The sequence below is a fragment of the Castanea sativa genome, chromosome 8 (assembly GCF_040712315.1).
Source record: "Castanea sativa cultivar Marrone di Chiusa Pesio chromosome 8, ASM4071231v1".
NCBI lineage: Eukaryota > Viridiplantae > Streptophyta > Magnoliopsida > Fagales > Fagaceae > Castanea > Castanea sativa.
Genome location: NC_134020.1, coordinates 45,318,429 through 45,390,218, shown reverse-complemented (window position 1 = coordinate 45,390,218; position 71,790 = coordinate 45,318,429). Strand labels below are relative to the sequence as shown.

The window sequence follows — 71,790 nt, the reverse complement described above, 5'->3', positions numbered from 1 at the left end:
ATCACGTCCTTCACCAAATCCCTCTGTAGTTCTGATTTCTTCTGTATCTGGCATTTCTCGAAGCCAAAAATGGACAGATCGGAATCCAGCCTCTTCTAAGCAGTCTTTAATCTCAGGCAATGACCACCTAGCACAGGAGCAACCAACTTATAACGTTTTTGAAATTTATTCAAGATCGCTACTAATAATAAATCCTGAGCTGTTTAGATTATTACGCCTTTCATATCTAGAACACTAAAATAGAATAAATAACACAACTTACAGCCTCCAGCTGTATGAAAATGCATGGCGAAGTTTTTTCTGCTGCTTTTGGAGAAGGAAGTGGAGGCTAATCCTTGTTTTTCGCTCAACAACGTCAAATTCGGCTTGCTCCCAAACATACTGCACATGCGGATAGCAAATTCTAAACCATAAGAAAAGAGGCCTGTGCAATGAAGAATAAGATGAATTGCTATATTTTGATTTATGTTGTGCCCTGGACAGGAATGAACACAAAATAATAAATTAGTTCCTTCCATTGCTTAGCAACTTTAATAGCACTAAGCTATAAGGAGATATTTAGATTTCACTTTCTCAAGCATTAAAAGTCTCTTGCTTAATGATGATTGCTGTCATATAAGCTGTATTTTGGATATCTCACCAATTTGATAAAAGATCCGTAACAAACAGGGGGGACAAGAAAGGAAAGATTAAAAGAGAATTCTAGGAATAGAAGCAGTAGAAAAGATCCTAAGTAGAAGAATTACAGCGGAAATTGCATACAGATGTAAAACTAGAATATAAAGGACCTCTGATCAAAATAATTTCATTTCTTTTTATTTTTTTATTTTTGGCCTGATTATGTTTCATATCATTCCAAATGTTTCTCGTGGCACACAGTTGGACTCACTTCTCTGGAGACTAGATTATTAGATCTCCTTTGAACCTGAACCTGAACCTGGTCAAATAGATTTATATCTATGATCTTCCTTCTGATACTATTAATGTCATTACTATTTGGAGCAGAAAGATTATACCGTAAAATTGGCAAATCTTCTCTGAAGTCTTAGCTTGTGCTCTGATGATGTCCCACCATATAAATCCATCACAAATATACCACCTTTCTTTGACAAGGCATCAAGGACATGCTTAAAATACAAAACCAGCTCTGCGCGTTTATGGAGACAACAACAGCTATAGTTAAATGCACAAACAATGTCTCTAGGTGGCAGTGGCAAACTCTTCATGTACTTATCATCAGCAATAGATCCCACTTGCACAGTAGATTCCAATGCACAAGTCTTAGAACCATCTTTGCCCTCTTGCAGTGTAATTTTACTTATCAGTTCTTGAGGCTCAAAGTTGACTAGCTTGGCCTCAAGAGGTTGCAAGACATTGCCATGAAAGAGGGATATTCTGGAATACCCATCAGCCCCAACTCTACTTATGTTCTTCTCCAAGCACCAATTTAGAGCCTCAAGGTCCAAATCCAATCCCACAGCAGTCCTTCTTGAATTACTGCGGATCCATTCTGCACTGTCAAACATATAGAATTCATTAGGTACTTACATGCTTTTGGCATTGCAACTGCAAAACAAATTAATGACCTATGGCTTAAGAATGGGCAATACTCGAATTACAAATTTAGTTGTGGGAGAGGAAAAAAAGACATTATATTTATCATAATCAAAACTTGTTGACATTTATCACGATTGGACTCAAAAAGTTAACCAAATGAAAGTAAGAACCTATACAAAAGTTACCTCGTACAAATTCAAGAATACAATTTAGGCAGCAAAGCTACCATCTTTGTCTTCAAATATTAAATAGCATACATAACATACTATTAATAGCTTACTCCATATAAGCCACAGGAGAATAATCTCCATGAAATAATCTTAAGCTATGACTAAGACAGCAGTAGGGTCATAAAACATTTGATAGGTTATTTTTAACATCAAAGTCCACAAAATGGAGAATAGTACTGACACGCATACCTGATAGGGGAAGCAAAAGTGACAACTTATTTTGATTTATTTTCATTCTTTTTGGACATCAATTGTATTATTATTTTAGGCCCTAGTATTTTTTTTTTTTTATACATCGATAATTGAGGGTGTGGGGATTTGAACCCTGGAAGTCTCTGTTGGAAACACCAGGAGGTACTGACCAATTGAGCAACAAAGCTCTTTGCTAGGCCCTGGTATTTAATCAAGTTAATTAGTATTTTTTTTAAATTAAAGTCTAGGGATTTTTGTCATTCAATAAGTAGGGATTCCTAAGCTTGTTAGAATTAGGGTTTAGCATCCCTATATAAGTGAACTATGCACTCCTATCAAAAGGAAATCATTTTGATGAATGAAAAACTGCTTTTGGTGCTGACTCCAAGCAAGCCTAGGTTCCAATCCTTTACTTTCTTGTCTTTCAATTTCATTGTTGATTCGTTCTGGTTTGTACTGTGTCAATACCAGCTTTAGAAATGTCAAACAATTGCCAGACAATGCGACTAACATGGTTGGTTTATTAAGCAACTACTTTTTCCTTTTGCATAAACCCTCCCTTGAATCATTGAAAGACTTTACAGACAACACATAAAACCAATGCCCTCACCACAAAGCACCAATTTGGTAACAACTAAACATCATAGGATACAATAATTCAATAGAACCTTGCAGATATGCACTCCAAAGTACCACTATTTTTTGGGTAGGAGTATTTCCAACATGTGCGATTCCAATACATTAAATTCTTGACCAAAATTTCATAAACCATAATATGGGAAAAATGGCACAAGCAAACCAAATAGGGTGAGAATGTACCTAAGAAGAGCGGTTCCACAGAAATCTTCTTGGAGATAGAGAGGCAACCTCCCACCCACATACATCAAAAAGAACTTCTGCATATAGCTAATATCTCCCTTTGGAGACTGCATCCAAAACAAACAAAAAATTCACAAAACCCCATCACATTTCTGTTGCGGAAAGTCAAAAATATATGCATACTGCATTAAAAGATTCAGTTTTTTTCAGTTGGGTTTTTCTTTTTGTTCCCTCAAACCAATTAAAAACTCAGTTATCCTAAATTTCCCACATTTTTCTCAGAAAACAAAACTGGGTATTGAAAGAAGTAGTGAATGAGCCAAACCTGTACGGATTGCTGGTACAGATCAAATTTTGACGGCATGTTCTTTGATGGGTTTTCTGCATTTTTGTCATCTTCTTGTTCTTCTTCTTCTTCCTCTTCTTGTTCTTCTTCTTCTTCTTCTTCTTCTTCTTCTTCAGGAACAGAAGGCTTGGAATCAGAGGAATAAGAAGAAGAGGGTAGGCTTAGCTGGTAATCATAGTCATCGTCTTGTTCCGCAGCATAGTAAGAGGCTCCTCGATGAGGATTCTTTTGTTGGTGCCTCTGCTTCTTCTCTCGCTTTCCCATATTCTTGATTTTCTTTCTACTTTCTACCACCACCGCTGCCCAACGCTCAAATAGTAACTGTGTTCTGTGTGTGACACTGACAACGAAAGTCTCTGCCTCGCCCAAAAGAGTAGAGAAAAAGCAATCGTTTGCGCTTCTTTCTTATACGGCAGGTCGTTTAGTTCAAGTAAACGGCCAAGCGTTTCTCTCTTTATACTTATTTATTTGCAGGGCATCACAAAAAAATGTTATTATCCTCAAAATATTACTTTTACACTACGACAATAAATTTTACTATATTTTCATCAATTTAATGTGGTTTTGATTGGTGTATAATAAAAATGATATTAATAATAGTCTTGTGTAAAAGTAATGTTACCTTAGTCACAATTTGTGATATTTTTTATAGCATTTTTTTGAAATAGAAAATCACTTTTCAAATTTCTTTTAATCTACAACTAATAGTTTGGATTAGACATGGCAAATGTTTTTCCTTTCATGTATGATCATGGTGTGCATGGATCGAGTTGTGTTGGTTTGAGATATTTTTAAACTTTTATTGGATTTCGTTGGGTTGAGAAATTTTTAACCCAAGCCATGATAGCTCTAAATACCCAATCTATGTAAATGGAGTTGGAACCATTTTGTGATGCTTAGTAAAATAAAATTGGGCAATTAGGTATAATATCCAATTTTTGCCAAAATTAACTCTCGATATACTAAAATTAAAATAAATTAAACTAACAAATTTAAACTAAGTATAAAAATCTAAAATAAATTAACCTAACAAATTTAAAATGCATATATTTTTGTAAACTATTAATAACATAGATTGGGTTGAGTTATTTGGGTTGAAATTTTGCCAAGTTGACCCAAACTTTACCCCCTCCCCTACCCCCCAAAAAAAAAAATAATACAATAACCCCACCAATCAATTCATGAAAAGAAAAAAAAAATTAAAGCATTAGTTGGTTTATCAAGTTTGTGGATTGAATCACACCCCTATGGATGATGGGTTGTTTCTAGCAAATAAAATAAACAAACGAGTGATTGCTTTAGCTCATATCTATGGAGTAGTAATTCATGTTACAAAGTATTGTTAAGATTAAGGCAATTGAATACAAGTTGACATGAATATAACCCATTTAATAATCGTATAAAAAATCATCAACAATATCATCATTTATTATTAAGTGGGTTAAATAACACAATACACGTAGCATATTTATTACATAAATTGTAATAAGTTGACTTAGATAACAAATTTTGCTAAATTAAATTGGAAAAAGTTAATGGATGTTCTAAGAACATTGGTTTAGGATATATTTTTTTTAAAAAAATTTTATGAGAAAAGTAAAAAACAATTAATTTTTTGATAATTTTTTATATTTTTCATGAAAGTGGTGTAAACACTTTTTCAAAATAAATTATTAATAATTTTCCTAATGCACCCATTAACATGACCTAATTAAGATTTTTTTTAATGTTATGTTTCTTGTTCCTAATCTAACTTTATTAGAGAGGAAAAAAACAGAAGCAAAAAACAAAGACCCAAGTAAAAGCAAATATTGACTTTGCCAATACAACCCTCCCTCACTACCTTACTTTTCACGAAACCCCCTTTTCCCCCCCACCTCAATAACTTTATTGATGAAGTTATTTTTAGAATATTATTTATAATAATTTCACAACAAATTTTAAGTAAAAATATGTTACCAATTCTAATTTAAAGTCAATATTCAAGTTATTATTTTACCCATAAGTATTTATTCTATCAATTAATATTTATCATAAAAGTATTATAAAAATAACGCAAACAGTATATTCCCATCCAATAAAGACAATAACACGTCTACAATACAATGTTGCAGTGTTGCACACAATTTCATTTTCTATCCATTCAGGAAAAAAAAAAAAAAAATCATTTTCCATCCAATTGGTAATTAGTAATTATTTTAAAAAAAAATATTAAAAAAAAAAAAAACATACACACGGCAACGTATCCGAATTCCCAAACGCGTCCATTGACAGACCAAAAGAAAGAAAAAAAATAAGGTTCCTTCCTCTCCTCTCTTTCGTTTCCCTTCTCTTCTCTCCTTCAACAAAATCCGATCACATAAAAAGAATAAGTTATCCCAATAAAACTTTCAAAATCAAATCCCGATCCTCCAATTTCCCAAACCTACCTTCAAATCCAAGCTTCTTATGTACAAATAAAAAATGATCCTCTCAAAATTCTAGGGTTTCCTATTTCTTCTTCTTCGTTTTTATTTTTTTCATCGATTTTCAATCCCGGCCTATGCGATTTGCGTAAGGGTCCAAAACATGTACAGCAATTTCAAAGAGCAAGCAATAGAGTACGTGAAGCAAGCCGTACAGGAAGACAATGCCGGAAACTACGCCAAGGCTTTCCCTCTTTACATGAACGCTTTGGAGTATTTCAAGACTCATCTCAAGTACGAGAAGAACCCTAAGATCAAGGAAGCCATTACTCAGAAGTTCACCGAGTACCTCCGCCGCGCCGAGGAGATCCGCGCCGTGCTCGACGACGGCGGCCCCGGACCGGCCTCTAACGGGGACGCTGCGGTCGCTACCAGGCCCAAGACCAAGCCCAAGGACGGCGGCGAAGGCGGCGGAGACGGAGAGGACCCCGAGCAGTCCAAGCTGAGAGCTGGCTTGAATTCGGCTATTGTGAGGGAGAAGCCTAACGTCAAATGGACTGACGTCGCCGGACTCGAGAGCGCGAAACAAGCTCTCCAGGAGGCTGTCATTTTGCCTGTCAAGTTTCCCCAATTCTTCACTGGTTAGGTTTTTTTTTTTTTTTGGTTACTTGTTTTGATTGGATTGGATGCTTTGCTTTCTTTGAATGTTGTGTATTCAATTCAGTGTTGATTTCATAGGTGTGAGATTTTAGATAGGTTGGCACATTAAGCATGTCTTCATTCATATCAAAATTGGAAATTTGGTTGTGGAATGTGAAGCTATTTAAATGTGCTTAATTTCATCTTTCAGTAATTTGCATTTGTTATATAACTACCATTGCCGCGCCGTGAATGAACTCTTGCTCACCTTGCACCTGAGGTGGAGGGCGATAATATAAGGGACTTGTTAACTAGTGCCCTTAGGGCATTTGTTAATGGACTATTTTAGGAAAGTTTTTATACCACTGTCATGGAAAATATAAAAAGCTGTCAAAAAAGTCAGTTGCTTTTCCCATAAAAAATTTCTAAAAATATCTTCTAAACCAATGCTATGAGGGCATCCGTTAACTTTTCCCATAATATAATTACCATTGCAATCGCTAGAAACCATTTTACCACAATGATGACACAGCCAACATTATCACCACTGTTGGATTAGTAGATGTGATTGTGATTTAAGTGTTTTAGTTTTGAGTAAGAAAAAAATTTGTCATGGTTAGAACTTCCGGTCTTGTTATATGGTTTTTCTATTGATGGTAAAATAAAGTGAAGTGATTTGGATCACTACTCTTTTTAGTCATTATATGATTTCTCCATGCTTCATATGTCAATATATTTTTTTTCTGATAAGTATGCTTCATATGTCAATATTATTGGTGTAGCATATGTATTTGATTCATTTTTTAAAAATTAATGTTTTCCCTACTTCTCTTTTAGGCAAGAGACGACCGTGGAGAGCCTTTTTATTGTATGGACCACCTGGAACTGGAAAGTCTTACTTGGCCAAGGCTGTTGCAACTGAAGCCGATTCTACCTTTTTCAGGTATAATTTCCATTGTCACACATTCAACCATTTATTTGTGTATTGGAAATTTCCACTTATCATGAATCTTCACAAAAAAAATTTCTTATATATCTTTTTCTGTGCTAGTGAGCAACCATTGATTCTGCTGGCAGTCATATATTGCAGTTACCACCTATTTTTGATTGACTCTGTTACAGTTCTGTTACTTTCTATTTGATGTAATGAGTTGGTGACCCTGTTAATAGCTCCCTTGCTGCCTTGCATGTTGAGACCGTTACTTCACTAGAATACATGATTTTTTATTTTTACAAAAATGTGAAAATTTAAGGCTGGGGTGCATGACAATATATATTCATCTACAGATCCTTGATGTTTTCCATACAGATCTTAAAAAGCGTTTTAAGTATCTTTACCTTGTTCTTGAATGCCTTGAGTATACAAGCTTCCTGATTCTGTCAAAGTCAAGGTCTCTCAAGTAATCTGTGACATAGGTTGGAGTTCCCCTGAATTTCTTGTCCCATTCTGTACAATTTCCTTCGACTAATTACCTTTATATGTATAAGCCTTCAATGCATACTTAGTATGGTTCTGAGAGGTAAATGGGTGTCTGGGACTGTTAAGGAGCCTTATGGTGTGAGCCTTTGGAGACATATTTGTATGGATGGTCGCACTTTCTTCTTGGATTAAGTTTTAAGTAGGAGGTAGACAGTGTTTTTGTTTTTGACATGACCCTTGGTGTGGGGATGTACCTCTTTGTGATGCTTTCCCTACTCTTTTTCTCATCACTTGACACAAAGAAGCTTTGTTAGGGTATCTTATGCAGGGGAGTAATGGCTCTTTGCTTTGGGATGTGACATCCCTTAGGCCTTTTCAGGATTGGGTGCTGGAGACTCAACATTCTTTTCTTGCTCTTCTATATCCTTATAAGCTTGGTAGGGGTGTGGGAAGGATCAGGTAGGCTGGCTTCCTTCAAGGAAGAATGTTTTTTAGGCGTCTTATTATAAGGTTCTTTCTCAAGGCAGCCCGCATCCTTTCTCATGGAAGAGTGTTTGGAGAGCCAAGGTTCCTCCTAAAGTTGCTTTCTTTACATGGAAAGCAGCTAGAGGTAGGATTCTGACAACGGATAATCTCTGCAGGAGAAAGATTTGTGCTGTTGAGTGGTGCTGTTTGTCTAAGAAAAGCAGCGAGTCTGTTGATCACTTGCATCTTCATTGTGAGTTTACTTCCCAGCTTTGGTCCTTGATGTTTTTGTCTTCATTGGTCATGCCCAGGAGGGTGGTTGACATGCTGTTTTGCTGGAAGGGGCATTTTATTAGCCACAGGAGTGCTGCTATCTGGACTGTAGCTTCTTTGTGCATCATGTGGACTGTTCAAAGGGAATGTAATGGTTGCATTTTGAGGGGATTGAGGATTCTCTTTTGGACTGAAAGTTTATGTTGCTTCACACTTGGCATGTTTTGATGGCTATTTGGAGCAGCCACTCTTGTTTCTAATTTCATTGAGTTTTAGATGTTTGTACATTTAGGTGATGCTCTTGTAGGTGCCTGAGTACACTGCTTGTGTACAAAAAAAACTATGTCATTCCTTTGCTCCTCCCATCCTCCCCCCCCCCCCCCCCCAAAAAAAAAAAAGTTTCTTTACTTATCAAAAAATGTATCCACTCAAGATTTTGGCCTTTCAATCAGTGATGGCCAAGCCTAAAAATTATGATTGTGTGACTTGGTCAAGGTTTTGGGTTTTCCTGAGTGGCTTGTGACTAGAGATCTGTTTTAGATTTGAACCCCCTTCAAGGTGCTGTGATCTCACAGGTTGACCAAGAATAGCAGCCTGGAGTCTTACATTGTTTTGAGGATACTTCCTGCCAAATAATTATAATTCCTTAGGGAATCCTTAGAATTGATTTTAATGCATGGCTGGTTTTACAATCCCAATTTACGAATTCCAGTTTTTTGGGACCTTTTGTTTTCTAAAATTGTAATGCCTGCGCTTGTTAGATCTGTTATATCAGTTCCCTTTACAAGTGCAGTTCTTTTCTGAAAATGGTAACATTGAATTTTCCTGTCTAGTGATGAGCATGTTATGTCAATTATTACTGATATATATACATGTGTGCATTGTTCATATGCCTCTTCCCTTTGCATGTGTTTAGTGATTTTTGTTTTGTTTTGTTTTTTATAAAATGTATTAGGCTACGAAGTTGGAATGTGTTACCAATTGTTTTTTTTTTTTTACCCAATAGTGTCTCTTCATCGGACCTGGTTTCTAAGTGGATGGGTGAAAGTGAAAAGCTAGTTTCAAACCTTTTCCAAATGGCTCGTGAAAGTGAGCCTTCTATTATCTTCATTGATGAAATCGATTCTTTATGCGGCACACGTGGAGAAGGCAATGAAAGTGAAGCGTCTAGACGTATCAAGACTGAACTGCTTGTGCAGATGCAGGTATTTGTTTGTATGGCAAGAACTTTAAATTTTGCTGCCTCAATTTTCTTTTTAATTTATGTTACCTACTTATATCTTTGATTACTTTTCAGTTAATTGTTTACTAGCTCAAAAGAAAAAAAAAAAAAAAAAAGGTTTCCAGTTAATCGTGGATGTGTGAAAGGGATTTAATTTAATAGTTATGGAGTCCATTTGAGGCAAGATAGATAAAATGGTCAACCACTTATCATAATGTAAATTTTTAACTTTTTTCACCATCAATTTATTTCTAGCATAGTTTAGTGTTGTAAAGATGATGAGTAACACTGTAACAATTACAGTGTTGTAGCTCATAGATTGATTTTGGGACTCATAATGTCTGTTAAGATGCCTACATTGAGCTTTTGTTGTTATTTATGAAAATTGGGGACTAGTTTAATATCCTGAAGGCATGATATTTGCTGAGCTGTCACAATAACAGCTTGTCAAGACATGTTCTAAATTTTTTTCAATATAATTAATCATATCTTGACATTTTCTTTCTTATACTCTAGGGGGTAGGGCACAATGATCAGAAAGTTCTTGTTCTTGCAGCTACGAATACTCCTTATGCTCTGGACCAGGTAAAGGGGAACATGAGAAGTTTGTTTTTGTAATTTTTTCTTGAATCAGCAGAACCATTATGTAGCTTGTATCTAAGCATTACTAATTGCAGGCCATCCGGCGGCGTTTTGATAAGCGTATATACATTCCTCTACCAGAAGCAAAGGCCCGTCAGCACATGTTCAAAGTAATGGGAACCATAATTGAATTTTTTTTCCTTCGGTAAAATAAGAGAAGAGAAGGGCATCTTTTTATATTAGCAAAATTTTTCATGTGGAGGATCAATAGCTGACTCAATAGCTGACTAAAACATATGGGACTAAGCCTTGGTTGTTGTTGTGTTGTTAAACTTTACAGGTGCATTTAGGCGATACTCCTCACAATTTAACTGAAAGTGATTTTGAAAGCTTAGGTTACAAGACAGAGGGCTTTTCAGGTTCAGATATTGCTGTTTGTGTAAGTGTGCTGCATATGTGAGATGCTTGATATTTTATTCTTTAACTTTTAGACCAAGTTGTCCTTAATTTTATAAATAATGTGAGGGAGGTCAATTGGAAATGGCTAACCACAGTGCCCTTCATATTTTTACTTGACTTTGGCAGGTTAAGGATGTCCTTTTTGAACCTGTTCGCAAAACACAAGATGCAATGTTCTTTTATAAGAATTCTAATGATATGTGGGTTCCATGTGGACCAAAACAGCCAGGCTCTGTCCAAATTACCATGCAGGAGCTGGCAGCACAAGGGCTTGCTTCAAAGGTATTTGCAGATAGTTAGATATGAATACTTGTTATTACCTTTTTCTCTGTTCACTTTTAATTTTCTGGCCTTCTATGTATCATTTGGACGTGTAATGGTCTCATGGTGAATTCATCTTTCGATCATTTGTCAAACCCAAAGTCACTTTGTTTGGATGAAATTCATTGTGATGAAATGAATTAGAGTTCAGATTAACTATTCAATTCGTTAACGAAACAAATTAGATTGTTTTTGCAATTCAGTTTTATGTTTGGAGTAAAGTTGATTTCGAATACATTTGTTGTTTGTGAATTAAATGGGGATATTAAATTTTTTTATTTTAAAAAAAAAAGGTAAATAGAAATGAACTGAAAAGATGAGCAAACTTGAAGCAATCTGGGTCCTTTGTTGGCCGGTTCACATGAATTTATGTCAGAAGTTGAGATTCCAAAAACATGTATTAAATCCAATTCAATTCATTTTTGTTCCAAATACATGATATGGGCTCAATGAATATCATTTCTACTCACTTTGGCCTCATGGGTTACCAATGTTGTTAATGACCTCTAAAATAGGTTACGAATTAGATATAGTTTCTTAGACCTAATACATTAGGTTCTCCAAATGAATTCAAGTGCATAACTGGAATGATTTCAATTCTCCCTGAGAGACATAATACTGTTTGTACTGCATTGTTTAATGCAAAGTTGCAAACATGAGTTTGAATTTTATTGTTGAACTTGATATACTGTACTTGAAGAACTTATCTATATCTAATTTTTTACCCCTTAGGATATTCATTTATCTACAAAGTAACTAAATGGTTGTTTCTGATTAACACCCATGCAGATCCTTCCGCCTCCTATTTCAAAAGCAGATTTTGACAAGGTGCTTGCAAGACAAAGGCCTACAGTGAGTAAATCTGACCTTGATGTCCATGAGAGATTCACAAAGGAATTTGGAGAGGAAGGTTGAATAATTTGATAAAATGTTATCACGTTGATCCACACACTAGTTGTGAGAACATTGGTATGATTTGTATTTATGTATCAGTGCTGGATCCAGTGAATTATATCCCTTATATTAAGCTTCTTCACATGGGGAAGGTGACTTGACTTCCCCGTTTCTGTATTCGGATGGAAATACTGAGGATTGATACTTTTGAAATTACTTGTCCCAAATTGTGTAAAGTACAGTTTCAGAATTATGACCGTAGAATGTGGACATGAGGCATATGTGATGCTGATTGCCTTTGATGGTTGGCCCTCTTGTTTGCATACTAATTTTCTGATTTAAAAGTTTATTGATCTTTAGGTTTGATCTAAAGCATTTGCTATGGCTGCTGGAAAATGTTGTTCAGTAGGATGGATGGAGGGTGCCATATAATCAGTCCGCAAATGTTGAAATTTAATGAATTCTTTTGCCATTTGCCTTGCATCATAATGTTCCAGCATTTTTCAAGGGGCTACATTTGCTGTGAATCTATGAATTGTCCACTCTATTTTCAGTTTTTCACAGCAGCCATCAATGATCTATGCTTGTCTTTAATCTAGTCTTTGTGTTTATACAGGTATTTTTTAACTCTGGCGATATCACTCTTCCACCCATTACAGTTAGTCAGTCATAATGAAATACACAAACCTTTCTTTTTAAGGCTTAAAATTCTAGACAGCAAACTTCCAAATTTTTCACATCTTAGGTTCTTCGTGAGTCTGAAAAACATTAATGATGAGATTAAGTATACAATCTTTAGCCGGTTATGAACGAATGAAAGTACAGATCTCATCATTAATAAATGACAATTATATAATGATATGTCTTGTATGCTAATTTATGGATTCTACAGAAGTTGCATTTCAAATTGCAATAAACTACAGTCAACAACTTATTTAGCTTTTGGCTAAAAGTGTGCCAAAGTATACTTGCACGTTGCAAAAATTTGAAAAAGTGAAAAAATGTGGGAAAAGTTAGGTTTTAAAGAACTCCACGTAAAAGCTAAAAGTTAAAATCTCAGTCTTTAATTTAGTCTCTCTTTGTGTTTATACAGAAATCACTTTTCCACTCATTACAATTAGTCAGTCACAATGAAATACACAAACTTTTCTTTTTAAGGCTTAGAATTCTAGACATCAAACTTCCAAATATTGCTTAAAATTCTAGACATCAAACTTCCAAATATTTCACATCTTAGGCTGTTCGTTAGTCTGAAAAACATTAATGATGAGATCAAGTATACAATATTTAGCCGGTTAAGAACAAATGAAAGTATAGACCTCATCATTAATAAATGACAATTATATAATGATATGTCATGTATGCTAATTTATGAGTTCTATAGAAGCTGCATTTCGAATTGCAATAAACTATAATCAACAACTTATTTAGCTTCTTGCTAAAAACTTTTTGCTAAAAGTATGCTAAAGTATACTTGTACTTTGAAAAAATTTGAAAAAGTAAAAAAATGTGAGAAAAGTGAGATTTTAAAAAACTGTATATAAAAGCTAAAAGCTCAGTCTTTAATGTACTCTTTCTTTGTGTTTATACAGGTTTTTTAACTCTAGCAATATCACTCTTCCACCCATTATTGTTAGTCAGTCATAACAAAATACACAAACCTTTCTTTTTAAGGCTTAAAATTCTAGACATCAAACTTCCAAATATTGCATATCTTAGGCTATTCGCGAGTCTGAAAAACATTAATGATGAGATTAAGTATACAATCTTTAGCCGGTTATGAACAAATGAAAGTACAGAGCTCGCCATTAATATATGACAATTATGTAATGATATGTCTTGTATGCTAATTAATGGATTCTACATAAGCTTCATTTTGAATTGCAATAAGTAGTCTTATAGTCAACAATTTATTTAGCTTTTGCTAAAAGTTTGCTAAAGTATACTCGTACCTTAAAAATTTTGAAAAAGTGAAAAAATGTGGGAAAAAGTGAGGTTTTAAAAAGCTGTACATAAAATCTAAAAGCTAAAAGTTCAGCTTATAAGTTGGTACCGAACTCACCCTTACATATACCGGACAAGATGCTCTTCCTAGAGTATATAATACTCCTCACTAATGTATTCCAATTAATCATAAGGTTGAAACTTGAATGTCATATTTGACTATTTCATTCTCAAAAGAGCATAAGCCGGCCAGAAGCCAAAAGAGTTCATATGGAAGCTTTCAAAATTGTTAAACGCATACAATCATGTGTATTATCTGAGTATCTCAGCTTATATGAAAACTCAAACCAAAGAAGCATCATGCCGGCATTTGAACTTGAATTGCTTGGGCAATAAAAAGGGATTGAATTATTTTGCACAAGCATCAACGTTTCCCTTTTTTCAGCTACTGCAATCTTGCATTTTTTTTTAACATAAATCATGAGACTAGTTAAAGTTCTCACTCTTCTGTTCTTCGTTAGATTTGCTTTCGTGCATGCAACCACTACCAACGCAAAGGTAGGGGACGAGGGTACAACAGTAAAGTAAAAAATTGCTTTTGGCCGAATGAATGTTCTCTGTTGCTATTGTTAATATATATAGTACACTAGATATAAATGACTTGAGTAAATCAGATAAGTACAAGTATTTGAATTATTTTAATATATATAGTACACTAGATATAAATGACTTGAGTAAATTAGATAAGTACAAGTATTTGAATGGAATTGAATTTCTATCCCTATTATCTTTCATTGTGATGTTGCTTGTTATCTTCGTAAGGCTAATTTGAATTTTGATCATAATCTTCACCTATTGTTCCAATAGAGGGAGATAGACAATGTAATAGTCTAGTAAGAGTTAGTACTAAGAGTTGGAGCCCTTTTTTTTCTAGAAAAAAAACTCTTGATTTACGTTATGAAAAAAGAAGTACTATGTCCATAATATTTTCACAACAAATTATTAAGGGTAAATTATTATTGGTTCTAATTTGAATTCACAACTTTAATTACTTTTTTGTCCATCCGTAACAATCAATAACAAATTATCACTTAGGATTTGTTGTGAAAAAAGTTGTGTACATAACATTTTTCTTATGAAAATGCCTTGACCATCAGGAGTGCATTTTCATTCACAATGAAGAATTAATTACCAAATGTGTTAGTTATATACTATACGAAACACAAGAATGATGATGTGCAATTGTGGATCACATCTTCTTTTATATCCTTCAATCCTCTAATTGTAGTTGTCCATATTGAGATTTCCCACTTCCCACTTCAATTTCTTTTTTCTTTTTAACAAAAAGAAAAAAATTTATAATATTTGTCAAGATTATGAACGTTACACGCATAGCTACCTTCATCAACTCTAAAAAATGTGTTCCACCCCCTTCTTTCGATCCCTAAACTTAAACAAAAAAGCCCCCCCCCCCCCCCTCAAAAAAAAAAACTTGCATGCATGGAATAACCATGACATCTAATAATGCTCCTTTTTAACAAATTTGAGTGGTATGAGAATGAAATACTCTACATTGGTGTCACTGTTCACGCATATGGTCAAAATGGCCAAATACCAACTTTGGTTGAAATATTAAGCAATTTACCATTGTTTGTAAAATATTTAGCAATATACCACTATTTTAAAACTCGAGTTCATGAAGCTCGAGTTCTATATAGAACTCAAGTTTAAGAAAATTGAATTCCAAAAAAATGTGACACGGTGGCGGAAGCTGATCTAGCATTTTATAATTTAAGAGTTCACGTGGAACTTAAGTTTTAAGAATTCGAGTTTCCTGTAATATGAAACTTGAGCTCTTGAAGCTCGAGTTTCTTTAAAAATTGATGTGGCCTTACGCATGTGGGAAATGCTGAAGTGAAGAAAATCTGTTGAAGTGAAGAAAAGAATTAGACTAAAGAAAGCACAAGTCAGGTGTGTGCAAGTGTAGTGAAGGACAGATGAAGTGAAGTGTGTAAAAGCACAAGTCAGTCATAGATGGTATTTCGCCATATTAGCCTGATTCTTTAACTAACACAGGTTTCCTTTTCTTCTTCTTTTTATTTTAATAAATATTTTTATTTCCTTTTCCTTGTAATTTGCAGCATTACATAGTTTACATGGGGGAACACTACCCCAATTCGAAATCTGTGGTTAGAGCCAACCATGAAATACTTGCTTCAGTTACAGGAAGGCAAGGCACTAACTAAAAACAACTATAAGGAGCTAATTTTACTACATATTTATTTCCATTATGAGACATCAAATAACAAGTTCACAGGAATACTACAGATTTTCATAACCAATTCTGTTATTGTACTAACATTATAATTTCAGTTTTGATGGAGCACAACAATCGGCAAGCTATGCTCACATCAGAGCAAGCACAACAACTTGCAGGTACCTGATTTAATGTATTTTTTTGTTTGTTTTTGGTAAAACAAAATGAAATACATGTTCCAACACTGATCATTACATCCACAATGGAGGTAAATAGAATGCCTCCAAATTCAAATGCATCTTCAGCTCAATCTCATTCCAAATTTGAACATGATTTTTGGGGGGTTAAAGTAAAGTTTAACACATGGCCAACAATAATAAACATCAAAAGCCATTGGTGATAGCAGAGGTATGCTCAATTGAATTCCTTTTACTTCTGCTGCAGATAAAAATTTGATTGTTTCCGTGTTTTTGAGCAAGATGAATAAGCTCTGCACAACACATTCCTGGGAATTTCTAGGAATAGATTCTGAACAACAATATATTTAAATGCCAATGGAATCAACTTCAAATATCATTGTCCGGTGTAATTGATACAGGTAAAGATTGAACTGCTTGTGCAGATGCAGGTATTTGTTTGTATGGCAAGAACTTTATATTTTTGCAGCCTAAATTTTCTTTTTTATTTATGTTACCTACTTATATCTTTGATTACTTTTTTGTTAATTGTTTACTTGCCCAAAAGAAGAAAAAAAAGTTTCCAGTTAGTAGTGGATGAGTGAAAGGGAATTAACATAATAGTTATAGAGTCTATTTGAGGCAAGATAGATAAAATGGTCAACCACTTATCATAATGCAAATTTTTATTATTAACTTTTTTAATCATCAATTTATTTCTAGCCTAGTTTAGTGTTATAAAGATGATAAGTAACATTTTAACAATTACAATGTTGTAGCTCATAGATTAATAACAATTGCATTATCGTATTTTAGCATAACACAATTACAGCATTGTAGCTCATAGATTAATAAAGGTTTTACATAAAATTTTATATGATATTCTTGATCTGGGCTTATAGGTTTTTACAATTTCACCTCATCGTCCTGTTTATCACTTGGAAGTTAGGTCTCATTTTGGTACTCATAATGTCTGTTAAGTTGCCTACATTGAGCTTTCGTTGCTATTTATGAAAATTGGGGACTAGGCTAATATCCTGAAGGCATGATATTTGCTGAGCTGTCACAATAACAGCTTTTCAAGCCATGTTCTAAACTTTTTCAATATAATTATTCATAATTGACTGGACATTTTCTTTCTTACACTCTAGGGTGTAGGGCACAATGATCAGAAAGTTCTTGTTCTTGCAGCTATGAATACTCCTTATGCTCTAGACCAGGTAAAGGGGAACGCAAGAAGTTTGTTTTTGTAATTTTTTCTTGAATCAGCAGAACCATTATGTAGCTTGTATCTAAGCATTATTAGTTGCAGGCCATCCGGCAGCGTTTTGACAAGCGTATATACATTCCTCTACCAGAAGCGAATGCCCGTCAGCACATGTTCAAAGTAATGGAAACTATAATTGAATTTTTTTTTCCTTCAGTGAAATAAGAGAAGAGAAGGGTATATGGTTATATGAGCAAAATTTTTCATGTTGAGGATCAATAGCTGACTAAAAAAGTTGGGACTAAGGCTTGGTTGTTGTTGTGTTGTTAACCTTTACATGTGCATTTAGGTGATACTCCTCACAATTTAAGTGAATGTGATTTTGAAAGCTTAGCTCGCAAAATGGAGGGCTTTTCTGGTTCAGATATTTCTGTTTGTGTAAGTGTGCTGCATATGTGAGATGCTTGATATTTTATTTTTTAATTTTTAGACCAAGTTGTCCTTAATTTAATAATGCGAGGGAGGTCAATTGGAAATGACTACTTGCTTCAAAGGTATTGGCAGATAGTTAGATATGACTACTTGTTATTACCTTTTTCTTTGTTCACTTTTAATTTTCTGACCTTCTCTGTATCATGCGGACACACAATGGTCTCATTTTGAATTCATCTTTAGATCATTTGTCAAAACCCAAAATCACTCTGTTTGGATGAAAGTCATTGTGATGAAATGAATTAGAATGCAGATTTATTATTCAATTCGTTAATGAAACAAATTAAATTGTTTTTTCAATTCAATTATTTGTTTGGAGTAAGTTGATTTGGAATTCATTTGTTGTTTGTGAATTAAATGGGGATATTATTTATTTATTTATTATTTTTTTTTAAAAAGGTTAATAGAAACGAACTGAAAAGATGAGCAAACTTGAGGCAATTTGGTCCTTTGTTGGCCAGTTCACATGAATTCATGTCAAAAGTTGGGATTCCAAAAACATGTATTGAATCCAATCCAATTCATTTTTGTTTCAAAAACATGATATGGGCTCAATGAATTTCATTCCTATTCACTTTGGCCTCATGGGTTACCAAATGTTGAGAATGGCCTCTAAAATAAGTTACAACAAACTTAGGTATAGTTCCTTACATCCAATTAAATTAAGGCAGAGAACTGGAATGAATTCAATTCTCCTTGAGAGATATAGTACTTGTTTGTACTGAATTGGTCAATGCAACATGTGTTTGGATTTTATTGGGAACCTGATATACTGCTCATAAAAAACTATATCTAAGTTTTATTTCTCAAGATATGTATTTATTTACAAAATAACTAAATGGTTGTTTCTAATTAACACCCATGCAGATCCTTCTACCCCCTTATTTCAAAAACAGATTTTGACAAGGTGCTTGCAAGACAGAGGCCTACAGTGAGTAAATCTAACCTTGATGTCCATGAGAGATTCACGAAAGAGTTTGGAGAGGAAGGTTGAATAATTTGATAAAATGTTATCACGTTGATCCACACACTTATTGTGAGAACATTGGTATGATTTGTATCTATTTATGTATCAGTGCTGGATCCAGTGAATTGTATCCTTTATATTAAGCTTCTTCACATGGGGAAGGTGACTTGACTTCCCTGTTTCTGTATTCAGATGGAAATACTGAGGTTTGATACTTCATAAATCACTTGTCCCAAATTGGGAAAATTTTTCTATATAGTATAATTTTAGGAAAAATTTGTTAAATAACATCTGACCAAACTTATTCAGTAATGTGGCACATTTTTGAAACTCGAGTTTGTCAAACTCGAGTTCCAAGCATTATGTTTGATCAGATTGTCATAATGCTTGGAACTCGAGTTTAGTAAACTCGAGTTTCACTTAGAACTCGAGTTTGACAAACTTGAGTTTTAAAAATATGCTACATTACTGAATAAGTTTGACCTAATGTTTTTTTCCTAAATATTTCCAAAATTCATGCTGTTTGGCAAAAAATGCCTCCCAAATTGTGTTTAATCAAAAAAAAAAAATTAAAAAAAAAAATACTTGTTCTAAATTGCGTAAACAACAGTTACAGAATTATGATCCTAGAATGTGAACATGAGATGTGTATGTGATGCTGATTGCATATGATGGTCCTCATGAATATGCATACAAACTTTCTGATTTGAAAGAGTTGATCTTTAGGTTTGATCTAAAGCATTTGCTATGGTGCTGGAAAATGTTGTTCAGTAGGATGGATGGAGGGTGCCATATAACAATCTTCTGCCATTTGCCTTACATCCTAATGCTCCGTCAATTTTTGAGGGGCTATATTTGCTGTGAATCTTCTGCCATTTGCCTAATATCTTAATGTTCCACTCAAAAGTCATGGTAACTTTTGAGGGTGGAACAAGTAATATTACACACAATACACTTTCTTAATCAATGTTGGATATTTTTCTTTTCTTTTCTTTTTTCTTTTTTTTGAAAAACACACACACATAAGGAAGGGGGGAAAAGATTCTAATATAAAGCACACCATACTTAACTCAAATGCCATAGTTTATTTTTAATGTCTTAGGTTCAATTTCTCCTAGTTTGTAATAGAATTCTTTGCTATTCTGGTAATTTTGGTCAACCAAAGGTTGGTCGAGTATCAGGCGAAATTGTCACCAACTGATTTTCAAATGCTAAAGTTGTGTCAAACTACCACGATGGAAATCACTCGACCAAAGTTCTTTTTTCAGCAATTCCAATTTTTAGCACTTGAATAGCTCAAATACAAATCAGCCCACTAAAACAAAATACAAAGTAACTAAATGGTAATTATTAATGACAAGAAAATTTTGACATGCATGGAATATGCAAACACAAAATAAAACATAACAAAGAGGGACAAAGGGAGGTGGATCTGCTTATTAAAATTTTATCAAGTAGGTGACATTTCTGACTAAAACATATTTATTCAGGGAATTGTAGGTTTGGTGGACTAGAAGACTAAGCCAAAGAAAAAAAGAAAATTTTGTTAAGCCATCAAATAGATTTCAACTCTAATTTTTATCTTCAAAACTTTCATCATATTGGATGGTACACACTAACAGAAAAATTAAATAATTTACATTAAATAGAAAATGCTTATCTTTTTGTTTGATTACACTTCTTCTTTTTTGGGTTCTAGTTTGACCCCGGTTAATTAATTTAATTTTTCAAGTTAATTAATTAGGTCAAATTACATGCGTGGAGGCACCAACAAAAAAAAGAGATATTGTAACCTCTTAGAAAGAGATATTTAAATCGGAGCTTAATGAGTCTTTTAGATGAGCTCTCCTATTCCAATTAGATTTACACAAATCTTGCGCTTTCCTAATCCTATTAGGATTATGTAAACTCATAAACAAATAGTTGCTTAGAATAAAACATTGCTGGTTATATTCTGAAATTCGTTAGCTCAATAAATTGAGCTTGTGTCGAGCTTCTTCATTAATCCTCGATAGATGCTAGTGTCAAGCCTAGTGTCGAGCTTTAATGAAACAGTTTTTGTTCACTTATTTCTTGGATCAATTTTCATGTCTTTAATGATATCACTTGTAAAATAAACTTCACATACTTGTTGATACATTAAACTCAACTTAGATCTACTCAAATACAAGTAAAGTGCGTTTTGTCAAAGGATAAGTCAATACATAGAAAATATGACCCTAACACTTTTGAAAGAATGGATGACGAAAAATTATTTTGCCATGATGGATACTTAGTTGACATAAAGTAAGATTTAAGAGCGAGGACTAGGTTTTTGGCCAAAAAAAAAAAATTTAAAAGGTAGGTTGATTTGGTAATTTACATATATCTCACACTCAAGCTGGTAAATGATGCTAAAACAAATATTTAGTATTAGTGGGTCCAAATTCCAAGAGTTAAACTAGTAAAACCTCTTATCATAGAATAAGATGTTTGAGGTTTGAATCAGGTCAAAACCAAAAGCCAATTTGTTTCTTAGCTTGATGATAAGAAACAAGGAAAAGGTTGGCTCCAAACATGTTTGGAGCCATGGACTCTAACCACCAATAAGAAGAAAGTATGTGTCTTGTCATATGCAATGCACATGACTTATGGTTAATCGCACTGACTTGTATTATGGACAAAATCTAACTACAAAATTAGTTGTCGTCTAAGACTACAACTTTACTCAATATCTTTTTATTGAAAGTGAATTTTAACAAATCTACCATTGGATTACATTTTCTTCTTATATCCTCCATGCTTACAAAATTTCTAAAAATCAATAATTATATCATCAATAAATTGTTTAAATTACAAGTTTTTATAGTTTAAAATTATGCATAAAATATAAATAATTATAAGCTTATAGATCATATAGTAAATAATATCCGATTGATACAAAATTTGACATATGCATTAAGAACATAAAAAATATGAAATTTAACGGTTAAATTTTCAAAATATGCAGTAATATTTATTTTATTTAATAAGGTTGTAGCCTTGGGCTACAACCTGTTTTATAGCTAAATTTTGTCCCTATATTATTGTTATTATTATTATTATAGTCTAGGTTGACTAATTGAAATATCTAATAAACTTGTACAGCAGTATTCAAATTGGCATATACAAACTTCACCAATAATTCAACGCCTAATAAACACCCTCCCCAGAAAAAGTCTATCACAATCCACGTTCATGCAACTCATGTTGATTGTCAAACCTAAAACAAATTTTATATATATGTTGATTGTCAAGAAAATGCCAAACTTGAGAAATAGGAAAATATAATAAATAAGTGTAACCTCATAATTGACATTGCTTTATCACCTAAAACTAAGTTGTGAACACACATGGTAGAGTTCCAACATATCCAGGACTAATAATTTTTACACTCATTCTATTTTACTGACATTATTTTATGACCCAAAGAAACCATATAATAATCTTAGTCCTCGCTCTGCCGGCAGAAACGGGAAACCTCTTTGCCTTCTTTCATGAGTAAGCTTCAAAAATTGATTCCTCTTCAATTTCGATTCATCGTTTTAGATTGTTTTTGGGCTAAGTTACAACCCTATTTAATATCTTTTTATTTGATTCAAATTTTGACAAATTCTCCATTAGATTACATTTTTTTCTTATATTTTAATGCTTGCAAAATTTTCAGAAAATCAAAAATCAACAACTATGTTATAATTGTTATCAATCAAATGTTTAAATTTCAAGTTTTTGTAGTCTAAATTATGCATAAAAAATAAGTTTATGAATCGAATATTAATTAACATTTAATTGGCATAAAATTTGATATGCGTGTTAAGAACATTAAAAAAACATGTAAATCCAATAATTAAAATTTCAAAATATATAACTAGGTTAATTTTTTAGTGGGAACTGTACCCAAAGTTTATCCCAACTTAAAATGAATTTTTAGTTTAGGGCATACATTAATCATCTATTTTAAGAAATTTTTTATGGAGAATTGAAAAAAATGTCAAAAAAATTGACAATTTTTTTTCATTTTTTCATAAAAAGCTTCCTAATATGGTTTTACTAAAAGCAAGACTTAGGTATATCACTTAAGTACTATTCTTTAAGTTCCCTGTTAAGATTTTTTCATGTGAATTTTTTCTCATAAGAGGAAAATGTATTTTTTAGTTAACTAGTCACATGACAAAATCCTAAGAGCATACATGAGTAAAATCCTAAAAAGAATTAATATAAAAAAAAGTATTTGTGGTAATTGAGTATCCTCTTCCAATTAAAATAAAGTGAAGAAGGGTATATATGGTAATTTACCAAACTTTTCTTATAGAAGTCACGTAGGCACGTAGCACCATTTTTTTTTCACCTGAAGTTGCGCCATTAAAAAACTCCCTATTCTTTTATAACAATAATTAGTGGTACCACAAATAATTATTGTTATAAAAGAACTGGGAATTTTTCGATCATGGCCCATGAAAGAGTTTTTTGTCTGCCACGAAAAAAACAAATACAGTCTCCTTATTGTCATTGAGAGAGAGATACAGTGCCGCTTACGTTCTCGTCGGTGCCGGTACGTTAGTTTCATTGATATCTTGTGACTGGTTATTACATCCTTGTTCTTTTCCTTTGATGACTTCTTTTTCAATTTCGAATTAGATAATGAGTGTTTGTTTGTTTGTTTTGGCATTCACTGCTGTTATTGTTAATCCACCGATCGTAGGCGTAGGTGGTCTATTTCTTCTTCAATCTTGTTTCTCTGACTATAGTTCCCATCGTCCATTGGCTAGCTGCATCTACCTTTTTGCGAGCTATTATAGTAAGTGCTCTCTTCTTTGATAATATATAGTAAGTGCTCTCTAATACTGTGTTTCACGCTATTTTTCTTTTATTTTCCCTTGAATAAATAGAGAACAATGGAGATATATGCTTTTAGGGTAAGACTTAGATATTATTTTTCAGGTTCCCATCTTAAAGTTCTGCTATGTGAATTTTTCCTCATTAGATTGAAATGTATTTTTAGTTTAGTACCTAAGTTTTGTCCATACTTTTAATACCCGATTATAAGCATAATTAAGCCCATTTCATTTCCTAAAGAGAGTATCAAAAAGAATTGGAGCCATCAAGTTTAGGCTTTAATCTAACTAGCTTGTAACCTAGGCTCACGCATGGAAATATTGAACAGTAATATATATAAAAAATTATTGAAGAATTTTGTCAACATCGTAACCTGTGCTTATTATATTTATTTTTGAAATATATTAATTAATTAGTAATAGTAATAGTAATAGTAATAGTAATAATAATATTATTATTATTATTATTATTGACATGATTCAAACCTTTTCATTGTTCTCCAAATATGCTTGCATAACTGATCTAATAATCATTAATTTGGTTAAATACAAAGTCTTGTCTGGGTCTAAACCCAACAATTTAATTTGCATGTAAATCTAGACCAGTTATATTCAAGGTCAGATTTAATAGAGATATACATTAAACATTCAAAATAAAATACTTAATTCTTCACTTTATTAAATTTTGGAAAAGGTTCAGTGACCTGATAAAAGTAATATGGTTCTGGTTCATAATTAATGATTTCAACATGCACCGTTTTGAGCTAAAATTCAGAACAGATTTTAAATTTTATAAATAAAATATTCAACGTGGATTGTTTCTCGAACCCAAGCAAAGGAAGCAATTCAGAGTTCATAACAGTGAGTTCATTTTATCGTTCAACTAAATTTTGTATTGTACAACACGACTCAGTTGCAAGTTTTTTTTTTCATACAAGATAGAAATTCTACTCTTAGGGTCCGTTTGGTTGGGAGGATGGAAAAGTGAGAAGATAGAAAAATTTTTAGTTTTTCTCAGTTGTGTTTGGTTGAGAGGGTGGAAAAGTAGAGGGATGGAAAATTTTTTGGTTTAGTTGAAAATAAGGTTTGTATAAATTTACCATCATGTCCTTCTTAAATAAAATAAAAAGTAATACATTATACTTTTTAAAAAGATTGTGTATAGATGAAAGTGGACATTTTAAAAAAATAGCATAAGAAATCATCCAAAAGTGTTTTCTTAAAAAGATATAAAAATAAAAATTAAGAGAAAAAAAGAAAGAAAAGAAGAACCCACCATCTGACCAAACAAAAGAAAGAAAAAAAAAAAACCAACTTTACAGTCGAAAGTCAAAAGAGAAAAAAAAAAAAAAAAAAAAAAAAAACCAACGTTACAATGGAAAAGTCAAAAGAAAAAAAAAACCACCGTGAAAAAAAAAAACCAGAAATGCAGGGGTAGTTTTGTCAAAAAAATTTCTCACTTTTCTCTTCAATTTGGAGAGATTGTATTTTGAAGGGGAAGAGAAAACTTATGAGCCTCATCACTTTTCTCTCCCCCTTCCCCTCTCAACCAAACAGTGAGAAATAACATTTTTCACCCTATTTTCCTCTCATTTTTTTCCATCCTCCCTGTTTTCATCCCAACCAAACACACCTTAAGTGTATATGTATGTGAAGTTCTCTCCTGGAAACAAGTTGCAAGTATTCTTAGCATTACTACATGGTACACAAGTTGGTCAACAATTTATATATGACTACATAATAAAATTTATGCTAAATTGTAAACTAAATCCTAAAGTTTGGAGTGTTTGGATTTTGCACCTTAAAATTTCAAAATTTGAATTCTATCCCTATTCTATTTTTATCAACGGTCCCTCCATCCATATTTTTTGTTAAGTGTCAAATAAGCTTGTGACGCGCGTTTATTTTGTCCAGTAAAATGATTTCATTTCATTTTTATTATGTCATGTCATTTTAAATTATTTAATTTTTTAGATTGCAAAAATGGTGTGGTATCATTTTAATGGACTGACTAAATACGCGTGACAAGTTTATGTGGCACTTGTAGAGACACGATTTTCAGACCAAGCCCAAAATGTAAGGGATATTGGCCCAGTGAACCCAATACAATAAATTTGTAGAGAGTGGGTTAAAGAGTTAGGCTTTAATGCATGGATAATAGTTAATATGGTTTTGGATGATGAGCCAATAAGAATTGAACCCGGTTTGTGCGAGAAAGTTTGTCCTCGGCCCAGTCTTAGGAGCTCTGTTTTAGTATATATTGGATGACAGTGGTTACAGAAGTTGTTGAGATTGCGACAGTGTTTTTTTCTTCTCCTCTTTCATCCTCCCCCTTTATATCGTTCCTTTTGGATGATCTTAATCCTGCACTTGTTGATCTCTTGGGCCACGACTTGAGTGCTTGTTCTATCAAACACCCTTTATGGCCTTCTGTGAGTTGTGGAAGCTGAGGTAGCACTGTTCAGAGGTCTTTTCCATATAAATGCGGTCAGAAAGTTAGCTGCAAGGCATTCAATGCGGTGTAGTAGCTTTCCCTTAGATATTTTTGAGTCCTTATCCCTCTTGTACATTCATGATGCTCATCCCTATCATTAGAACTTCCTAGAAGGTCACTTTGATTATTAGGATCTATACCCGATTTGCATTTAGCTTATCTGAGGAGATATTCCTCCTTGGACTCGAACTACTCACAATTTCGACCAAAGCCCCACGCTCTTGGTCGAAGCCCAAGACCCCTGTAACAGAAAATATGGACAATATATACTGTAACGGAAAATATGGACAAAATGGCTGCTTATGCAAATGAAATAGAATTGCAGGGAGGAGGGATAAAATCCAAATTCTAAAACTTCAAGTTATAAAATTCAAACATCCCCTAAACTTTAAAGATATAGTTTGTAGTTTAGTATAAAATTAGCCTAAAATTTAATTAATTTTAGGCTAAAATACAAACTACAACCCATATTTGTGATTGAGAAATATTATGTTTACAGTATTTTCACAATTTATTAGTAAATAAAAAAAGTAAATTAATTAAGAAAAATGTCATGTTAACAGTATTTTCAAAGAGCACTGTTAACATGGTAAGAGTATAAAAAAATAGAGTACGTGAAGCAAACATGTACAGCAATTTCAAAGAGAACTGTCATGTTAACAGTACAAACATGTACAGCAATTTCAGCAGCGTACAAACATGTACAGCAATTTCAAAGAGCAAGCAATAGAGTATGTGAAGCAAGCCGTACAGGAAGACAATGCCGGAAACTACGCCAAGGCTTTCCCTCTTTACATGAACGCTTTGGAGTATTTCAAGACTCATCTCAAGTACGAGAAGAACCCTAAGATCAAGGAAGCCATTACTCAAAAGTTCACTGAATACCTCTGCCGTGCCGAGGAGATCCGCACCGTGCTTGATGACGGCGGCCCGGGCCCCTACCTGGCCTCTGAGGGAAAGAAGCCCAAAGTCAAGTGGAGCGACGTTGCCGGACTCGATAGTGCCAAGCAGGCCCTCCAAGAGGCCTTCATTTTGCCCCTCAAGTTTCCTCATTTCTTTACGGGTTAGTACTTACTGAGTTTAATTAATTACACATCAAGTTGTTTTTGCTACTAATCTTTTTTGAAGTCATTTGAACTCTTGAGAAAAAACGTTAAGAGATGTCAACCAGTTAAATTACGAAACTTAATTATTAATTTTGTATCTAATAAGTGTGGAATTACAATAAATTTTACTTGCCAAACTATTAATCATGAATAATAAAAACAATGTTTACAGTAAGCCTATATAAGAATTAATAATAACATGTTAACTTGAAATTAGTTATGATAAATATTGTGTTTATAATTTTCAATTGGGTTCGATTTTCTGCCTTTTTAGAGGTGAGAGAACGGATACAAAACCCACTCATTTTTTAAAATTAAAAAAAAAAAAATTTAATTATCATCCTACAACTTAATTAGTTTTTGTCTTTGTACAATTTTTGGTTTCTTTTTTTTAATAATGTCAATATTATTGGTGTTTCATATATTCTTCGATTATTTTCTAAAAGTTAATGTTTTACCTACTTGCTCTCTTTTAGGCAAGAGACAACCTCGTTCATGGAGATCCTTTTTATTGTATGGGCCACCCGGATGTGGAAAGTCTTACTTGGCCGAGGCTGTTGGAAACGAAGTTGGTTCTTCTAACTTTTTCAGGTATAATATGATTAATACACATCGCGATGGTTAAATATGTGACGATCGTCACATATTTAACCATGCATTTTATTTGCGTATTTGAAATTTCTGCTCAAATATGTGTTTTATGTGCGAGCTAGGGAGCATCCACTGTTGCTGCTGCTAGTCAAATCTTGCAGTTATCACATATATTTTGATTGTGATACAAGTTGTATATATAGGTATATACAATGCTAGGTTGGAGAGTATTCATTTGTGAAATGAATAAGTGGCGGCGGAGCCACGTTGTGGTTGAAATTTGAACTTTTTAAAGAACATATATACTTTTGGCCTCCTCTCCACATACCAGGATCTGGGCAGAGACACCAGAGAGGCAACACAAACCATGCATACATGCTTTTGGCACCCTCACCTCCACTCTTTTATATCTCTCTATCTCTCTCTTTCTCTGATTTCTTAATCTACCACTTCCGGCCTCACCACTGTCTAGTTGGTTTGCTTTTTATTTCTTCTTCTTCTTCACCTCTTCGTTTAGACTGCTAATTGTTCATGATGTTTCACTGTCCAAGAGATTTTACTTTACAGGTTTGAGATTATAGTGTGCTCCATGTCCTGCACATGGTGGGTTAGATTTTAAGTTGTCTCTAAAAGCAAAAACAAAAGCAAAACTACTCCAGCCTACAGTTTGCTTCAAGTCATATACGTGGTACCCCGTTTGACTTTTCTTTTTGTTATTGTCATTAAATACTAATGCCAGGTACACAATAATTTTATATTATTTTCACAATTTATCGTAAGTGGTGAGTGTTTACTAGTAATAATCTAAGTTCATTATTGACATCATTTTTTGTTACAAGTAATAACTTATCACCTAATTTTTTTGTAAAATTATTGTAAAAATGTGGTAGACTAAAATTACTCGTTATTAAATTGATAAACATATTATATAACATATAAATATAATAAAATAATATTAAAACTTCTACAAATATATCATATATCATATAAATAACAAAATCAAAGGTATAATTGGTTATTTGATTATTACTTTTTTATTTATTTATAAATTTGCACTCATTCAATGAGTATTTGTTTTAATATTCTTAGTCATTATATTGTTTATATTAAAAATGAAAATTGCTAATAACTTTGTAAAGTTGTGATTTACAACTATATTTTATGTTGGTTTTATTCTATGACAAAAAATATTGTAATATTATTAATTTATTTCCTTGTATTTTGTGGAATTTTATTGTATTGAGTTTAATATTAAATTGGTGAAAAATCAAACTGCAATGAAGATCAGTACAGTTTCACGACGAGCTCACAAGAAGTTTGTGAGTAAAGGTTCCAGCGAAAAGGCCACGCGAAAAGCACAAGTTAGAAGCTGAAAAGTCAAGTGTCGGGCTGTATTTCGTGAGTACTTCACGAGACAAGCCATCTCGTGAGGTATTTGCGAAACTCTCTGTTTAGAGGTTTTTAAGTGTGACTTTCTTACCCTTCACCCATACTATATATACCCTCATTATCTACAAAAGTAATAAAAGGCTATTCAGAGAGAAAATCCTAAATAGATTTTTACAATACAACACACCCACCTTTTAGAGAGAGAGCTACTCATCCTTTAGTGAGAAATCATTGTAGTATCTTCTCCTTCGCTCTCTCATTGTCATACCTTGAGAGGAGATCGTACCCAAACACAACCTACACATATTCAAAGTGTAGAGAGTATTTTGGAGCTTGCAAAGTTTTGGGGATTTGCCAAAAGAAGTCAAAGAGGCTTGGTGGATGCAATCGGGCGGTATTGCGGTATCCGATAAGTTAGTGAAGACAAGACTCTAAGATGTCCGTTGGTAACAGGAGCTTGGAGGGCTTAAGTACATTGGGTAAACTAGGCTTGGAGGGTCTTTTGTTATTCGTGTACTCCAACTTATTCACTAGTGGATCGATTTCAACTTGGGGGTCGCGGAGAGATTTTTTGCCAAATTCTTCGGTTTCCTCTTCGATAACATGTCTTGGTGTTATCTTGTGTTTACATCTCTCTTCCCTTACTTTAATGCTTTACATTTATTGTTTATTGTTAATGTTTATGTACTAAAGTAGTTCCGATTTATTGCGCTTCATTTACTCTTATTCCGCACTTAAATAGGTTAAAGTAAAAGCTATTAAGCCGTATTTTAAAATTGGGGGCCTAAACAAGCATTAGTATTTCACACTAATTTGAGCTTTCAAACTTAATTCAATAATTTATTATTCTATCTCTCTTAAAGAGCATAAGTTACTTTTTTTGAATAAAAATATTTAACTTTTGATATTATTACTTGTTTTTGGACATATCTAGCTCCTATGTGATATATATATATATATATATATATATATATATATATATATATATATATATATATATATATATTGTTTTTGTAGCACATATGAAACAATTAAAGAATTGAATTGTGTATATAACACTATCTTAGGATAAGTAAATTAATCATCTCATTTTTTGTTATAGCCCCCCCAAGACAAATTCTTGGCTCCGCTACTAAAATGAATAAAGTGAAAATTTAAGTTCTGTAATTTTCTAAGTGAAATTCGAAATTCAGGATGTTCGATTAGTAGAAACTTTTGTTCAATCGATTGAAGTGGTGAAGGAAATTATCCTGGAGTCTCTGCCTGTTTTGATTAGTACTCGATTCCTGTTTGATCTATCGAAAAGAGCTTTTGATCGATGTTCGATCCTGGAGTCTCTAAACGTTTGAAAATGTTTCAAGCCTTGTGAACGGTTTTATGAAACATTTTAACTCTCCATATGTACCTTTTAAAAGGTTATAACCCTATGAGTATAAATAGAGGTTTATGTTCACTTGAAAAATAGAAACACAAGAAATCTTGTGAGTATTCTCCAAAATTACTATTTGTAAAACCCAATAACTTGGTTGTATTCTGGGGACAAGTTTATAGAAACCCTTTAACAACTTGCGTATAGGGACAAATATTGTCTAAGGATAACATTCAATTGTGCCTCCAAGTCAATCATATTTTCTATTTACTTGATGTGTTCATTTTGTTCTTTTATTATTACTCCTTGATTTGATGAAATCCCCAACAATACATGAGTTCCTTTTACAAGCGTAGTTCTTTTCTTAAAATTTTTACAACTGTACATTGCATATTCCCGTGTCTAGTGATGAGCATGTTGTGTCAATTTATTAGTGATGCGTGTGTGTGTGTGTGTGTGTTTTTCTGCATGTATTTACATGTTGCTTCTTTGTTGAATTTATTTTCTTTGTATTTTTCATATAATTGGCTAAGAAGTTGGCATGTGTTACCAGTTTATTTATTTATTTCTTCTTTTTACCCAATAGTGTCTCTTCATTGGACCTGGTTTCTAAGCCAATGGATGAAAGAGAAAAGCTTGTTTCAAACCTTTTCCAAATGGCTCGTGAAAGTGCTCCTTCAATCATTTTTATTGATAAAATAGATTCTTTATGTGGCCAACATGGAGAAGGCAATGAGAGTGAAGCTTCTAGACATTTCAAGACAGAACTGCTTGCGCAGATGCAGGTATTTGTTTGTATGGCAAGAACTTTATATTTTTTGTTGCCTAAATTTTTCTTTTTAAATTATGTTACCTACTTGCATCTGTATTACTTTCCAGTAAATCACTGAAGTATATTAAACAGACAAAAAATAAAAACTTTCCAGCTAATCGTCGATGTGTGAAAGTGATTTCACATAATGATTAAAGAGTCCATTCGAGGCAAGAAGATAGGCATAAAACGATCCATCACTTATCATATAATGTAAATTTTTATTAATACCTTTTTATCATCAATTTATTTCTAGCATAATTTAGTGTTGTAAAGATTGTGTAATAATTACAGCGTTGTAGCTCATAGATTGATGAAGGATTTACATAAATCTTTATATGATATTCTTGGTTTATGCTTATAAGTTGTTACCATTTCACCTCTTCATCCTGATTATTGCTCGGATGTTAGGTTTCATTTTTGGGCTCATAATGTCTGTTAAGTTGCCTACATTGAACTTTTGTTGCTATATATTTATGAAATTGGGGACTCTTGAGTACTTTCGCATGTATTTGGCTGTTTCATATGTTGTGCTTACCTTTGTCAAAAGACAAGCTTTGTTGTGTAAGACCTGGCTTTCCATGATCTCGTGAGCCAAGTGTGAGCCTGAAGTGGTTTAGTTTACCAAGTTTGGGCAGAGTTCAACTGGGCTTGGCTTGTTTAATGCTCGGCTAGTTTCCATTGTCTTTTTTATTGTAGCTTTAATTGTTGCTGGCCGCATACTCTCTGGTCAGACTTGGGATTATTCCAAAGTTACAATTAGGCCAAGTTTAGTGTAGACAGAACTGAGTTTCTGAACTTGTAGTGGAAATTGAAGTCAAGAGTTCTGGTCCAGGATACTGTAGACGACTGAGTTATGCATTTCTTAAAACTATGCTTTATTCAAGAAGAACTTATTAAAGGAGGGTGTATTAAATTAACTTAAGGGAAATATTTCTAGTCATTTTTGGTTTTAACTATGTTATAATAATTATTGCGGTACTTATTGGCGGTTTACTATTTTTAAAGCATAATTTTGGTTTACACTCAGACCATCTAGTCTTCTTTGTTTCTTTTGTCCTTTGAACTCCTCCTTTTCTTTTCTTTTTTTTAAAAAAAAGATATTTTTAAGTTATCATTCTTCCCTTGTACTATTTTCCTATGGATGTGGATGGTCAAGCTTTATACTGAAATTGGTCAGTTTTACGTAATTCTAGCCCTCAAGCTAAAGAATTCCTCTATGATATTGCTTAAAGATTATGGTACTTATTATTGAGGTTTAGAAAGGTATACCGGTAATAAAGTTTGGTTACTTTGTCTTGTTCTTTGAAGGGCATTTTGTGCCTCCAAATAATAGAGAAGTTAATAGTGAAAAATTCACACAATAACAATTTTTCAAGCCACGCTATAAATTTTCCAGAATAGTTTGATAAATTCTTAATTTTGAAGTGACAGGACATTTTATTTGTGATGCTTTAGGGTGTAGGGCACAACGATCAAAAAGTTCTCATTCTTGCAGCGACGAATACTCCTTATGCTCTAGATGAGGTAAAGGGGAACATGAGAAGTTTGCTTTTTGTAATTGTTTCTTGAATAATTTGAACTACTACGTGTCTGAGCGTTACTAATTGCAGGCCATCCGACAGTGTTTTGACAAGCGTATATACATTCCTCTACCTTATGATCAGGCCCGAAAGCACATGTTCAGAGTAACGGACACCATAATTGAATTTTTTTTCCTTCAGTAAAACAAGAGAAGAAAAGATCATCTGGTTATATGAGCATTATTTTTCATGTTCCAGAAAACTTTATGATGTTTGTTTAACCTTTACAGGTGCATTTAGATGGTACTCCTCACAATATAGAAGAAAGTGATTTTGAAAGCTTAGCTTTCTGGACAGAAGGCTTTTCAGGTTCAGATATTTCTGTTTGTGTAAGTTTGATGCATACGTGCAGATACTTGGTATTTTATGCTTTAAATTTTAGTACAAGTTGTCTTTCTTTTATAAATATTGTGAGGGAAGTCCATTGGAAATAACTAACCACAGTGACAGTGCCCCTTATATTGTTTTCTTGAATTTGGCAGTTTAAAGGTGCCATGCTTGAACCTGTTCGTAAAACACGAGATGCAATGTTCTTTGTGAAGAATTCTAGTGATATTTGGGTTCCATGTGGACCAGAGCAGCCAGGTGCTGTTCAAATTACCATGCTGGAGCTGGCAGCCCAAGGACATGCTTTAAAGGTATCGGCAGATAGTTTAGATATGAATAACAATTACCTTTTTCACTGCTCGCTTTTAGTTTTCAATTCTTCTCTGCCAAGCAAGGAAGTTAATACCGTACTGGAGGTTGTACCGGTTTGGTTAACGGTACGATATATTTCGGATACCGGTCAATACCGGTGTACCGTTTCGGGTTTACCGCTATTTTATATATATATATATATATATATATATATATATTAGCAAAAAAAATTTATTAGTTTAAAGTTTTTTTTTTTGAGAAGGTATAAATTTAAAGTATAAAAAAAAAAATTATCTAGCAAAGATATAAATTATAAATTATATATATATTAGCAAAGATAATTTATAAATTATCTTTGATATATATATATTAGCCGAAGTCTATACATTAGCCAAAGTCTATATATATATTAGCCGAAGTCTATACATTAGCCAAAGTCTATATATATTAGCATTTAGCAAAGAATCTGCTCAGAATCAGCTGGAGAGCAAAGAATACCAACAGCCCCACCTATTCGTGTAACCAAACACAATTAATAAAAAATAGATCCAATGGTGTAGAAGCTTTAAAACCCTTGAACCAATCTTAACCATCCATTATTAGGTCAACCTCCTTATAAAAGCCTACAATAGACATTTTCATCTCATACTCTCATTGCCGTCTCTGTCTCATGCTCTCATTGCTGCCTCATACTCTCATTGCCGCCTCTGTCTATGGTTTTCACTCTCTTAGCTCTGTCTATGGTTTTCACTCTCTCAGCATAGCATAGCTTTTTTTTTTTTTTTTTTTTTTCATTTTTCTCATCTGGGTTTTTGAATGGGTAGCCTTGTTTTTCATTTTTCTCATCTGGTTTTCGTTGTTTTCATTTACCGGCCGAAACAATCGGATTGCGCCGGTACGGCCGGTTTTCGCCGGTATGCAACCGGTACAACCGGTAATTTTTCCGGTACGAAACATGGGTGTAACTGTACCGGTTCACCGGCCGGTACGGTATATACCGACTATACCAGCCGGTACGGTACGGTATCACCCACACTGCTGCCAAGAGCCTTGTACCTTAGTGGTAACTCTATGGATCATTTGTCAAACCCAAAATCACTATAGAACCAGTTTGCAATTGAATTGACTTCAAATTTAATTTAATTTAATTCAATGTCTTTGCAATTCAATTGTTTTTTTTATAAATATTCTCAACTCAATTATTTGTTTGGACTAGATATAAGTTGAATTGGAAGTATTTAGTTTTTTGTGAATTATTGAGGATATTAGACTATTAGTATGGGATTTTTTTTTAAATTCTTAATTAAATAGAAATTGGAAAGATGAGCGAAGTTGATGGGATTTGGTCCTTTGTTGGATAGTTCAAATGAATTCATGAATCGTGTCAGAAGTTGTGATTCCCAAAACATGTATTGAATCAAATTCAATTCAGGAATCCATGATATGGGCTCAATTTCTATACACTTTGGCCTCACAGGTTACCAAATGCCGTGAATGATCTCTAAGACAAGTTACGATAAAACATAGATACAGTTCCTTTGGTACAATACAATAGGTACTCCAATTAAATTCAAACACATAACTGGATTGAATTTGATTCTCCTTGAGAAATATAATACGGTTTGTACTGTATTGGTCAATGTAGACATGTTTTTGAGTTTAATTAAACAAACCTAATATACTGCACCTTAGGAATTGGATCTTAAGATATGCATTTATCTACAAAGTAACCAAATGGTTGTTTCTGATTAACACCCATGCAGATCCTTCCACCCTCTATTTCAAATGAAGATTTTATGACGGTGCTTGCAAGACAGAGGCCTGCAGTGAGTAAATTTGACCTTGATGTCCATGAGAGATTCACGAAGGAGTTTGGAGAGGAAGGTTGAATAATTTGATAAAATTTTATCATGTTGATCCACACACTAGTTGTGAGAACATTGGTATGATTTGTATTTATTTATGTATCAGTGCTGGATCCAATGAATTGTATCCTTTATATTAAGCTTCTTCACATGGGGAAGGTGACTTGACTTCCCTGATTCTGTATTCCGAATGAAATATTGAGGTTTAATACTTTCGGAATTACTTGTCCCAAATTGTGTAAAGAACAATTTCAGAAGTATGACCCAAGAATGTGAACATGAGGCATATGTGATGTTGATTTCCTTTGATGTTTGGTCCTCTTGTATTTGCATACTAATTTTTCTAATTTTAAAGTGTATTGATCTTTAGGTTTGATCTAAAGCATTTGCTATGGCTGCTGGAAAATGTTGTTCAGTAGGATGGATGAAGGGAGCCATATAACCAGTCCGCAAATGTTGAAATTTAATGAATTCTTTAACTATTTACCTTACATCCAAATGTTCCATCATTTTTCAAGGGGCTACATTGCTATGAATCTATGAATTGTCCAGTCTATTTTCAATTTTTCACAGCCTCAATGGTCTATACTTTTCCTCAATCTAGTTTTTCTTTGTGTTTATACAGGTTTTTAACTCAAGCTATATCACACTTCCTCCCATTACAGTTAGTCAGTCATAATGAAATACACAAACCATCTTTTTAAGGCTTAAAATTCTAGACATCAAACTTTCAAATATTTCACATCTTAAGTTCTTCGCGAGTTTGAAAAACATTAATGATGAGATCGAGTATACAGTCTTTAGCCGGTTATGAACAAATGAAAGTACAGAGCTTGTCATTAATAAATGACAATTATATAATGATGTCTTGTATGCTAATTTATGGATTCTACAGAAGTTATATTTCAAATTCCAATATGTAATCCTACAGTTAGCATATTCTTTATAGTTTCTGGTATGATCCAATAGCTTACTTACAATTACCGGACAAGATGCTCTTCCTTAAGTATATAATACTCTTCACTAATGTATTATAATATACCTTGGTTGAAACTTGAATGTCATATTTGACTCTTTCATTCTCAAAACAGCATAAGCCAGCCAAAAGCCAAAAGAGTTCATATGGAAGCTTTCAAAATTGTTAAACACACAATCATATGTGTATCATTCGAGTATCTCAGCTTATATGAAAAGCTTAAACCAAGAAGCATCATGCCGGCATTTGAACTTGTATTGCTTTGGCTATAAAAAGGGTTTGAATTATTTTGCACAAGCATCAACGTTTCCCTTTTTTCAACTACTGCAATCTTGCAATTTTTAATATAAATCATAAGACTAGTTAAAGTTCTCACTATTTTGTTCTTCATTAGATTTGCTTTCGTGCATGCAACCACTACCGATGCAAATGTAGGGGATGAGGGAGATAGACAATGTAATAGTTTAGTAAGAGTTAGCACTAAGAGTTCGAGCCCATTTTCCTACTAAGAAAGGAGGCTCTTGTTTTACATTATGAAAATGCCTTAACCATCAAGAGTGCATTTTCTTTCACAATGAAGAATTAATTACCATATGTGTTAGTCATATACTATACGAAACACACAAGAATGCTGATGTGGAATTATGGATCACATCCTCTTTTATATCCTTCAATCCTCTAATTGTAGTTGTCCATATTGAGACTTTCCTTTCGATTTCCTTTTTCTTTTTAACAAAAAGAAAACAATTTCTAATATTTGTCAACATTATGAATATTTCAGCCATAGCTGCCTTTATCAGTTCTAAAAAAACCTGTGTTCCAGCCCCTTCTCTCTCTCTCTGCACCCCCCCTAAAAAAAATTCCAAGAGCCTCTTGGCTTAGGGGCACTTTTATCTTGGTTTTGATCCCTAATATTACTCTAAAAACAAAAAAGCCCCAAAAAAAACAAAATACTTGAAAACAACATGCATGGGATAACCATGAAATCTAATAATGCTCCTTTTTAAGCAATTTGAGTGGTGTGAAGATGAAATACTCTACATTGGCAATGCTAGCATTGTTCAGGCATATGGTTCTTTAACTAACACAGGTTTCTTTTACTTTTTTAAAAATTTATTTTTATTTCCTTTTCCTTGTAATTTGCAGCATTACATAGTTTACATGGGGGAACACTCTCACCCCAATTCGGAACCTGTGGTTAGAGCCAACCATGAAATACTTGCTTCAGCTACAGGAAGGTAAAGACTATAAGGAGCTAATACTACTACATATTTATTTCCATTATGAGACATCAAATAACAAGATCATAGGAAAACTACAAATCTTCATAGTCGAGTATTGTCATAGTACTAACATAATTAATTTCAGTTTTGATGGAGCACAACAATCGGCAATTCACCATTACAGTAAAAGCTTTAGAGGCTTCTCAACTACACTCACGCCAGAGCAAGCACAACAACTTGCAGGCACTTGATTTTATTTATTTATTCATTTGTTTATTTTTGGTAAAACAAAGTGAAACACATGATCCAACACTGATCATTACATCCACAATGGAGGTATAATAGAATGTCTCCAAATTCAAATGCATCTTCACCCCTCTTTCAAAATTTGAACATTTTCTTTGGGGGGGGGGGGGTTTAAGTACAGTTTAACACATGGTCAGCAATAATAAGCATCAAAAGCCATTGGTGATAGCATAGATATGCTCTAATTGAATTCCTCTTACTTCTGCTGCAAATAAAGATTTGATCGTTTCCGTGTTTCAGAGCAAGATGAATAAGCTCCACACAACACATTCTTGAGAATTTCTAGGAATAGATTTTGCACAACAATATAATCAAATGCCAATGGAATCAACTTCAAATATCATTGTTGGTGTAATTGATACAGGTAAAGATCCATATCTTAATTTCTCATTAAACTCTTCTTTTATTTTATTACAAACATAGAATTCACATTGTATCTTTCAGGAATTTGGCCTGAATCAAAGAGCTTCAATGATAAAGGATTGGGTCCCATACCCAAGAAATTCAAGGGAGAATGTGTTAGTGGTGAACATTTTAGATTGGCCAACTATAATAGGTACCAAACATTTTAAACACTAAAGAATCCACTTCCATGATTGACACACCACTTTCTTCCTGAATTAGAATAACCACAAGGTTTAGTATTTAAACCAACCGATTCCATTGTATATCTAGTACAACCATACAACTATTATATGAATGCAAACTTACCATGGGGCTTACATTGTCATTTGGGTTGGAATTTTCAGGAAGATTATAGGTGCCAGGTTCTATTCGAAAGGGTTTGAAGCAGAGTCTGGGCCTCTTGAATCTTTTAACCTCCCTTTCTTCCGGTCAGCTCGAGATGGTGATGGGCATGGAACTCACACTGCCTCAACAATAGCTGGATCCATAGTAGCTAATGTCAGCCTATTTGGTATGGCCAAAGGTACTGCAAGAGGTGGTGCACCAAGTGCTAGACTTGCCATCTACAAGGCTTGTTGGTTTGACATGTGCAATGAAGCTGACATTCTTTATGCCCTGGATGATGCCATTAGTGATGGTGTTGATATACTTTCCATTTCTATTGGCCCTGATCCTCCCTAGTCTAGTTATTTTGAAAATGCAATCTCGATTGGAGCTTTCCATGCATTCCAAAAAGGAATTCTAGTATCTGCTTTAGCCGGAAACTCAGCTTTCCCAGGTACTGCAACCAATGTTGCTCCTTGGATTCTTACTGTTGCTGCAAGCTCAGTGGACAGGGAATTCCATTCAATTGTTTATCTTGGAAATTCAAAAGTTCTAAAGGTAAATTTGGTATATTCCACCCCACCTCTTTATCAAATATAAAGTTATATAGGAAAGATTTTTATTTAAAATGGAAATTCCGTGCTCTCAGGATTTCTCTTTAAACCCAATCAAGATGGAAGCTTATTATGGTTTGATAGCTGGGAGTGCTGCAGCTGCTCCTAGAGTTACAGCAAAGAATGCCAGGTATCTTCTGTGTTTGATGGGAAAATAACAGTTTCTCTAGTATTTAGTTTCTACTCAGCTGTGGTCAATCTATTAAAATCAATCCAGTTACATTTTATGCACATTCAAATTCTATCAATATGGAAGTCTTGTACATATTTTTTATTTTCTTCCTAAATTATACCATTTTTTTTTTCTTTAGCATCTTAATGTTCATACTAAAATGATGTTTTGACAAGTAAAAAGGATTTTTTTTTTCAAAAAAATTATTATCCTAAACTAAGACTTTCCAATTTTGTAGTATAAGCATCATATAGTTTAATCATCTTGTATACATATTTCTGATTTCATGATGCTCAACCAACCCAACACCTCTAAATTGCCATCCCATCATTGATCTATTTGTTTTAAAAGCTTTGATTCCTTTCCTTTATGTATTAGCTTTTGCAAGAACAATACGCTAGACCAAACCCTAGTTAAGGGGAAAATCGTGGTGTGCACGATTGAAACCTTTATTGATAACCGAAGAGAAAAAAGCATTTTTTAAGACAGGTTGGTGCTGTTGGATTGATACTCATTGATCCATCTATCAAAGAAGTTGGCTTTCAGTTCATCATCCCAGGCACTTTAATCGGTCAAGAAGAAGCAGAAGAGCTTCAAGCATACATGATTTCAGAAATGTGAGTTTTTCAAGTTTTGTATGCTAAAAACATTTGTCAATGAAAGAATGGAAAAGCTCCAAAATAAATGCAACTGAAAATTAATTAAACATGGATTCACTATTTAAAAATAATAATAATTCAATAGTTCAAGTTGATTGCAACTACTTCTGTCAATCCCTCTTTCTCTGTACATCTTCTTCACTAACTATAACTGGCATTAAGAACATGCAGCTAGCATGAACTTGGTAGCTCATTAATTATAATAATGCTTTACTATAAAGGTTCAGCTACTTTGTATCAAAAAGCATTAATTATATTGTATAGATATTGAGAAGTGAGAAGAACTGCCCACAACCTCAAGATACAAAACTAAGAAGCCTTTGTTGACCTATACAAGGCAGGAGATAGAGACATTGACAGTGCAGCAGTTATGACGAATGCTCCACATTTTTTCAAGATCATTTTCAAAAATTGTCTATGAGATGAGAAGCTTTTAAGTATATTCATCTATCTCACTTTGTGTGCGATTTAAGAACTTGATGCTACTACTACTTTGTTAAACTAATCGGATCAAATGTAAGATGATGGCCTTGGTCTCTTGTTTGGGAAAAAGTTTACAATTCTAATGTTAGGTAATAACTCCAAAAAATAGTGGTACGTGTAGAACCAAAGAGTCTAGCTAGCTTGTTGAACTTTGTAATTTTTTCAACTCATTTTCATATCCCAAAAGTCTAGAATATAATCAAGATCTTCATATTCCATCCGCTTGAATGCATGTTCAAACTTTTCAGCATTTTCCAACATTTTATAGGTGGAGTTCCACCTAATGGCCACATCCAAACATAGAATAGCCTTTGACTCTATTTTCACTTTCTCCACACACCTCTTGAAGGTTTGTAACCTATTTGGAGAAGCTTTCACATATCTAACCGCATAACACACCCTATCAATTGACTTATTATGATGTTTTAAGTCATCGGTCACAATAAGATTCAGGATGTGAGCACAGCACCTCACGTGAACAAATTCATTCCCCAAAACAATACATTTCCACATATTAGTAGCTTCTTTCAAGTAACTAATGACTACATCATTTGAGGAAGCATTATTCACCGTCAAGGTGAAAATCCCCTCAATATTCCACTCTTCTAAACAAGATTCAACCATTTTGCCAATGGTTTTCCCCTTATGGTTATCAACAATACAAAAATTCAAAATTCTTTTATGTAGCTTCCAATCATCATCTATAAAATGACAAGTAAGACACATGTAATTAAAATTTTGTATTGAAGTCCATGTGTCAGTGGTAAGGTAAAGCCTACAGCCTCTCAAGGCATTTCTCAACTTATCCTTCTCTTCAAAATAAATCCGACTCACATCTTTAGCTACTGTGAAGCGAGATGGGATATTAAAATTAGGTTGGAAGACATTACAAAACCTTCTAAATCCTTGATTCTCTACAAACCTAAATGGAAGCTCATCCAATATGATCATCTCAGCAAGAACTTTTCTACCCACGACATTTGTAAAAGTCCTAGGCACTAGATTTCCCTCCTCTACATTCTTGGACAATGGATCTTGTCCATCATGCAATTCATTAAAAAGATATTCTGGACAAATGGGTATATGGTTTTTTAAATTAGATGTCCCATAAATTTTGTTATCAGCCATGTACTCCTGGCTACAATATATACATCTTGCCTTAGGTCAACCTTCCTCATCTATAAACTTCTCAAAGTGGTCCCAAACTGTTGATGGTGATTTTCTCTTATTAGGATTAGAAGAAGATGTCACCTGTGGTGGACGAGGAGGTCTCATAGTTGGTCTTATAGTTGCAACATCAGGTTGTGTAGGCTCCATTGAATCCATGACCTAGCACTACACAAAACAAATCAATCATTAAACAATGCATTCACAAAAGAAAAACATAGAGATATGACATAATGCTCCAAATTGAAGATTAAATGGGTTTCTGGCTTCAACTATAGTTTATTATAAATGAACCACTGAACTACAACTATTAAGCATTCTTTTAAGTTCTCAAACGAAGTCCAAACAGTCAGCTCAGCATTACCCTTAGTTATTGATTACACAGAGAAACACAAAGATACAGCTGCAACTGCATTAACTTCTTGCCTTAAATACTAAAAACCACAAAAATAAAGTAAATAAATAACACCAATCTACCCAGAGCCCCACATATAAGTCAAAAAAATGAAAGTCCAACTTAAAACTCAACCACTAAATATAAAACCATTAACCACATTCCTAGTATCCAATCAATAACTTTAAAACTAGATCTATCCCATACCATCTCTCACAACACAATGCCCAAAAATAAATAACTAAAACCAATACAAAAACTCCAATTTACAAAATATAAAAAATAAAAACCCATAAACCATTAAAGCATGTGAAAATGGAAGCAAATTGTTTACCAAAAAGGGAACTGAAGCAAATGAAACTCTTTCTTTATATGCTCTGCAACGTCTTTTTCCACACTGTGCTTCTCAAATGCCTAATCCAAAACCAAAAACAAAAATACATTTTCACATACCAAAACCCAGAAAGAGTTTTACAACAACCTTTAAAAAACATAAAACTAGTACTCTAAATCTCATAAAAAATGTGAAACAACGTAAAACCCAGTACTCCAAATCCAATCATCTTTGTTTTGACCAATCGTCTTAGCTAACCAAGAAAGAAAAAAGAGACCCATATGCAAAAGGCTAAATAGAAACTCTAGAAAGTTGTATTTTTTGGGGATTCATTCAAAAGGGCCACACATACAGCACAAGCAAATAATCAATACAACATTGTCACTAGCAATACTTAACAATAAGCAAAAAATACCCATTAAACTAAACAAACTCACAAAACCATTAACAAGAAAAATCAAACAAATGAATGTGAAAGAGTTGATTGTGATGGAGCGGAAGAAACAAAAGGGACTTACACACATAAAGATAGAACAACAAAGAGTTGAGTCAGTTGACTGTGATGTTTTGTGAGATTGAGACTTGGGACTTGGGACTTGGGACTTGGGAGAGTAGCTGAGGGAGGCGGAGAGTAGGGTTTTTTTCAAAGAAAAAAAATCGGGTTCAGAAGTGACTAATATGTATGACCCGACGCCAACCCGAACCCGAAAATAAGGCCCGAAACCCAACCCGAATTTTTTCAGACCCGCCCAAAACCTATCAGGTCGGGTCGGGTCGGGTTTTTGGGTGGGTCGGGTCCCTTGCTTAGTCCTATGTGAAATGAAAGAGTTTAAGTATGTTCGGTGTTTTCTTTGTGAGCGTCCTGAAAGAGGAACACAGAGTCATGCTATGCTCTCTTTGGCTATTTTAACGTTATAAATAATAGCATACGTGCTATGAGGATAGAGCAAAGGATTCGGTGGGAAACTCTAATCTGATGAACTGTTCTGGAAACTCTAACGTTGCTAATTTTGCTCTTGTGAATAACTGCAGGCGCTTGATTTCCCAAGTTCCCCAAGCCAAGGTGACTCACTGTTACCGGGAAGTGAATCGCTGCGCTGATGGTTGCTAGATTAGGAACTTAACAAGATGTTGCTATTCTGTATTATAATTCCCCTCCCCCATCTTTGCTGAACTGTTTCCTTTCGGACCTCTGTGGTCACTTTTGTACCAGGCTTTGTCCCGCTATTACTGACTCTGTTTACTTTTCTTAGTTAATGAAGTTATCCAATTTACCAAAAAAAAAAAAAAAGAATACATTCAGTCTGGATCTGGTGTAAATCCTCTATTTTACGCCCCCAATTGTAAGTGGCCACATCAACAATTTACTAAAGAACGAAAGACAAAACCACAGAGAATCAGATCTCCAAAACCCAATTTTAGCAGAAACCCACCCAAAAGAATTCATCCCCACTGCAACCATCCCACCACCAATCGAATACAACAAAAAAACCCACCAGAACCTGCCTAACCTACTCACTGCAGGGAAGTCTGTTTCTTACCGTACCGGCCGGTACGGCCGGTATTTACCGTTCTGGCACCTTGGCCGGTACAGAAACAAGGTTGTTTCGTACCGAAAAATATACCGGTCATACCGGGTCATTTCGGCCATACCGGAGGAAAATTTCAGATTTCGGCCGGTAAATGCATACCGGACCGGAAAAAAAATTGTTTTTTTGTCACTCTCACCTTCCACCGGCGAGGCGGCGACGATCTCGACATTCTCGACCTCAAGTCGGGGTCATGGACTGATTTGGCTGCTGCTGCTCCTTCATCTTCATCTTCTTCTTCTTCTTCTTCTTCTCCTCTCTCTTTCTCTGGCGTCACTGCTACTTTCTCTTTCTCTCTCTCTATCTCAGTTTTCTTTTCTTTTTTTGAAACTTTTCTTTTTTCAAAGTTGTCTGTCGGTCTGCCCAAGAAAAGACCTCTGCCCATTGATATTTTCAAAGCATGAGAAGATGGGTTGGCATTTATTGAGTAGGTGGGTCTTTGATTATTTAATAGGTCTTTTTTTTTTCTTTTTTCTTTTTTTTTTAAAGCTTCTCACTTATATTAATGATGACAACTCCAAAAAAAAAAAAATATATATATATATATATATATATATATATATATATATATATATATAATGTTCTCAAAATGATATATTGAATTATTAGAAATATAATTTTGTATACTATATAAAATAGTAAAAAATAGCGGTAAATCCGAAACGGTACACCGGTATTGACCGGTATTCGAAATATATCGTACCATAGGCCAAACCGGTACAACCTCCGGTACGGTATTGACTTCCTTGGCTCACTGCCATCAATCCATAAGGTATTTCTCAAAAATAAATTCCTCCATTGTCAACATATCCGATCACCACCCTAACCCATCATGCCGACAACCCAGCAAACAGATCTACTTCTTTCAAACCATCGACACTAACCCATCAAACAGCAGCCAACAAGCTATTCAAGCCACAATCGCGAACCCAAGTTGCCTTCACTTCTCCACCGCCAATCTCGCCATTTAGTCCCAAATCTGCGATATCACCCTTTGTTTCAGCGTATAGCACTTGATCCGGATTGGTGAACTGTTCTTTTTTCTTTTCTTTTCTTTTCTTTTGGGTGGGTTTCTGTTGAAATTGGGTTTTGGAGATTTGATTCTCTGTGGCAGATGTCATTCATTCTTTAGTGAATTGCTGATGTGGCCACTTACAATTAGAGAGCGTAAAATAGAGGATTTACGCCAATTCCGGACCGAATGCGTTCTCAAAAAAAAAAAAATAGCATACGTGCTAGAATCTTTTTTTTGGCTAGAATCTTAGATTATAGCAGGTGGGTTCTTTTAAGTTTTAGAGTACTTCACGTTTTAAGGTTGCCAAACCTTTTAACGAAGAAGAAAGAAATTTTTACCTCTCAAGGCTCAGTTGGTAAGAGTTGGGCACTTCATCTAATCCATCTAGGTTCGAGTCCCGCTGTCAGTAAGAGTCCGTTAATGAGCATTCACACGAGTTGGCTCAAGGGCTTTAACTCTATCGCCCTGCCTTGGGGCTAGCTTAACCTAGCGAACCCCTATTTTTTTTTTTCTATATATAAAAAAAAAGTCTATCACTGTCTTAAAGTCGAGTTTTTAGCTAAGAACAAGTCTGGTGCCACAACTCGCCCATGTGGCGAGTTGTGGTTGGTGGAGGGGTGTCCCCACATGGACCCACCATCCCCCTTTACCAACCACAACTCGCCACATGGGCGAGTTGTGGCACAAGTTGTGGCACTAGAACTACTCTTTAGCTAAATATTTGTTCTTTTAAGGCTCCATTTGATTAGACTGATTTTTTCTTTTTTAATAAATATTGTTTCTATTTAGGGTGTTTGGTGTTGAAAATTTTAAAATAATGGTTAACATGAAAATATTTTTAAAGTTGAGGGTAAAATAACCCCTTTAACACGTAAGTTGGTTTACGCCTCTCCAGCTCTATAAAACAATTTCCAAAAAATATCCCAATCTCTTTTTCTCTCTCTCAGCCCAATCACCCACCCCACCCACCATCGCCATGACCCAATCCCAACCACTAGTTCTACCACTACCATGCCACCTCTTTCTCTCTCTCTCCAACCGACAATCTTCGGCAACCCACCACAACCCACCTATAATCTAGCCACCATTCTGACACCACCACAACCCACCCTTAAAGGCCTTACCTCTTTTTTTCTTGTTCTTGATCTAATTCACCCACCTAACACCATTGCAACTGCCACTCCAGGCAATGGCGGCTCCAAGAATTTTGTTCAGGGTGTTCCTTAGGAAGCATAAATTACACAATATTATTTCTTTTTAGCCTTTAGGTAATTAGGTTTGATTCAATATTATTAATTCCATTTCGTTATGGTCGTAACGGCCGGAAAATACCATGCCGGTAAACAAACTGGAACAGTAACCCACCCTATTCCACTTTGGAAAAAATTTTGGGTCATTCCAGTCTATTTTGGGTGTTTCGAGGTGTTTCAGTAAAAGATACCTACACAGCTAAAAAAATCGTATTGAGAAATTTGAGACTTAAAACTTGAGAAGAGGCACTGCCGCACTAGTACTAGTAGAAAACACAAAAGTTACGAACAATGAGGAAGGCAAAACGTAGATGTAAAAGTGTAAATGAAAATGTGATAAAATTTAAAAGTATGAAGTGTAAAAATCGAGGAGACAGAAGACGTGTGTGATTAAAAATAAACAAGAAAAAATGAGAAGTAAGTAATATATATATGGTGGGGAAAAATAATACTGTAATTGTAAGCGCACAATTGCGCCTGGACCCAAAAACATACGTGAGCTCAGGCCCAATGAGCCTTAAACAATGAAATTTGTAGAGTGTGGGCTCGCAATCTAGTTTAATGATATTCGAAACTTGATAAACATGCTAAAATATTACAGTGCTTGCAAATAAAAAACAAACTGGGCAAAATAAACCTCCTCGGACGTAAGCCGATGACAAATTATATATTATTTGTCTTTTTCTTTCTCAAAGGGTAAAATTCTTAATATTCATCTCCCCTCTTTCTTTGCCCTCTTTCCTCCTTAAATACTTCTTCTTCTTCCTTTTTTATCCACGTGTTACACAAATCACCCTATTAGCCATCTATCCCATCCACCACCCTCTGGGCATCTTTAAATAACAGCACGAAGGCTGACTTCTACTATTCAGGGGTCACTCCCCCATTAATGCGGCCAGGGAGGTAGGTGTAGAGTCTTTAATGTGGAGGTAGCAGCCTTTTCATAAGAAATTTTCCTCACACCGTTGCGTCTGGAAGGCGCTTAAGTCCCCCTTTTAACCAACGGTTTTTACGTAACCCTGCCTTGATCTTTTTGGCGAATCCCAGGGTCATCGTGGGTCTGTCCAAGGAGATATTCTTCCTCGGACGAATCCTCGGACTCTCAACTCATGGGCCGAGTTACAGTTCTAAGAGACTTTTAGTCTAAAACAAACTAGCGCCCATCAACAAAGCCCAATGCCCAAACACTTACTTAGGTCCTTTTAGTCCCCACAGTAATAAAAAATAATAAAATGTTGAAAATTGTGTTGTATTGAGCAGTGTGTTTAGTTAAAGGAATTAAGCCACTGCCCAGCATGTTGTAGTTTTATTATAATTTTTTTTTTAGATTTTAGTTCAATTTTGTTTTTGAGTTTTTCCTTTTTTTCTTGAAAGACCCTAATATATTGTTAAGTTGTTCAAATTATGAACCAAAATTTAATTTTATTGGCATAAAAAAAATTCAGGGTGGTCCCAAAAAAAATTTAAAAGGTAAATAAATATAAAATTTTAAATTATTATATTTTTTTTTTTCAGGCTAGGGTGGTCCTAGAACCACCCTAGCCATAAGGTGGTGCCGTCACTAACTCTAGGGATTGCAACCCACCCCTAGAATGGAGACCCCTTGCAAATTTAAATTTTGTGTTTAGATGATTTTTTTTACATACATGAAAATGTTTTCCAATGCATTTTCAAAATACAACCAAACACTTGTAAATATTTTCTTTACAGTCATAATATTTTCAATTGAAAATATTTTCAATCGAAAATTGTTTTTAGTTAAAACAAACACAAACTAAGCTATAAAACATTTTTTAACCAATGATGGTGCAAAACAAATTTTGCAACTTTTTTCCACAACATTTAGTGACAAGTTATAATTAGTAAAATATTACTTTTTACATGGAACCACTATTAACATATTATTATTGTAAATCAATCACAACATACAACTTCATCAATGAAATTTATTGTGTATATATTTACAATAAACTTATAGTTTTCGCTTTATAATGATTGCTATATATCATCAAGCTAAGATAATAATTGGTTTAATGTATGTGAGATTTGAAACCAAGTTATTTATTTGAGAACAATAAACTTTATCAATTGAACTATTTGGACGTTACATAAACATGATATGATTTAAACTTATGACTTATGCTACGTGATACTTGCTTTTTATCATCAATCCAAAACACTAAATGGATTTCAAGGTTAGTAGGATCCAAACCTAGGTCTCTTATTTAACGACAACAAACTTTATTATTTGAGCTAGCTAAATTCTCATCATTTATACATTATATAATAATGGAAGATTAAAAATTAATTTCGCTAATCTTTTTTGGCCATTGGATTTTTCATTTAGTTTTTTTTATATCTTATTTTGCTTACATCATTTTTTTAACTTCACATTTTCAAAGTGCAAGTATATTTTAATCAACTTTCAACAAAATAATTAGCAAAAAGTCAAATAAGTTAATCCAAGATGAATACATACGTCACATGAGTATCATATTTCTAGTTAATGCTTATTCAATCTTGGCTTCTACATTCCTTACCTCTCCGCTACCCCTCTGTCTCTTTTTTTTTTTTTACTCTTTTTTTTTTCCTCCCTGTTATGTCTTACATTATTGTTACCCTCCCCCCAATTCGTCCTCTATTTTTTCTTTCTTTTATTTTTATTTTTTTTATTTACTATTATTTTTATACACAACTCTCTCACACTCTGTCCCATTCATTTTATGTTTTGCCACTACATTGACAATCACCCCCACAAGCTTTAAAAATCCACAAAAAAAAAAAATTCAAATGTTATTTTAAAGGTTTTAAGTGAATGTTTTGCCACTACTTTGACCATCACCCCCACAAGCTTTTAAAAAAAAATAATAATAATAATTCAAATGTTCTTTAGACGTTTCAAGTACCTTTTAAGTTTAGTGAATAATTTTTTATTAACTTTTTTTTTCCCATGTTATACTCTAATTTTTTTTTTTGAACCAAACGTTATACTCTAATTTTGATTGTGTTTCTAAATGTCATTTTCAATAATTTATTTTCGGTTGGTTTGGGTTGTTTTTTATGGTTATTATTATGTTTAAAATCATAAAATGTGAATAAAAAAACAATTGTTTTGTAATATCAATTTGTATAAAATAAATTATACTTGATTAGTTTAATTTTGGAAGTAGGGAGGAGTTGGGCCTTAGCCCACTTCTCAAAAATAAAAAGAAGCTCGTAGCCCACAGCCACATTTCAAACCCAAACCCAAACCCAAGCCCCAGCCATGATGCAGATGAAACATGCCCAAAGCCCACAGTAATAAGTCCAACCATTCTCACCCCAAATCAAACGCTCATCACAAATAGGCAATAGCATAGGCAAACAGAAGCAACAATCCCTTGAATGATCTTTTAGCTCCTTCACTTGTCTCTTCAGATTTACAACCATCAAAATGGGGAGGCCAGCGTCGACGATCGAAATCCCTGATAAACGACACCGTTCTGACCGCGATAACGGCCGTTACTCTCCAGATTCCGATAACTCCTTCGACTACAGCAGGCGCCACCACCGTCGTAGCCCTAATTACGACGCCTACGACCGCTATTACGACAACCACGACCGCCGCCGCCACAATCACATCCAAGAACGGAGCTCTAGCCCAAACCCTAGGTCCAGCAAAGCCCAAGACTCTTTGCCCAAGCGATTTGGACGCGATTACCGTAATGGAAACCGGTCCGAGTCCGAGTCCGATGAGGAATTGAAGGGGCTGAACCCTGAGGAGTACCGGAGGCTCAAGAGGCAGAAGATGAGAAGAGCGCTCACTCGTTGTATTTGGAATTGCACGCCCAGTCCGCCTAGGAATGAGAACGATAACAATAACGAGAAGGCCGACGAGATCTCTGACAAGTATGGTGGAGAAGACGAGTTAATCGGCGGAGAAAAGAGCGATTCAAGCTCGAAAGAGAAGGCGAAGGTGAGCAGTCGGAAAGGAAAATCGGAAAGTCAGTCTAATTCCGAGTCTGAATCGGAATCGGAAACCGATGATTCGCGGTCGAGGCGGAAGAGGAAGAGGAAGAGTTCGATTTCCAAGAGTAGAAAATACGAATCTGATGAGAGCGAGAGCGAGAGCGAGAGTGAAGCGGACGAAGAAGAAGAAGAAGAAAAGCGAAAACAAAGAAAGAAAAGCAGTAGTAGGAGTCGGAGCCGCCATAGGAGTAGCAAAAGAAGCAGTAGAAGAAAAGGGAGTAGTAGTAGGAGAAAGAGTAGGTACAGCAATTCCGATGAGAGTGATGATTCCGATGCTAGCAATCGAGTAAGGTCGAAGAAGAAGCGGAGTCGGAGTAGGAATCTCTCGGAGACAGAGAAGGACATTGAGGTTTCAAATTCGGAGGGTTCCGAAGTTGAAAAGGCAGCAATGACGATAGAGGAGGATGAGGAGATGAAAGCTGAAAGCATTGCGGAGGCATTGAACTTTAAGGAGATTTTTGAGGCGCAGAAGAAGCCGGCTCTGGATACCGAACCAGTGGTTGGGCCAATGCCCTTGCCTAGAGCCGAAGGGCATATTAGTTATGGTGGCGCTCTTAGGCCCGGAGAAGGTGATGCCATTGCGCAATATGTGCAGCAAGGGAAGCGTATTCCAAGGAGAGGAGAAGTGGGTTTGTCCGCAGATGAGATTCAGAAGTTCGAGGGTCTTGGTTATGTGATGAGTGGTAGCAGGCACCAGAGGATGAATGCCATTCGTATTAGGAAGGAAAACCAAGTTTATAGCGCCGAGGATAAGAGGGCGTTGGCTATGTTTAATTATGAAGAGAAGGCCAAGCGTGAGCACAAGGTTATGGCGGATTTGCAGAGATTGGTGCAACGCCATATAGGGCAGGATGTCGGTCCTAATCATGATCCCTTCAGTGCAACGAAGCCTGCAGATACTGCTGATGCTTGATTTCTATGTATGTGATTGCTACCTGTATTGGTTTGATCTCATGTCCTTATATTTTCTTGTAAACGAAATACTTTTGCTTGTTTACCAAAATGCTACTCTGAGCAATGTTTCATTGATGGTTTGAAGTAATTAGCCAGTACATTAGTCCTTCTAGCACATAGATTGATTGTTTTGGGTTTATAGTCAAATCGAGGGTCATATTGTCTTCTCCCATTACTGCTATAATTATCATCTTCTTCAGTAGGAAGAGGTCTGTATTGAACATGTCATGAGATCATAATTTGACTCCATGTTATATTGATATAGGTGGTAACTCCAATTTCCTTCCTTGCTCCTATTTAACATGATAGATTCATTCAGATTGTCAAGTCATATGTAAATTCTAGTGGAAGATAGGGAAGAAATGCAAGTTTGCCAATTTGTACAAGTAAGCATATCTAGTTAACTACTGCATGATACATGACTTTAGGTGGATCCATTCCTCCACCTAAATAAGTACTAGCAAAGTTTTATATATCTTAAAGTTGCTTTATTACAGATTGTTATGACAAACATTCATATTATGCTAAATATACTCTTGAGGCTTTCAAAATAATATCAGGCCTTGGAGCAAATCCTAGAAAAGGTGAATTGAAGGGAATGACTATTTTACTAATTTTGCCCAAAATAGAGTTTTGTGTTGTGTATGGGGAATTTCTTGAATAAAGTTCTTTCCAAACTAGTATGGAGAGAAACCCTTCAAACTTATCATATATTTTTATATTGAGTGTGAAATTCTAATCGTTGGATTGCAAATCCTTATTATATTCTTCGTGCTTGCAAAATTTTAAGAAGATCAAAGATTAATTGTTATGTCATCAAACAAATGTTAAAATTTCAAGTTTTTGTAATCTAAAATTGTGTATAAAAAATAAGTTCGTAGATCAAATAGTAAATAAAATCCAATTTGAACGAAATTTGATATGCATATAAAGAATATAAGGAACATAAAATTCAATAGTTAGATTTTAAAATTCATACCCGAAAAAGAGATATATGATAAGATTGAAGGGTTTCTCTCTAGACTAGTTTGGAGAGGAACTTTGTTCGAATTTCTTTAAATGTCTTAAATCCTCTTCTTCTTAATTCCTTTCCCTTGTTGTGGCTAAGTGATTGTTTTCCTGGTATGAGTTAGTTATGATGTTCACTGGTGTTCCAGTTTTGCTATTAGGTGCTGTTACTTGAACTTTGTACCCATTTCATTTGATGCGACATTCGTATTGTGCTTCTTTTATTTCCTGAGGGGATTTACAGCTTGCTGGAATAAAAATGGTAGATTTAGGTTCCATGCTTCTACTTTTTGTTTTTCTGGCTAAATATTTCTTCCACTTTTTGGCAAATAAATAGGGCAACACACTTACGTAAAATAATTATTCTAAACATAAATATATAGTGCAGCACCTTCTTGTACTAGAAAGTGGAGATGACCAGTAACTATTAAAAGCATTAGAAATGTTTTAGCAGCCATGTTAATGTTTTGAACAAATAACTTAAGTGAATTGAGCATTTTGACATTTGTCTAAGAGTTTGTTTGAATCTAAGTAGGAATTTATTTATATTATAAAGAACCTATTCTTTCATCCACGCTTGCTTTATTATTTGAGAAATGCTATGTCCATGACACTTTCATAGTAAATCCTAAGTGGTAGGTTGTTATTGGCTATTATAGTAGGCAAAAAAGTAATTTAAGTTATGGATTTAAATTAGAAACAATAATAACTTATCACTAATGATTTGTTGTGAAAAATGTTGTGGACGTACCTCTTATTTTATTATTTATTTAATTCATTTCCAACATTTTGTTGCTAGGTGTCAACTATGGGCAATATTTCTTAAAGGAGTATCAGTGATTGCTAGTTAGCTTGTTAATTTTGCACTTGGTAGTAGTTACAGACTCACAGTAGTCATTACTCTTACAAATATGATTTTGTATTCTTATGCAAAGGTTTGAGCATCCTCTGCTAGTGTATGATTTTTCTTGAAAGGTAAAAAAAGACCGCCCTTCCCTCTTATTTTCCTTCTTGAAGCATGCAGATGTTAATTAATTCTTATGTGTTCTTTGCTCTGCTTGAAGTTGTTTCTGTTTTATACTGGATTTCTGTTTTATACTGTTTTGGAGATGTTTAGGGGATGGTGACCTTATATTTTAGTTGAAGTCTCTCGGTTTTTATATCAATGAGAATAGTTCATTCATTTAGAATCCACATAAATAGTTCATTCATTGAAAGTTGATGCGATATCTATTAGTCTCTATAAAAAGTGCGAATGGAGGTTTGAACAGTGCTGTGTTGAGAAATTTTTTGTTGAGTAAATGCACCGTTGCATTTTGGCTGGGTTGTTTTAAGGGCTATTATTATGTTATTACCTTTAGGTCTTTGATGGGTTGTAACTTGTAAGACATTTATGGGTCTTTTTGTAATGATACCAAAGAGGAAGACCTGTGACTGTGAGACACACAGAGGGACTGAGAGAGAGAGGTGTGCTCAACCTGCTTGGTATTGTCTTCTCTGTATTTGTACAGTTGAGAGGGAGAGAGAGGCGTGTAGACCTCACTCAAAAAGAGACAAGAAGAGAGGGAAGCAAGAGGCATACCTGCTCCTATCCCAATTGCTTTGCTGCTTTTTGCTCTCAACATCCTTCTGATTGCTGACAATCTCTCTCACATCTAAATCCATAATCCATCATTTTTTTTTTACCATCGTGGCACCTGTGCCATCAATAAACTAGCACTGACAGTGATTATGAGTCAAAAGTTGTGAAGGATTCAGTGAGAGAGACTTTTCTCTCCCTTTTGTGGCTTTCCCTGAAATTTACTTTACTTTGGAGAGGGAGCAAATTCTTTCTCTCAATCCATTATTCTTTGACTTCAATTTTCTGTGTTTTGCTGGTTTCCTTTGGAATTGAAAGAAGGAGAATTGGAATCCATGGCGATGGTGGAGATACTGAGCAAAATGTATATGTTTTTGTTGTGTCGTCATAGTCAAAGTGATGGTTTTCTGTTTTCCCCAAAGAGTTGTAATTACGAATCAGCTTTTTCTGTGAGGTATTTTTAGCCTCTGAATCACAGCCACGAGTTTAAGCAGTGATTTAAATGGCAAAAATAATTTTTCTTGAAGAACACAAAATCATGCCCATGATAGGACATTCCCAATTCCAACTGTCAATCAATGCTTGAGTTAGAATTCCTTAGATTCCCTTCTCTCCTTAGCCATCCTTCCCATGGGACAGATTCTTTGGGGGCAAATATGTTCTTAATGTTTCTTAGGCGGCATATGTGTTTGAAAACATTTGTATTTGAATTTTTCTATTCAATTAGTAATAGAATATTTATGTAATGTAGTCGATATTTAAAATGTATATATTATTACCTTTTTGATATAGACTGATATATATCAAACCTCCATTCGCACTTTTTTTAATAGACTAATATATATTTCGCTTTATTTCATTTCTTCTGTCAATTGGACTATGTTCTCTTGATCTACTTTTCTCGGTTGCTCATTCATAAAACAAAATCGTAATGGTGTCAGATTATTGAGGGATTTTGAGATTCAAAGACATGAAAGCGAATGTCCATATGGTTCTTTCCTCTCTTTCTTTTTTTGATCTTCTTGGATTTTATGACGTGTTGATGATTTTATTGAGTTGTGAGTGTTTGTAAATAGGATTAGGATTGGAGGAAATTTTTGCATTTGAAATTGGAGTTTTTGACAGTGCAAACATATGTTTTTGTGAAAAATGCCCAAATGGGCCTTTTTTTTGTTCTCTGTAGTGATGTTTTTTATGTGTTTGGATTTGGTTAGCTTCTTGTCATGGCAATGGCTATGAGATTTAAAGCATATTTGCAACTTTCTGTCAGTTCATAAGGAGATTCTTTTGTTCAGTTTAATTTATATATCTTTGTGTGTGTGGCCAAATATTTATGACAACCCATCTATGGCAATTAAAGCAGCATCCTCAAAGATATAACATCTAATATATATATATATATATATTATTTATTGTATGTGATTTAATTGGATTGAGTTTTGATTTTAACATGATTTGTTGATATCCTTATCCTAGATAAAAAAATTAAAAGCATTAATGTTTGCTTTGATGAAATATCTATGAGAATGTTGATTTATTTGTGGGTTTGATGATATATCTTCAAGGACGCTGAGTAATTTGTGGTTATAGTGGAGGTTTTGGATAATTAATCTGGTGTGAAAGATCTTGCAGATCTAATCAAGATAAGTGCTGTTCACATTGCTGATTTTCATGGCATGTTGACTTGCTATTGGATTTTCTCATTTCTTTCCACTGGTATCCTTTCCCTTTGCACCTTGTGTGTGCGTGTGTGCGTGTTTTTTATAATTATTTCTTATCAATGAAATAGCTCTATTAAAAATATTATAAAAAATGTGGAAGAATCTTTTGATTGGTTCATGTGCTGGTCTGGTGGGCATTTTCATCGATTTCCACAAGATTGGGAGGAAGAATCTTTCCATCGGTTCGTGGAAATTGTTTATTCTTCGAAAGTGCGGGGGGTTGGCCCTGATAAGGTTTGTTGGAAGCTAGCTAAGAGGGGAGGGTTTGAGGTTAGTAGTTTTTATCTTTCTTTCTACCCTCCTTCCCTCTCTTTCCCTTGGAGGTTGGTGTGGCAATCGAAGGTTCCTCAAAGGGTGGCTTTCTTTTCATGGTCAGCTTCTTTCGGTAAGATTCTTACAAGAGATAACCTTTGTAAAAGGCGTATTGTTGTCCTTGATTGGTTTTACATGTGTAAGAGGTGTGGAGAGTCGGTGGATCATCTTTTGCTTCATTGTCCTTTAGCTTGTGAGTTGTGGTCGTTAGTGTTTTGTTTGTTTGGGCTGAATTGGGTTATACCACTTAAGGTTATTGAGGTGTTTGAATCTTGGCAAGGTAAATTTGGGCAGCATCGCAATATAGATCTTTGGAGACTTGTGCTGCACTGTTTGATGTGGTGTATTTGGAGGGAAAGAAATGCTTGTTGTTTTGAGGGATGTGAACAGCCCTTGCTAGAGATTAAGTCCTTTTTCTTACACACTCTCCTTGTTTGGAGTGTGGTCCTGTCGCATTTTTCTTGTTTTTCTCTTCCTCTATTACTTGATCATTGTAATTATGGTTCTTGATTTTTGCCCCCACAGTATAGCTCCAATGTACTTGGATTGGCTATTTTTTTCTTCACAAAATTTTTCATTATCTATCAATATATATATATATATATATATATTATTAGAATTTAATAATTTATTGCCACATTATTACCTTTTGCAATTACTAAATAAGACATTAGTTATTATCATATTGAAATCATTCATGTAGATGACAGTTTTGGTAGAAATCTTATTGTAGACAACTTATTTTTAGAACATTTGCTCTTAACAATGATTTGTTACTACCTGTTGTTAGACTTCATAGTAACAATTAATTCTAAAGTCACCTTGATAGAGTGATTACTTGCAATTGTGTATACGTCCGCTAATAATTTTTACATTGCCTACCATTACATCTTTTCCATCACATTTTACATATTTAGATCACATAAATTTTTTAGTTCTTCATACAATTACAGCTTCAGTGTATGCCTTTTTGGCTACTTTTGTGAGTCACTGTATAAAACTTGATTTTGATGTTATTGTGATCCTTAGCTTATAAGATACACGTTAGTTTATTCTACTTAATGTTTCTATTAGACCGATGATTGATGCCTTGTTGCTTTCCTGGAACTGATATTTTCTACTTTTGGTCCAGCTTAACTATTAATGTTTACTTTTGTTACATTGCTTTTGGTTGTGATGTCGCTAAATGTGTATTTGAAGGTTCTTCTCTTAGATTAGCCTCCTGATTTCTTTTCTCTTTGTTTTCTGTTAGTACTTTTCTGTGTTCATCATCATGAACACCTTGTATGTTTCTTTCTTCTTTTTTCATCAATAATAGTACTCATATTACCTATCAAATAAATAAATAAATGTGTAATTGAAGGTTGAGTTTATGAAAAATGGTAGTGTGGGGAATATGAAATCTGGCAGAGATGGCATGATATAAATAAAGTTCATATCAAAACTCTTTGATTATGCAAATAGAGTTTTCTGTTTCTGAATAAAGTTTCCTCTTTTACCAAAACAAAAAGATTAGGTAAACGGAGAAGGTTGTCCTAAAAATGATGCGATAACCATAGAAATGATTCACTTTTGGTCGGTGTTATTATATTGCAAATGATTCACATTTGTTCCATGTCATTATATTGCAATTCATGTATAGTATGTAAATTATGATATGAAATTACATTTGACAAATTGTACCATATTTATCTTAATATAGTAATACCTTTTTCATGACCTAAGCACGTGCCCTGCACATGACACCAACACTAGTTTTAGATCATCTCATATTTTAGCTTCTTGGTCTAAATGAACAGATTTGGATTATGTTTTGCTCTTGGTGCTGCTCCTGCCGATTTTTCTAATGTTATTCTCCAAGAGCAAGCCCACTCTTGTTGATGTACTCCTTTCTATTTCAATAAATCCATTTAGTTGTTAGATTTGTGCCAGTGGACTCTCTTCGATTGGTTTCAATGTTGAGGTCTTTTGGATTGTTCTACTATTATTGATTTTCTTTTGTCTCTTAGAATAGGTTTTTGATTCCTTTATTTCTCTTTGTTTCTATGTTGTTCTTTGTTCACTACTCATGAACTCTGTGTATCTTTTCTTCTCTTCTTTTTTAATAATATTACTTTCTTACCTATTCAAAAAAAAAAAAAAAAAGTCCTTCTAGTTGTTTATCAAAAAAAAAAGAAAAAGATAAACCCGTTGAAGCAATGATTTACCATTTATTCAGCAACAACAGTAATGTCTTTTTATTTTTATTTTTTTGGGTTAACGTGAGTGTTCAAACTCTTCGAACATGTAACTATTCTCTTAGATGTATGTAATCCTTTCGTCTTTCATGCACTAAGTAATTACGTGTAGGATTCCTTGGGAATGATCTGAAGATGCTGGCTATGAATTTGTAACAGGCAGAAAGAGCATTGTACCTTTTAGTTTTTATTTTCTGATTCGTACAAAGGTCTTCTTTTCATGGTCTGGTGCCTAGGGTAAGATTTTAACTTTAGATAATCTTCAAAAGCGGGAAATTATTGTGATAGATTGGTGTTGTATGTGCAAAAGGTGTGGGGAATTCGTGGATCACCTTCTTCTTTATTGTCATATAGCATATGAGTTGTGGATAGTGGTGTTTAGCTTGTTGGGTATTCATTGGGTTATGCCGCAAAGGGTCTTTGAGTTGTTTACTTCTTGGTTGGGAAATTTCAGCTGGCATCACAATATAGCTTTGTGGAGATTTGTGTTGCATTGCATTATATGTTGTATTTGGCGTGTTAGATGCTTTTCTCTCTCACTGCCATCTTTATTTTCTCTTCATATTTTCTCATATATTTCATCATGCCATCAAAGCTACACCATTTCTTTTCTAACATGGCATAGAGTTACATTTTCTTTTTATAATAAGAAATGCTACAATCCATGGCACGTTATGATGGTAAGAGTATAGAACAATTCTTGCATATATAATGCCACAAGGACAAAGAGAAAGATGACACTTAAATAAACGAGAATGCTTGATCGAATCCATCGAGTCTTAGAGCATGCACTATGGATTCTGACGATCACATATACTGCAAACGTGCTCAATATTAAAGCCTTTCGAAACCAACATTTCCCTGATGTTAACGCACAACTAAAGAAACAATTGAATGATTTGTACTGTTTTATCTTTTATGATCCACTCCAATGAGAATAAGTTATAAATTTTGTTTCTTGTAAATATTAATAAAAAAACATATAAACATAAATATTGGTTCTTTTAAAAATAGATATTCCAATTTTTTTAATTTATATTACAAACTCAAAATTTCTTAATTGAAAATAGCTTTTAACTCTTTTAAAGTTTTTTTTTTTTTTTTGGCAATTAGCTATCAAATTGGAATTAAAATCTAAAATCTAAAATCATACATTGGTATTTGAGATTTCTAAATTAATTCAAATAATGATGTTATAAAACATCTTTAAAAAATCAAGGCACACATTAAACATTTTAAAATTTTTGAGTATATGATCACGATGTCAATACTTCTAAGTTAATTTATATTTTCATTTTACTTTTAAGTATTCAAATAAAATTTTTGAATGACTTATATTTATATTAATCTTTTAACCATATATTAATGACTATTGTGGGTACTAGAATTTCAAGTAAGGCAATTACGCCACGTGTCATAACATGGCCGAGAAGGGCAGTTGCTACACTGAGAAGTCTACGTCCTTAGATTCTATGATCACGTTATCAGAGGAGACCTTATAATACAGAAAGAGCTTTGGAAAAGGGACCAGCACTGACGTGATTGAAGAATTGGTGGCTGCCACCGTATTTAATGCATCCCACCAAACCTCTTGGTTGCATTTATGTGGAGAAGACTTTTGAACAGTGTTGCCTTAGTTGCCATATTTGATAGGGGTTCAGGGAAGGTGCCTGATGGGACTAGCACTTGAGTAGTGGCTTGTGTGATCAACAAATAGAAGGTCAGATCATTTAAAAGGGTCTATATAAGATAAGGTCCCCCAAAGAGAAGGGATCGGAAAAATGGCAGAGAAAAACATTGTAGCACAAAGAACTTAAATTGTAAACAAATCTCATAGTGATATATTCAAGAACAAATCTCCTTGAACTTGATCGAGGAGAATTATCCTTCTTAATACTGTGGTTGCCTTCTATTTTTCCTTATCTTCTTGTTATTTTTGGTTTATAGTAAGCGTTATCTCACCCACAAAAACCTAGTCTTAGAGTCCACTCTCTAAAAAATTCATTGTGTTAGACTATTTGGGCCTGGGTCCTCATGTTAACTGGGCTCGGGAGCTAAATCCAGTCCTTACAAGTATTACTACTTATTTTTGTTTACTTGTTTGAAATATATATTTATAGTCAGCTTAAATTACGAAGTTCCTTTAGCATAATAATTATTATACTTACTTTTGTGAAAGGTAAAGATGCTTGAAGGCACGTTTGGGCCTGGTTAGTTGATATAAGTCTGTTCAATCAGAGTCTTCTGGGCCGACAGGTTAGTCCACACTACAATGGTCCGAGGAGTAGTCCGATGTGAAGTATCTCTTCGGACAGGGCTAGTAAAGGCCATGAGACTTGCTAAAGGGCTTAGAGACTGAATTCTGGAAGGTCTGTTGGGTAAAGACGTGATCCAAGCACCCGTTAGAAGCAGGAACGTGGGAGAAATATCTGAGGAAAAAGCTGCTACCACCGCATTAAAGGCCCTTCATCTACCTCCCTGACCGCATTAATGGGGAAATGACCTCTGAACAGTAGTATTCAGCCTTTTAACTATTATTTAAAGATTTTAAGAAGGTGGTGGATGAGACAAGTATCTAGGAGGAAGGTTCGTGTTACATGTGGATGAAATAGGGAAGAAGAAGAAGAAGGATCTAAGAAGACGAGAGAGGAAAGAAGAAAGGGACTCTGATTCTCTTTTGAAAACCAAAAATTGTAATATTTTGCTTAAAGAAAGAAAGACTATAGAAATTGTCCTCGGCTTATGTCCGATGAGGGTTTTTGTTACATTCATCTATTACTTGCATAGACTGCGACATTCTAGCCTGTTTATCAACTTTCCAATATCTCTAACCTAGGATTCAAACCCATACTCTACAAATTTCATTGTATAAGGCTCTTTGGGCCTGAGCCCATCACTCATTTTGGGTCCGGTACAAATTGTGCACTTACAACTTTGATACTAAGTTAAAAAAATAAATTGAAACCAAGCACAAGAAAAGAATTTATAATTTATATTTAGATTATATTTTTATGTTAATCAAATATCTTGTTTAAAAAATTAAATTTTCTTACATAAACATTTTTGCACTTAATTTTTTCTTAAGTATTTTATCTTAATCTTTCCCCCTAACCAAAATCCTAGCCCCTCCTAGGTGTGATTTACTTTAGGCCTAGGTTTAAGGCCCCATTATAAGAAGGCCTAAGAAACTATGTTATGATATTTAGTTTTTTTTTTTTTTTTTTTTAATAGGTGGGTTGTTTGCACTTTTTCCCATTTCAAAAAACGCCTCCAAAATATTAGATTAATAGAAATCCAACTCTTTTAAAAGTTTAAATTGTTTAAAAAAAATGTTGCAAGTATGTCGAATAATTATTAACAGTCTATTTTCTCTAATAGCTTAAGACTTTAATTTTTGTTAACTAATCTCCCACATGGTATATTCTATTAAAAACTGTTCAAAGTTGCAATTATGCTTTTAATAAATTACATTTTATTGTTTTACACTTTCAAATTTATTTTATTTATGTGATATAATAATTATATATTATACTACCTCTTTTATTTGATAAATATTGTTTAGAAGTCAATAGAGAGAGAGAGAGAGAGAGAGAGAGAGAGAGAGATTAATTTAATCTTGTTAGAAGCAATATAAAAAAAATTAACAAATTTTTTTTTAATGGAAAAACATCAAACTTTATTTAAAATAAAAAGCAGTGATTACACCACACAGAAGAACTTGACCAACAATATAAATGACAACTTTACAAACGAAGAAGAAATTCATAATAAAAAGATAGAAGAAAACGAAATAATACAAAGTGAAAATTCTTATACGTTCAAACTTCAAATATGTAATATAATAATCCATATTAATAAAAAGTAATTGTTTCTCCCAATGCATGTATATCTTGTTTCTACATCTTTAAAAAGAAAAAGAAAATTGAATAATATCCTATCAAGGTTGATGATCATAAACATCAGAAAAAAGATAGGTGGATTATCTATTACCAATAAAAATGAGATAAGATCAAAATTAAACACAAAAATTTAATTAATACAGTAAATTTTATATTAAAAAAGATTTTTAAATAAAAAATGGTTATGCTAACGAATGCCCTTAGGACATTGGTTAACAATTCATTTTAGAAAAATTTTGACATTATTTTTATGGGAAATGAAAAAAGTTATCAATACATTAATTGCTTTATTTTTTTTTCCCATAAAAACTTTATTTAAATAGATTATTAATCAATGGCCTAAGGGCATTCGTTAGCATTTTCCATAAAAAAATTAATAATATAAAAAGTTATATAAATATATTTTTTATCTCAATTTTTTTTTCAAATAGTTTAACTTTTAGTTTTTTTTGAAACTAACTTAGTTTTAGCACTATAAATAAGTTATCACAAAAATAAACAGTTTCTAAACATATTTTTTCTCTTAAAATAAAGTGAGAAAAATAAAAAGAAAAAGAAAGAAAAAGGCATTGTTCCCCAAAGGCCAAAAAAAAAAAAAAAACCTAAAATTCACTGTCTTCACTCCTCAGTCCCTTTTGCACTTTACTCTTGTTTTTCGTATCTATAAAGACTTTGCAACATTCTACTTGATTTGACCGTTAGAAAGGAAGTTATACCTTGATCTTCTCCAGCGCCCAACTGGAGAGTCACTTTCTATTTGGTAGGGTTTTGTTGTCCTTTTTTTTTTTCTGACCCAAACCCTAGGGTTTTGCTTTCTCTCAAATTCTTAGGGTTCCTCTGCTTATTCAAATTAAGGGTCTTTTCTCTCTCTCCAAAACCCTGTATTTGCATAGCATTTTGAAGGGTTTTCAAGAAACTAGGTCAAAGGCTTTGTCTTGGGTTTTTTTTTTTTAGCTTCTTTAGTCTTTTCTTTTGGTCCCAAAGCTATGAATTTGGATACCCTTTTTTTCTCTTTCCAAAACCCTGAATTTGCATAGCATTTTGCTGGGTTTTCAAAGAACTAGGTCAAAGGCTTTGTCTTTTGGGGGGGGGGGGGGGGGTTTGCTTTATGCACTCATCTGGGGTTTTCCTGATATAGCTTCTTTAGTCTTTTCTGTTGGTTCCAAAGCTATAAATTTGGATACCCTTTTCACATTCCAAAACCCTGAATTTGCATAGCATTTTGCTGGGTTTTCAAGAAACTAGGTCAAAGGCTTTGTCTTGGGTTTTTTTTTTTTTTTTCCCCTGATGATATAGCTTCTTTTTAGTCTTTTATTTTGGTTCCAAAGCTATAAATTTGGATACCCTTTTGGTGGTCTCTTGGTTTTTGGTCTTTGGAAACTTATTGGGTTTTCTTCAAATTACTCAATTAAGGGCGTTCTTGCTGTGAAGCTGCGAATTTGGGAGAATTATACTGCAAAAGCCTGTGTTGGGTTTTAGTAGCAAGAAGCAGAGATGATTGCAGAGAAACCCAGTTGGATTAGGCATGAGGGGATGCAAATTTTCTCCATTGATGTCCAGCCTGGAGGGCTTAGGTTTGCTACTGGTGGTGGTGACCACAAGGTATGGCTTTTTACCTGATCCTTTGTTCTTTGTTTAATTGCTGAGAAAATTTAGGAAGAGGGGAATTCTTTGGATTTTGAATTTTAGGTTCTTCATTTGGGATTGGGGACAACAAAAATACATACTTTGCTGAGCACAGATTTATTTCTTTTGCTTAAGTAGCAGAGCCTTTATCATTGTTTCTGGCTTTTTTGTTTCACGAGAGAATTTTTCTTAGTTCTTGGTTTGTTTAGTTGCTTAGGAAATCTAGGAAGAGAGGAGACATTCAATTCAAACTATTAGTTTTCATTGTTTGTATTTTAGGACTAAAACATACTAAACTTAGTCCAATACAGTTATTCGGTCTAGCTGGTCTGCTTTTACATATTTTGTGCTTCTTTAGTTGTTGAGGAATTTGGGTTAGGAAGAGGGACATCAGGTTTGAATGTTAAAATATCCTTTTTATGGCATTCAGAAACTGAGAACTCTAACTTGTCTCTGAAGTTATGTTCTCTTTTCCTTGTTTCTCTTCATGTTATCAAACATAGTTGGTATTGCAAACCTTTGGGGGGCTCTTATGGATGTGTTTTGTGTTAATGAAAGTTTTCCAATATTTCAAAACTTGGTGATTGTTTTGGCAATTCCTTAAAGCAGTTGCATCTTTGGTAAGGGCGGTTAAATTGTATGTTGGAGGTTATAATACTGGAATAACATATTTGGTGGGGTAGGTGATATTGGAGGTAAAAATGAAGATAGTGGTATGAAAGTGGAGGCCAGGGCAAGTATGTTGGGTGTAGTTTACTCTCTCATTGCCTTACACAATTTCCTAATTGATTCTAAAAGCTTTGCTTTTATTGTTTTTTGACTTCTGATTTTTCCTTTTTGAACATTGTTTTGGTTGTCTAGAAAAGTTGTGGGTCCCAAATGTGTGTATTCTTACCTTATTGGCTTGGAAATTCAGATAACATATTCTAACAAGTACTTCCAGATTGGAGGCCTCATCTGGGGTGCCTCAGTGGGAAGGGAGAGTGCCTGGACTAACTGTTCGAGAGATCTTTCGACATTCTGAAATGTTTGAGAATTGTGCTCCTTCCATACTAACCACACCAAAAAATTTGGCACTAAATTCCAAACTATCAAGGAGTGCGTGTGAAACCAATTCCTCCACCAAAATAATAAGGATGAAACTGTCCTTGGCATTACCCAGTGAACCCCAAACATGGAGAAAACTTCACACCACAAGGCATTAGTAAAATTACAGTGAAGCAATCAATGTCTCACTATTTCCCCACTGCACTTACACAAACAGCTACAACCCACTCAAGAGAGACCTTTTTATTGGGATTATCAATGAGGATTTTATCCCAAGTGGCAGTACACATAAAAAAGAAACCCTCTTCGGAGATTTAACGCGCCATATACTCTTCCAAGGAAAGGGAATACCTCCTGTACCACCAATAGCCTTATAGAAAGGGCAAACATCAAAAGTCCCAGACCCATTCAAAGGCCATCTCATCCTATCTCCTTCCTCCCTATTAGGTACCTGAGAGTAAATATGGGTAAAAAATGAGGTCTCCGAATCCAGCTCCCAATCATGCACCTCCCTGCGAATTAATCTTGCAAAAACTATACACCAAGGGACTTCATCTTGAATTGATCAAGGTAGTCATACATCACTTGAGCAAAGAAATATGGACTTTATGTTGATCCTTGATGCAAACCTATAATGATTGGAAACTCACTGTGTTACCTCCACTTGTTATCACACTAGTTGCAGCTCCGTCGTACATATTCTTAATCAACTAATTAATATAGTTTAGAGGAACTCTTTTCTCTTCTAAAATCTACCACATAACTTCTCTAGGTACCCTATCATGTTCTTTCTCTAGGTTAATAACAATCATATGGAGATCTCTAGGCTTCTCTATATTTTTCCATTAGACATCTAAGTTAGAAAATGGCTTCCATTGTGGATCACCCTGGCATAATATAGATAAGTCCCAGTTTCCAAACAAGGCAATCCTGTTAGACAAGACAAGCCTTAATCCTAACTAATTGGGGGTTGGATTGCCGCTTGGCCCTATCTAAGGGAATGCTTCTAGAAACCTAATCTGCACATCATTCTAAGGGAATGCTTCTAGAAACCTAATCTGCACATCATTCTAAGGCAATGCTTCTAGATCCTTTACCAGAAATATCACATGTGGGAGGATCTTCCATTGGACCAGTTGCAATGATATTTTTCAATTTAGTGGTTTGCACAACATTATTTATTATGTTCTTAAATTTGACAGCTTGCTTCCCTCCATCCCATTATTGAATGCAGGTTCGTATATGGAACATGAAATCTGTTGGAAAGGACTTGGAAAATGATGAATCCACACACAGGCTTCTTGCTACCCTCCGTGATCACTTCGGTTCTGTCAACTGTGTTAGGTGGGCTAAGCATGGTAGGTATGTTGCATCAGGGTCTGATGATCAGGTGATTTTAGTTCATGAACGGAAGCCTGGTTCAGGAACCACTGAGTTTGGCAGTGGAGAGCCCCCAGATGTTGAGAACTGGAAAGTTGCAATGACTTTGAGAGGACACACTGCAGATGTGGTAATGAAATTGCTTTTACTAATGTGAGACTATGTCAGCATGCAAAGATAGTATCTTTCATTCTGTGATCTTTTGAATCAGTTTATCTTACTGCATGTGTAGTTTTTATTGTTTTTTTATAGCTTTTGAATTCATTTCTATTATTATTTGTTGATTTTCACTTTAAAGCATGGATTTTTCCACCTGGTTGAAAGAAGGTAAACAAAAGAAAGGACTTTCATTTTTCTGTATGATGAAATGCCACTTATGTTTATTACATGAACATGTTCTCACTGGGTATCATCTAACCTGGGAGTTTTTTTTCCATGCTTAAAGTAGGTGGATCTTAATTGGTCTCCTGATGACTTGGCATTGGCTAGTGGGAGTTTGGACAATACTATACATGTCTGGAATATGAACAGTGGCATGTGTACTGCTGTTCTTAGGGGTCACTCTAGCTTGGTTAAAGGCGTTACTTGGGATCCCATTGGCTCCTTCATTGCAAGCCAATCAGACGATAAGACTGTGATTATTTGGCGAACAAGTGATTGGAGCCTTGCTCACAGGACAGATGGTCATTGGACTAAATCAGTATGTTTGCTCATCATTGGTGAATATTTATATGTTTCAGTTTTAATTTCTATTTTTTCTAATGGGATTATGTTCTTTTCAGCTCGGATCTACCTTTTTCAGGCGGCTTGGATGGTCCCCTTGTGGCCATTTTATCACTACCACTCATGGTTACCAGAAGCCTAGGCATTCTGCACCCGTTCTGGAGAGAGGGGAATGGTCTGCGACGTTTGACTTCTTAGGACATAATGCCCCAGTTATTGTGGTGAAGTTTAATCATTCAATGTTCAGAAGGAATTCGACCAATGCTCAGGAAGTGAAATCTGCATCTGTTGGGTGGAGTAATGGGGCTTCTAAGACTGGAGGCAAGGAATCACAGCCATATAATGTTATTGCAATTGGAAGTCAGGACCGCACTATAACTGTTTGGACTACTGCAAGTCCTCGTCCTCTCTTTGTGGCCAAGCATTTCTTTAGTCAAAGTGTTGTGGATTTATCTTGGTATGTTTGTACTTCCCAGAAAGTGTGGAACCTATTATGTTAGGTTTGCATTTTTATTTTTTGAACTTGATTATTTAATTATTCTTCTTTCTTTGTTCTTCCTCTTTGTAATTTTCCATTTTCTCTCTTTGGGAACAGGTCTCCTGATGGATATTCACTTTTTGCCTGTTCCTTGGATGGGTCTGTGGCTACTTTCCATTTTGAGGTGAAAGAACTTGGCCACAGGCTAAGTGATACTGAATTGGATGAGTTAAAAAGAAATCGTTATGGAGATGTGAGAGGTCGACAGGCAAACTTAGCAGAAAGCCCGGCACAGTTATTGCTTGAAGAAGCTTCAGTTAAGCAAACTGCAAGCAAAAAAGTTGTTCCAGACATTCAACAAAAGCAGATACTTGTTAAATCTTCTGTTGATGCAGGGGCTGCAACAAAGACTGAACCTCAAGCTGATGATGGGAAGAAGAGTGCTGGAACTGCCGGTGATGGGTTAAATAAGGTGTCAACTTCTGCCCGGATTTCCAGTCCTGTAAAACAAAGAGAATATAGACGCCCTGATGGCAGAAAGAGGATTATTCCAGAAGCAGTTGGAGTGCCTGTTCAGCAGGAAAATCTTTCTGTTGGGGCTCAGATCCAGGTGCTTGACTTTCCTCTTACGTCGTCTGATCATGGAAAGGATGATAATGGGTTGGTTCCGACTGAGGGTGGCTTTAAAGAAAGTTCTGTCAGGGGGACACTAGGCAGAAGCTCTGATTTAAAGGAGCGTTCAGGGGTCACTGCAAGGGCTACAATTTCTGATAGCCTAATTATTGAGAAAGTTCCAATTGCTACGGGCAGAGATGGAAGCATCAACGTGGAACAGTCAGGGAACCTTAAGGCTTCTACTTCTTTGTTGCCTGCTTCTAATACATCTCTTTCTATCAGGGTGTTTGATAAGAAAGAAGGATTAGATGCCTTACCAATTTGCTTGGAAGCTCGACCTAGAGAACATGCTGCAAACGATATTGTTGGGGTGGGAAATACATTTATGATGAAAGAAACAGAAATTGTTTGCACTACGGGGTCTCAAACTCTTTGGTCTGATAGGATCTCAGGGAAAGTCACTGTTTTAGCTGGAAATGCAAACTTCTGGTCAGTTGGATGTGAAGATGGATGCCTACAGGTATGTATTGAAGTTTCAATGTTTTGTTTTGTATTTAGTTTTGAAATGTTCTCAACATTTTATTTTGCTATAATATAAGGGACTGCATGGTATATTTTGATTATTACTCTTCATGATTGCAATCCAAATCTTTGCATCATTTATTAGGCCCAACTGTTGATTTTTGTTATCTTGAACCACTGAATTAGTTGTATGTTGTTTCTAATGCCTTGTAGATACAAATCTTTCTCTGCCAAACTATTTGTTATAGGGATCCTTTTAGTTATTAATATTATTTATAAAAAAAGGAAAAGAATTTGGCATTGACAAGCTTTTCTAGACATCACCATTAAATTACTGATTGTCCTGAAAGTTTAAACTATTAGGAAATCGTGAATTTAATATAACACTCCCCATTCACACGTGGGTTTAAACTGTACTTATTAAGTGGGCCCCAACACTTGAATTTTTTTCATGGGAGGTAAGGTGGAGACAGTTTGAACCCATGACTTCTTACTATGATATTATGTTAAATTACAGATTGTCCTAAAAGATTAAGCCATTAGGAAATGATGAATTTAATCATTTAACCTAACAATCACTAGTGGGGTCCCTTGGTTGATTGTTGAATTTTGAAATTTTATCAAGGCTATTACAACTGTTTGGTAAATGCTCTATCTGAAAATTTCTGCTTTATAAATTTTAGGAACAATGTACGTGGATATTAAGCTTGGACATAGAAGTTAAACTTGCAATAATTGCTTAGAGATATTATACTATGCTAATGTCTGTTTTCTTTGGGAAGGTTTACACGAAGTGTGGGAGACGAGCTATGCCAACCATGATGATGGGATCAGCAGCAACATTTATAGATTGTGATGAGTGCTGGAAGCTGTTATTGGTCACGAGGAAAGGGTCGTTGTATGTTTGGGATCTATATAACCAGAAGTGTCTCCTTCATGACTCATTGGCATCTCTGGTTGCCTTGAACCCTAACTCTTCTGCAAAAGATGCAGGTATCACTAAACTCTTGACTTTTTATATGACCATGGTTTTATTTTTTTAATAATCACTTGAGAGCCCATGTATTGTCCAATTGAGTTTTGGAAATTTTCTTTAATTTCTTGACAACTGTGCCCTCTAATTGGATGACTCTCTGTGACTTTTCATTTAATCACTCTCTCCAGGCACAATCAAAGTTATATCCGCAAAGCTATCAAGATCCGGTTCTCCTCTGGTTGTTCTAGCCACTCGCCATGCCTTCCTTTTTGATATGAGTCTCATGTGTTGGCTAAGGGTTGCAGATGACTGCTTCCCTGCTTCAAACTTTGCGAGTTCCTGGAATTTGGGTTCAGTTCAGAGTGGTGAGTTGGCTGCATTGCAGGTGGATGTTAGGAAGTATGTGGCAAGAAAGCCTGGTTGGAGCAGGTTTGTACCTTTTTAACATGAATTCATGATGGGTGTTGTACTTAACTGCCATTTGTCAAGAGATGGACCTTAATAATTGGATTTAAAGTCAAAATTTAGGGGTGAAAATTTCTCTTATTTTTAAAGAAGCATACTACTTGAATTTTATGAAAAATTATTAACATGAGTAATAGAATTAAGCTTTATGTCATGAATAATTACTAATCCATTTTCAAATGGATTCCAGAATGACAACCGGCTCAGTGTTTCTTTCCTTTTCCTTTTTTATTTTGTGGAACATGCTTGGCTTTTAAACATCCTGAATTCTTTGATGAAGTTCTCGTGATTTGTGAATTACGAGTTCTAGATTGATTCATGACTTTCAAAGTACTGATGAATGTGTTTATTAGCATCTCTTCAGTTCTCTTATTAGTAATTCATTGTGAAGCCCGTAATTAATTTTGGCATGCTGCTCCTACAATTGACTGGTGATTGCTTTTTGTTACAGAGTGACCGATGATGGAGTGCAGACACGTGCTCATTTGGAAGCTCAGTTGGCATCCTCTTTGGCTTTGAAGTCCCCTCATGAATATCGGCAGTGCCTCCTGTCATATATACGCTTTCTTGCAAGGTCTACTTCCATCCCCCTTGGTCAATATGTTTCTAATTTTTAGTTTTTCCCATCTATAATTGACCCTGGTGTAGAGTGATATTCTATTTCTGCCTGGATAAAAGCTTTTCCCTATGTTTTTGAGATGTCAGTGTTGTTAATAGCGTTGAGTGCACTTAAACACAAAGGCCTCCTAGAGCCTAGGTGCAAAACGCAAGTGTGCGCTTGATCGATGTGAAGTGCTCATTAAAAAAAAAAAAAAAAAAAAATATTAATGGTTGATACAACAATCAAGTGATCAATTAATCCTATAAATTACAAGAAAACATTTTATGTAATTTATATAATTCTCTTGTGCTTTACAAAATACTAGTATCTAGCCTTGTGCATATGTACAGATATAATGAAAACAATCACAATTATATATATTTTTTTAGAAGTGATTCAAAGTGTTTTTTTTTTTTAAACCATACATTTCTAAAGTACGTAATAGTTTCTCATTATATATATATATATATATATATATATATGATTTAGAATTTAATTGGATTTAGAATTTGGTTTTTTTGCCCAATAATTCACTTGCTATAGATTTTTAAAAAATAATTGGACATGTGGCGGAAAATTGGACTCCAATTGAAATCCAATTTAGAATCTAATTGGATTTAGATTCTTCGATTTTTGTACTCAATAATTTACTTGGCATAAAATTAAAAATTCGTGGGGTTGCCAAATCTCTCCTTCACTCCTTTGCTGCCTGGGATTTTGTTCATATCTTTAGAGAAGCTAATATTAAATGGAACATGTGGCGCAAAATTGAGAATTCAATTAAAATCTAATTGGATTTCTTCTGAGCTTTGACTATATATATATATATATATATATATATATGCAACCATGATATTTGATGGCCATGATTACAAAACATGGTTGAATCAAAATAGAAGTATAGAACCAAAACGGCAAAGGCTAAAAAGTACTAGAATGTTAAGAAATGTTATCTTTGCCTAACAAAATCAATGAAAATATGCAATGCCATACTTATCTACATAATCATCATCCTCGTTAAGCAAGGGACCATCATCATTGTCATCACAAGATTTGTAGCCCTCATCATTTTCAATTCCATCAAGAGGAGCATGTTGTGAACTAGAACTTGAACCTGTTGCTTGCCCTAGTGGCCCCATTCTTGATCTCAGTGGGATTGGG

The 71,790-nt window shown here is 34.4% G+C and overlaps 5 protein-coding genes and 1 pseudogene across 6 annotated transcripts in view; 5 read left to right on the top strand and 1 right to left on the bottom strand.

Moving 5' to 3' along the window:
* LOC142606774 (uncharacterized) overlaps positions 1-3,502 on the bottom strand; it is a 4,037-nt gene extending 535 nt beyond the window's left edge. Inside the window, exons 1-5 of the mRNA XM_075778110.1 lie at positions 3,124-3,502; positions 2,799-2,905; positions 1,017-1,515; positions 263-381; positions 1-127 (exon numbers count right to left, since the gene is read on the bottom strand). The exon at positions 1-127 is cut by the window's left edge and continues 535 nt beyond it. Of these exons, the coding sequence (XP_075634225.1) occupies positions 1-127; positions 263-381; positions 1,017-1,515; positions 2,799-2,905; positions 3,124-3,408 (1,137 nt within the window). The 5' untranslated portion in view covers positions 3,409-3,502. The remainder of the gene's footprint in view (positions 128-262; positions 382-1,016; positions 1,516-2,798; positions 2,906-3,123) is intronic.
* Positions 3,503-5,404: 1,902 nt separating this feature from the next.
* LOC142607454 (protein SUPPRESSOR OF K(+) TRANSPORT GROWTH DEFECT 1) lies at positions 5,405-12,124 on the top strand. The gene is made up of 8 exons (XM_075778959.1): positions 5,405-6,190; positions 7,026-7,131; positions 9,353-9,551; positions 10,085-10,153; positions 10,246-10,320; positions 10,491-10,589; positions 10,736-10,891; positions 11,720-12,124. Exons 1-8 carry the CDS (start codon positions 5,713-5,715, stop codon positions 11,843-11,845), a joined length of 1,308 nt encoding a protein of 435 aa, XP_075635074.1. The 5' UTR covers positions 5,405-5,712; the 3' UTR covers positions 11,846-12,124.
* An 11,220-nt stretch (positions 12,125-23,344) lies between these two features.
* Positions 23,345-35,837, top strand: LOC142608301 (protein SUPPRESSOR OF K(+) TRANSPORT GROWTH DEFECT 1-like). Its single transcript, XM_075780047.1, has 10 exons — positions 23,345-23,437; positions 23,588-23,683; positions 26,893-27,277; positions 27,797-27,911; positions 31,256-31,454; positions 32,939-33,007; positions 33,094-33,168; positions 33,294-33,392; positions 33,546-33,701; positions 35,466-35,837. The coding sequence occupies exons 3-10, from the start codon at positions 26,914-26,916 to the stop codon at positions 35,589-35,591; spliced, it is 1,203 nt and encodes a 400-aa protein (XP_075636162.1). The 5' UTR covers positions 23,345-23,437; positions 23,588-23,683; positions 26,893-26,913; the 3' UTR covers positions 35,592-35,837.
* Positions 35,838-37,536: 1,699 nt separating this feature from the next.
* LOC142606412 (subtilisin-like serine-protease S) lies at positions 37,537-40,208 on the top strand (annotated as a pseudogene).
* A 9,616-nt stretch (positions 40,209-49,824) lies between these two features.
* On the top strand, positions 49,825-51,555 carry LOC142607827 (uncharacterized). The gene has a single exon (XM_075779465.1). It carries the CDS (start codon positions 49,912-49,914, stop codon positions 51,397-51,399), a length of 1,488 nt encoding a protein of 495 aa, XP_075635580.1. The 5' UTR covers positions 49,825-49,911; the 3' UTR covers positions 51,400-51,555.
* Positions 51,556-62,936: 11,381 nt separating this feature from the next.
* LOC142607446 (protein HIRA) overlaps positions 62,937-71,790 on the top strand; it is a 13,206-nt gene continuing 4,352 nt past the window's right edge. The window contains exons 1-8 of one of the 2 annotated variants that reach the window (XM_075778949.1): positions 62,937-63,798; positions 66,104-66,379; positions 66,698-66,949; positions 67,032-67,429; positions 67,568-68,585; positions 69,370-69,580; positions 69,752-69,992; positions 70,480-70,602. In XM_075778949.1, coding sequence (XP_075635064.1) covers positions 63,691-63,798; positions 66,104-66,379; positions 66,698-66,949; positions 67,032-67,429; positions 67,568-68,585; positions 69,370-69,580; positions 69,752-69,992; positions 70,480-70,602 — 2,627 coding nt within the window. In that variant the 5' untranslated portion in view covers positions 62,937-63,690. Of the gene's footprint in view, positions 63,799-66,103; positions 66,380-66,694; positions 66,950-67,031; positions 67,430-67,567; positions 68,586-69,369; positions 69,581-69,751; positions 69,993-70,479; positions 70,603-71,790 lie in introns of those variants that run through there. The other variant, XM_075778950.1, reaches the window with a different exon arrangement.

Coding starts and splice junctions, on each gene's coding strand:
- LOC142607454 (XM_075778959.1), top strand. CDS start 5,713: ATGTACAGCAATTTCAAAGAGCAAGCAATAGAGTACGTGAAGCAAGCC. Junction 10,321..10,490: donor CCCGTCAGCACATGTTCAAA/GTAATGGGAACC, acceptor TAAACTTTACAG/GTGCATTTAGGCGATACTCC. Junction 10,892..11,719: donor CACAAGGGCTTGCTTCAAAG/GTATTTGCAGAT, acceptor ACACCCATGCAG/ATCCTTCCGCCTCCTATTTC.
- LOC142608301 (XM_075780047.1), top strand. CDS start 26,914: ATGTACAGCAATTTCAAAGAGCAAGCAATAGAGTATGTGAAGCAAGCC. Junction 27,278..27,796: donor GTTTCCTCATTTCTTTACGG/GTTAGTACTTAC, acceptor GCTCTCTTTTAG/GCAAGAGACAACCTCGTTCA. Junction 33,008..33,093: donor CTCCTTATGCTCTAGATGAG/GTAAAGGGGAAC, acceptor TACTAATTGCAG/GCCATCCGACAGTGTTTTGA.
- LOC142607827 (XM_075779465.1), top strand. CDS start 49,912: ATGGGGAGGCCAGCGTCGACGATCGAAATCCCTGATAAACGACACCGT.